Genomic DNA, 71,683 nt, shown 5'->3' with positions numbered 1-71,683 from the left:
TGGCTATACCAAACCTAACCTAACCCTGAATGGGCATATATAGGGTGGGGGCTGAAATTCATGTCGGTCAATATATACCAAATCATATTATTGACTTACGCATAAAGTGAATATACCACTCGATGCCTTTTTTTATGCTGATTATGAATATAGGTCAATATATACCAAATCATATTATTGAGTTAGGACTAAAGTGAATGCACCATTCAATGCCTTTTTTTGTGCTGATTACAAATATAATAAGCATTTCTATCGGAAATGAATTTCATCCCCCCCCCCCCTTTATATGCCAATTCAGGGTTAGGTTAGGTGTAGCCTATATAGGGGGGTGGGGGGCTTAAATTCATTTCTGATGGAAATGCTTATTAAATTTGTAATCAGCATAAAAAAAGGCATCAAATGGTGTATTCACTTTATTTGAAACTCAATAATATGATTTGGTATATATTGACCCATACTTTAGCCTTTAGACCCATCCCTGAAAGTTTCATTATCCTACCCTAACCATCGAAGGTTCAGTTCATCTTTATTGTAAAAGCTTATTGCAGACACCACCCTATGGGGATTTCGTAGAAGAGCCCTGGATTGAATTCTTTGAAAAGAGCCCTGGATTGAAAAAAAGTGCATGAACATGGGATTCATCGCGTTCAAAAACCCTGAATTGGAGGTTTTCAGCCCTCGATTAAAAAACATAAAAAATTATATTTTAGCCTGTATAATACTGATGTGTCTTTTCATTAAAAAAAAATAATTTAATAAAAAAAAGGATGATATTTAAAGGAAACATAAAAATCTTATTAACATGAATTTCCTGCATATTACAGAATATCATTAAGAATATCATTCAATTAGAATATGAAATTTTTCTTTAGTTTTATATATAGCTTAGCGCCATATCTGGTCCCATAAAGGAGGAGGGATTCTCTTATGTCACGGTACTACTCTTTTCTTATTTCCTCTATCTACTCTCTACTTGTTTCCTTCAGAAGAGCCCATCGAACATAATGTTACCAATTATTCTGAAACTTTCCAAATACTGCAAACAGAATACTTTCTTCTTCTTCTATTTAACAGCAGGTGGGCTTTTCAGTAAAACTATTTAGCCCTTTTCCTTTTGCTTCACTCTGTGGGCTACAGAGCTATTGGCTTGATTGCCTCATAATTATTAGATATATTCAGATATCATTCAACAGATCTTTCGACTCTAGGAGTTCAAATATAAGATGATAGATGTCGATTTCTATGCTCTGTGTGCAGGTATAGTTGGCTAGGCTCTTGGCTGATAGTGGGATTTTGTGGTGTTTAAAGTATTTTAACAGTTTAGAAAGCAAGGTATGTTGTGCAGACGTCAGCACATTACATTCAAATAGGCAATGGTCAATTGTTTCATTATTCATATTGCAATGCCTGCAAAGATGGGACAGGGGAATTGAACCACTTGAATTAGAAAGCTTATATGAGAATGCAAGGAAATTTAGTCCATTTGTTCCAGAACGAATTCTATGATAAATTTTAGAAAGATACTTATTGGGAAAGGGGGAAAGGATAGGATTAATCTTATTAAAATTAATATCTGATAGCCTCCATTGGTAAATATCTCTAATTGGGATTCGTCTCCCACTTGGCTGGTCAATATTTATAGCATTTTTTGCTATTTCATCAACCTGATGATTACCACTTATGCCACAGTGGCTAGGAATGTACTGAAAGTAAATTTTTATGCCACTTGAAGCAAGATTATCAATAATACTGAGACAATGATAAGTGTCAATGTCCAACTTATATTGAGGAGCAGAGGCCAGCAACTCAAGGCTTGATAAAGAGTCGGAATAGATGATAATATTATTCGAATTTTCAATCAAAGGTTGGTTTTGCTTAAGGTGTTCTAATGCCATGATTATGGCATTTAACTCAGCAGACATTATAGATAAATTATTAAATAATCTCTCGCCCATTGCAATTTTCAGGTGAGGAAGGAAAACACCACTTCAACCTTCTCATTCATTTTTGACCCATCAACAAATATTTGGAAGTGATTTTTATAGGTAATTGTATTAAGTTTTGCAAATTTTTTCTGAACAAAAGCAATGGGGGTTAAATCTTTATTCCATTTTGAAAATTCAGTATTTATTATGGGAAATGACCAATTCCGTGGAGGGGATTGGGGGAAAGAAGGTGCAATAGACTTTGCTGGTACAGGGAATTTCTTTTGAATATTGGCATACTCATCTGAAATACCTCTATACATGGCTGGACTTCTTAACCAATTATGTAATGTGTGTGAGCTATTTGATTCAATTTTTGTAAGATGTTTTATCAAGAGAAAGCTACGTCTCTTCCTTATTGTTGTTAATCCACTTTCCATAAGCAGAAACTTGGTGCTTGTGGGTTTCCTAAGACCAGATATGAGACGTATTATATCATTTTGTGTTGTTTCATTTTTTTGCATCTGGGTCTTTGCACATGCACCATAGACAATGAGCCCATAGTCAATATGGGGTCTTATATGTGATTTATAAAACTGGAGTAAGGTTTTCTCCTTACAACCCCAGGGTGTGGAAAGAAGTCTTTTTAGTATATATGCTTTTCTATAGCATTTTTTTATTGTGTTTGAAATGTGGAGGTGGAAATTAAGTTTTTGGTCAAGCATTAGAGCTAGGTAATTAATATTATTATCTTCTGGAATAGTTGTTTTATTTAGAGTTAGTTTTGCATTAACATGGTTTCGCTTCCGGTGAAATTGGATTATTTTTGACTTGGTGGGTGCAATGGGTAAATCTGAATGTTGAGAGAATTTTTCAAACTGGAAAAGTGACTTTTGCAGATTTGACTGTGCTATCTGAAAGGTTTTGTCAGATGACCATAGCACCAGATCATCAGCATATTGTAGATTCGTGTGGGGTAGGTTCATGTCCCAGAGATATAGGGCAAATAGGAGGCAACTGAGGACTGCTCCCTGAGCTAGGCCTTTGGATATTGTCTTTTGGGGTGAAGAGGCTTAACCAACACAAACAATGAAACTTCGCACTTATATGAAGGATTTAATAAAGGATACTAGCTTAGGAGGTACTCCAATGTTTGCAAGTTTATTTAAAAGGATTTGGTGGTTCACATTGTCATATGCTCCTTCAAAATCTAGGAAAGCTGCCACTAGGATATTATTTTTTGAGAAAGATTCATTTATTGCATTTGTTAGCAAAATGAAAACATCTGTTGAGGAGTGGTATTTCCTGAATCCAGTTTGAGTGTGTGGGATCATGTTATTTTTCTCAACAAACCAGAGGAGTCTGTGATAAATCATTTTCTCCATTATTTTCCCCATCACAGGTGTAATCATTATGGGCCTATAAGACTCAGGGTTATCTTTGGGTTTATTTTTCTTTAGGATTGGTAGGAGGGACGAACATTTCCATATATTGGGGAACCTAGACGATGCCCAAGCGTGATTATAACAATTTAGCAGTTCTTGTTTGTATGAAGCTGTGAGATTCTTTATCCACGTAGGGTGTATATTGACATAGCTGCTGCTAGTTTTGGACCTGATTAGATGTATTGCATTATTCAATTCCTGGATTGAAAATGGATTAGTTATGTACTCAGATCCGGGGTTCGGTTAGTAATTAGGGTTCATAGGAATTATGGAAAGTTTGCTTTGATTATTTGATGCTAGCTTATTAACAAAAAGAATTGCAAATAGATTAGCCTTTTTAATATCGTTGTCATAATGGGTATTATTATGTATAAGTTCATACAGGAGTGGGTTGGGAGAAGTCTTTTTCCCACAAATGTGGTTTATGACTTTATGTATAATTGGCTCATGCGTTTCTCTGAAGAGATTATTTGCAAAATTATTCCAGTATTTATATTTAGCATCTATTATAGTCCTTTTTAGATTAGATTCTGATTGTAATTTTTTTAAATATGTAGTAGGTGTAGGTTTTTTTATGAATTCTGTCCTAGCTGCCGTTTTTATCCTCCATTTATTTAGGCACTCATTTGTCCACCATGCTTTAGGAATTTGTTTCGGGAAGGTTTTCTTAGGTGTTGTCCTGGGGATAGCATGATTAGCTGTATTTATTATTAAAGATGTCAATGCTTCAGCATGTGTGTCAAATGTTGTGTTAGAAATGCATGAACTTTGGGTGAACCTTGTAATTTCATCATTTAGCTTATTTTGGAAAATAGACCAATTTGCTTTAGTGTTGATATATTTGGAGGTATGAGATGAAGTTTCAGTAGGTTCATTAAGGGAGCAAAATATAGCAAAGTGGTCTGTACATAGACTATCAATTTAATTTATGTAAATTTTGTTAAACAAATTTAAAGACACAATTTGTAGGTCAATTGTGGAGAATTTGCCACTTTTGGGGTTAAAATATGTATTCAGGTTTGGAGGGATAGCAACAGCTAATTCATTATTATTTGAAGTCATATCCTCAATAAATTTACCAGCTTTATTTGCTGGTTTATTCCCCCACAAAAGGCTGTGGGCAATGAAATCACCACAAATAATGATATTTTTAACATATTAAAATTATTTATATAATTAAAGAAATCCTTGGCATCTGAAGTTTGGCCATTAGGGTTATAGAAGCTTATTACGTAAGTTTTTAAATTATTCTGCCAAAGACTCGTACCAATTACATCCACATCATTTGCAAAATCTGGAAAATTGATGCCACACAATTTTATGTTATTATTAACTAATAAAGCTACACCACCTCCTTTACTCTCTGAAGATCTATCCTTTCTCAGGATAGTATATCCCAGAGACTTAATTTGTTGATTTTGGGTTAAATGAGTTTCCTGGAGGCAAGCAATATTAATGGAATTATTTTTCATAAATGATATTAGTTCATTTAGCTTATTTTCTGTGAGTGATCTTACATTCCATTGGAGTATTGATAAATGTTGCGTTCTTGATTTATTCTTCATATGACTTTGTATCAATGTTCAGCTTTGTTAAAAGTAAAGCAAGATCTTTTTTTGCTTGAATGAGCATATCATCTGGGATGTAGATTTTTGCCAATTCTGCAATAATTTTTGTTTTCTGTAGTTGATGCATGTTCATGGCCTGAACTGCATTACAGTTTAGAATGAATAAGCATATATTTGGGGATTGCATTTTAGGTAGTGCATCCTGTTTGTTGGTTAAGGGATTGATTCCTGGTAGTGTTTCTGGTTTGTTTCTTCTTGGGAGAGGGAGGGCCAGGCTGGCCTCATCTCCCCGGAAAACGAGGCTTGCTGGCTTGGTGATTCCTTCTGATAGGGATTTGAGCTAGGGGGCTTAGAAGATATTGTTTTATATGGGGTGCTTGATGCAGTTGGGGCATTTGACTTGGGGGTTGTGGTCGGTTTCATTACAGGCTTTATTTGGTATTGTTGGGCAGCATTTGCTTCCATTGCTGCAAAGGGGTATGGGATGGCCTTCTCTGTTGATATTTGGAGTGTTAGAGCTCTTTTCTTGTATGCAGGGCATAATGATTTATTTGTAGATTCATGTGGGCCTTTGCAATTGATGCATGAAGGCTGGGTGTTGTTGCAAGTTGTCAGCTCTTTCGGATGGAAAGATTTACAAGTACTACACTCTTGGAGAATTTCATTGCATTTGTTTGTCGTGTGTCCCAGTTTGAAACACTTCTGACACTGAATAGAGGCTTAGGTTTGTATTCCTTGTGTGGTTTGATTTGCCCAAATAGGAATAATTTTTCTGGGATATCAATTTTATCCTTTAGTGTGAATAAGAAGGATCTACTATTTTTTAGGCCATTTGAGTTAGATTTTCCAAGTTGGGTAACATCCTCAACTAGGATTGTGTTTCCAGCCCAATCTGAGAGGCATTATTTTAACTCCTGAGTATATATCTCTGGGGGAACATTATAAACTTCAATTTTTGTTGGTGATTGTTTTGGGTTCCAATTAGATGCACTAATGGGAATATTCAGAAGGGATTTAAGGTTTATTATTGTATACACTGATTTCTGATCTTCTACAGCTATTAGCAGAGATCCATCACGGTTAATGTTAAGAGAGAACATTGATTTTATCAATTTAAAAATTGAAACTCTTATTGCAGTGATCATTTTTATTTCAAAGGGGTTAGTGGGAGTAATTTAAGGTAAATTCCTAAGTTTTTGGAGGGAGGATCTTAGGCAGGGAGAGGGGAAATGCTTTTAATTTGGGAGATTTTTTTCTTTTTTTTAGAGCTTCTAGAGAGGACCTCTTGAAACCCATTATCATCATTTATGGTTACATTAGGACCTACAGTTATCATTGTCCTATTCTCCGAATTAGAGCTATCAATAGAACTTTCAGATAATGTGCTTGACCAGCCAGGATGGGTATCTTTCACTATGGAATTTGATTTGGGATCTGGGGGGACGTTTTTTTTTTGGAGGACTTCTAAACATTGCCTATTGGAAAAAGCTTTAAACACAAATATAAAGCTAAAACAAGAAGGGAAAATAGAGAAGATCAACCAATCCGATTCAGACTCCGGGAATTATAAATACCACAGTATAGCCCTGAGTATGGATTGAGACGAATTGATTTGGTACGTCTCCTGATTAGAAGCGATAATAATCACAAGACAATATGTTTTTAGGGCCTTGTAAGGTTGTTGTTGCTATTTATACTTAAACCTGGTCTTGAATTTTACGCTGAAAAGTTCGACTTGGTGCTTTTTAACTGGAAAGGCCTAAGTCCTCATGAAATTATACTTGGAAATTCAAAGATCAACCTATCTTGCCAAATTGTTTATATTAAAAGTTCCATTGTAAATAGGATTTCTTTCACCCGTCATCTCATCAGAAAAGGCGCCACACGCCGGTTATCAGCTTCATATGCAACCAGAGTGTCTGGTAAGCTTCGTTTCACTCCCCAGTATCGTGCAACGCTGAACAGCACAGTGGCTCTCACTCTCAGTATCTACATAGCAACCGTCTGGAATTTTCTTCGAAATGCTGATAAATTTAAAATCTGCTCAATTTTCTTCCGTTTCGCTAAACAACTACTGATTTACATGCGATTCCAACCTCATCAATCGAGTTGACATAGAATATCCTGATAGAGCCGTTTCTAAACTAACTTAAAACACTACTGAAATATTCATATACGTTCTTGGTGACATCTTCTTCACCACCCGGGTTGAGGTCAGTTGTGTATATTTATATTGTTATTATCTTATATCTCTCGCGAGCGCGCTCTTTGTATTTATAATTAATTTTTTTTTATTAAAAATAAGGTTTTAAATAAATAGTAAATATAAATCTAAGAATAATTAGTAAACTAGTGTGAAAATATTTAAATTGTTAGAATAACTGACAAAAATTGGCAAACGTCATGACAGTAGGAGCTGAAATAGCTGGAAACTTAAGAGGTATTGAAAATGATACTGAACCAATAATTATATCTATAATTACTTGGAGCATTTTATTTTCTAAATTATAAAAGGTTAGGCTTTTCTGAAGTGTGCCAATTGGAGATTTTTTGACTTATTACTTGATTTTTATTTTAAAAAAAAGAAAATTTTCAATTTTAGAATTCTATTCTACGCTTTGTTGTTGCAATCAAGGTTCAGGGATTACTAAAACCAAGTTTCCTATTTTGACTTCATCCATTTTCAGAACTGTGAATCAAACTCTTAATTATCATTTTCAAAAGTCCTTCACCTTGTCTAAGAAGAAAATAGAAAAAAACAAAAAAACTAAGTCGTTGCAGATTTATATGAGAAGGTTTTATAAGTTACAGTATTTAATATAAATATAATTATGTTAAAAAAGATAATTATATTAGTTATATTTTTGTATGAGATTTTAATACTTTATATACAAATTTTTATCTTTTATGTTATCTATGTTTTATTTAATTTTTACTCATAATACTTTCAAAAAAAGAAGAAGAAAAAAGAGAAAAATAAAAAAATAAGCTTACTATTGAATTGCTCGTGCTTTCAAGAACATTAACAATCGCCGCCGTGTTTTCGTCCCAGAAAAAAATTGACACACCGACTGACCCAGACATAATGTTTTCATCATTCGATCCAAAACAATTTACAGCAATCCATAAATGAAATAACCACATTAGTATAAATATAATTAAATGAAATAATTATCTAATAATGTAAATATAATATCTAATCAATTAAGCAATAAAAAAATTGGTATTAATTAATTAACTAAATAATAGCTACTTAACTCATTACTTTATTAATTATTTTAATAGAATTAAATAATTAATTTATTCTTCACAGTAGCATAATATTATATATGTTCTTATCTTGTCTCCGTCTCTCACTCTCTCCTCTCCTCTCTCTCTGTCTCCCTCTCTTTGTCTCTGTCTCTCTCTCTCTATCTAAAATTCTCTCTCTTTCTCTCTCTTTTTTTGTCTCCTTTTCTCTATTTATCTCTCTCTCTCTCTTTTTTTGATTTCACTGTCTATTAACACATTATTTTCACACAGGTAACAGTTCTGGCATGTAAACAAGATATGGTTTATGATATTGGTAAAAAAGTGCACCTTTCTTCTTTTGATCTTCAGTTGAATTACAATACACGAAAGCTGGTGATATGGTTTATGAGTAAGTAACGTATTACTAAAAGCATTAATAAGAACTTTCCCCTCATCATCAAATATTATTTATATTTTTTCTTTATCTTTGAGTGTTACAATCTTTTGTATTACTGCTTTTGCATATCCACCATCAGAAATGTTGAATTTTCTCGAAATTCTAAAGAAATTTAATCTCTCACTGTCATTAGAAAGCAGGCAAACTTTTCCAATAGCGTCGCCACTACTACTTGTTTTGTAGTCTAAATATTCTTTGTCAGTAAATAGTTTTTGTTTAACTAATGGTTTTTATTTCTATTCACTGCTTTATAAAAATTAAAACCCGTTTTTCTTGTTTAAATTTGTATTCTTTGTCAGTATTCAACGAAACAATAACTTGTATCATACAAGTGTTTATCCTTCTAATGCACAAAAAATACTGATTGAAAATATACAACAAACTAGGTAGTGTCAATGACCAGTCATAGAGTACCACGGGGGGCAGCCGCAGGGAAAATTGATACCGAAACACGTTTTAACAAAAGAGTAAATGACATTCTAAGATACAGAAAAAACTGTAGAACTAAGAAATCCAAGCCTCCCAAAAATTATAAGACCAAAAATATCTAAATCCAAAAAAAATCCTGTCCTCAACAGTTTGAAGTCAAAAAAATTTTGAACTATATAAAAGACTACGTCCAAAAAAGTGGGGGGAAGGGGGGGAGGAAGGGGGAGGGGGGCTCACTTGGAGGTGGTACATGGATGATCATAAGGTCGTTCTAAAAAAAAATTCCATAGCATTTGATTCATCGGGGACGATAAGTTTGCCTGCTTACTTTACTTACGCACATGTCATAAGGAAAGAGAAGTAGCAGATTCGTTACTTTTTTCTTCAATAAAATTCAGTTCGTATTATAAAATGCGTCAGGTTTACTTAACCTAAGTGCGTATGAAAAGACCAGTGTCATTCAACCCAAAAAACAAATTTATTAATTTAATTGTAACGACCTGAATGTGTGCTCATATAAGCACCCAAATTATGCAGTCGTCATCCCTCTTATAGAGATAGCAACTGGCTATACAAATTTCTTGCTAATGCAGTTATGCTTATGAGGTGTACGTCTGCTCCACAAAGTCAACACTACTTTTATTATGGTTCAAACTAGATCTTTGTTAGGTTTGGAGAACCTAAAACTAATAGACAAAAAGAACTTACCTGGTTCACTAGTGTTGGCACCCTCATAATGATGCTTCACATTTTCTGTATTTGACGAATCAAATAAATATATTTCACTATTTTTCGACGAGTTTTCGTAACTGACGAGTATTTCTGTGCCATTTTTGCTGTATAAACAAGAACTAACACTCAGGTACCCTTGTTGCTATAACAGAAACAAGCTGAAATAAAAATACCAGATTGACATAAGCTATAATACATCAATAAAAGGAGCATAAAACAAATATTAATTAATAATCACGTCAAATAATAGTAAGGCTGACAACCATCTAAACTCATCAGAGACTATTGTTTTTCGCAGAGCTACTTTCTCCTTAAACTTCTTAAAGGATAGTCTATCATTCGGGTCCAGGTGGATTGGTTGACATACAGCCAGATTTTTATGCATTTTGTCACAATTAGTTACAACCATTTGCCCCTTACATATACAAATATAAGTTTCAAACTGATCTAGAAATAAAATTCTCCATTTTTAGTCTTCATTTTGAGGTGAGGAAGGCTTCTGCTCCCCTGCCTAAAATATTTAGATTCTGTGTCACTTCACTCTGAGACTTCTGGACATTTGAACTTTTTTGTTTTCTTTTTTCGCCAAACATGACTCTGTTGCCCCGAAATTTATGGGTTTAAGTTTCAATTCAAGAGAGAAAAAAAATCCACTCATTTCATTTTCGAATAACCTTGTACTTTGACCGTCCTATCAAAATAAGTTGTCTTCCTAATATAACGAACAATATCGAAAATCTTAAGCTGAACGGTAGAAGTATTTCCAGAGACAGTCGCAATATCTGTGTTGCGGTCCCCGTGTGCTTATGTATTGTAGATACAAGTTTCAGGCCGTCAAAAAGGAATAAGTGTTATGTCCCATTGAAGCAATAATTATTATGTAACAAAAAAAGTGGTTGACGAAAATGTTTGCTTGCCTTTTTCAATTTTTTTTTTGCATTTGAATCACAATTGTTTCTAGGAAAAAGATTTTCACCAGGATAAAAATTGTTTGGTTGCGTTTATAATTAAACCTGATTTTTTGTTTTTTTTGGGGGGGGGGGGGGGGCTGTAGGAAAGTGAATTTTTTTGTAAATAATTAGGCGTTTTACCAGGAACATAATTTAATATCGGTCCCAAAAAAGGTTCTTTTCTAATATTTTTTTTTACTATTTCTCTTTTTTGAAGTGGGTCGGTTCGATCCTAGGACTAATGGATGTAAATTCAAGCTGGCAGGAAAACATTGTTTACTCTTTTTTATGGGGTATGCATAACCACATCACTAGACTTTAGTTCCATATTTGTAAAAAAAATATCAATAATGGAAGCATAATCTTTCATTTTTCTTGTTGGAACTCCCCAAGCTGGCAAGAGACTACCAGACAGGCAAACTGATAGTCAGTCTCATAATAAGAGCTTCAGAGAAAATTACTATTTTAATTATTGGAATTATATACATCAATATTAAAATCCCTCATGATTACAATCTTGGGGTACTTGTTTGAAGCAATAATGATAAGATCATCAAGAAATTCAAAGAATTTTGAAGCAGATGAACTAAGAAAAAATTGGCCGGTAAAATACGCAACACAATATTTTCATACCTTTCACATCTATAATAACCGTCAGAGACTCAACCATTATTTCAATATACAGATGATCAAATTCACTCACCATATCTACCTGAATTGTTGATTTAATGAAAAAATCAACCCCTCCCTGTTTTTATTAATCCGATTCTTGTGAAGCAAAGTATAATTCTTTTTGTTAATGAATGTCATTGTCGAATCATTCAATGTTTTATAAGAGGTGAAGATATTTATATCATGACACGAAATAAACAGGGACATTCAATTTAAAATATTTAGTAATCAGTGACAGTTCAAAAATGTCATTCTAAAACCAGCGCTTTTATTCGGAATTTGAGTAAGGATTAGAAATTTATTTTTGGGATAGAATGGACCATCATATAAAAATTATCATTATCTTTGTATCAAATATTTCCCCTAGATCTAAAGGGAGCTCTTCGTATTTATGAAGAATACCATCCATTATTTCGACCCTGGGTATACTTATTGACAAAAAGAAACTTTCAACCATACGGAGAGACAAATGTAAACAGGAAGTCATCTGAAAGAAACAAACATTAGCAAAATCCAGAACTATAACATGAACACCTTATATAAGAAAATCAGGAATAGTGTGACGCAAAGAAAGCAAAAAAGCATGGTAGCTTGGACTATTGATAAAAAAAAACGAAGTATTAAAAACCCCAGGGGGACACTTACCATGACACTTCACGAACGTGTATCTGAAAATAATCGTAATCCCCCACCAATCATAAATTATCAACTGACTTAACAACCAAATCCACTAAACTCCAAATAAACAAAATACTCCACAGAATCATATAAATATAGACTCAGATCACAGCTATTCTAATTCAATTATTGGTTAATTTTCTCCCATATCTCCGAGCCATTTTTTTCTTTATCTCAAGCCATATTTGAATTGCTTTATCTTTAACCCGAGAAGCAATAATCAATCCAGACTCCATCTCTGTTGATTTCGTAAGGAATCATGTGTGCAAAGCGTTAAGTGCCGGAGGAAGGTCTGTGTAAACTTTTATTCCAGAGCCCTGAAGCTTGGATTTGTTTTGCATAATTAGATAACTTCAGCTTCATTCCTGAGCCTAATTAACACTGGATTAATTTCCAATTTACGTGACTGAATTTGATTATGGTAACTATACGTTATATTGTCCTTTTTTTCCTCCTAAGTGGTAAGATTTATCAATTGACACAGATGATGTAACTTTTAGTATATTCTTAAGGAGATCTTTCACGTGAGCTTCAAGGAATGGAAACGAATTAAGATCAGTAGGTAAGCCGTTTATGATCAAGTTCGAACACTGGGTTCTGACAACTCTTTCAGAATACCCTGATTGGTTACCTATTTCAAAATCCCTTTGTAAATTTATCTGAAAAGGCAAATAAAACATTAGCTAGGGTTATTTTATAATTATTGATAATAAACATTGACGTACGTTTCGATACAATTTTTGATTTTAAAATGAAAATTGAATAATCCCATCTATAATTAATGTCTCTGTAATAATAGATGGCCAAATCATAAAAGCTAAAGAAAAGATTAACCTAACATTTAGGAATTTATGTGGAGAATTTGATCAAGTACAGGGTTGCCAACGAGGTTACGTTCGTACTATTTTTGGCACGTTTTAAATATTGTGGTACGTTTTACGTTACGGTCCAAAAACCTTACATTTTTGTTACGTTTTTGAATTTATGGTACAATTATGTTACGCTTATAAATAATGAACAAATTTCACATTTTTTGAGTAATATATTTTTTCCCCTGTGAAAAAATTCATTGTTCGCATTTTAATTACACTGGCATGAGTATTGACATTCTTTCAAATCGCGGTCATTTAGACTTATCCAACAATCACTCGTCTATTCGAATGAGTCAATACCCACTTTGGATACTAAGTTAAGAACATTCTCTCTCGAGCAAAGATTATCATTCGCTTAGAGACAAGTGACAAAATTCAGTTAGTCACCAATTTTCATCAGTTGGTTTTGAACTTGAATCTTGTTCTGCAAGCAGTGATATTGAAATTATATTGAAAATTAACAAACTGAAGCCAGGGAGGAAAATTTTTCATAAAAACAGGTAAATAATGGAAGAAGCTATTTTCTTTATAATTTTTTTTAAATATGTGATTATAGGCTATATGTATCATTCTTCGGGTAACAACACTAAAAACCTCCCCCCCCCCCAAGGCCGTACCCCGGATTTTTTTCGGAAGGGGTTTTACACAAATATTTTTTTCGGGTGGGGTGGGGGGGTACACAAAAAAACTTCAAAAGCGCATACAAATTTTGTTTATAGCCATTTTTGTTACGTTTTTACTAGCCAAGCAAACATTTCGGGGGGGGGTTGAACCCCCCCTCCTCCCCTCTGGGGACGGCGGTGTGTCCCCCCGTCGGAGTGGTTGGACGTAATATCTGGTTATATACAAAATTTGGTCTCTTTATATGGGATTATGAATGGCTGATATTAACAAAATATTTGAAACTGTAAAAATGAGCCATTTTTTGTCTATAACTAACGCTATATCCTAAAATTGAGACGGGAGTGGATTAGTTGAGCCGGAATTTTTGATTTCCTGCTAGACTTTTTCCATGCATCATGGTCTCTTTTTTGACACTTTACCCCCCGCACATTCTGACGTACCATATATAGCTGCGTAGATACGTTTCATCGTTGTGTAGAATTTTGTGATGGCATTCTTGCTTGTAATATTCTTTCATTTTCTTTTATATTGTAAAGTAAGAATTCGATTGGTTGATTTCTTTTAATATATTCCTAGGACTATATCCCGGACCATCAAGGGGGTGGGTTTATTTTCATAATAGGGACATCATATTTAGAAATAATATTACATAAATAATTTACTGGTTCTGCTGTTGTGTGTTTAGCGTGTTTTTTTTTTTCATAAAATGACTATCAATGAAAATTTGGCTTTAGAAAAAGACACCTGGACTAGTGCCAATCTTTATGAAGAATATAACCAGTCTTTTGTCTGTATGGGTCGACTTAAAGTTTACTTAAAAACTTATTCATAGGTATAACGTAGGTTTGGATGGGGCCCCGGCCTCCAGAAAAAGTAAATATCTTTGAATTTCTCGGCATTTCTTTATTAAATTTTAGGTTTTTATTAACCCCCCTATTTTTTTTAATTAAATCATTTGCAGTTCGTTTTTATTAACTCACTGATCTTTTTGTTCCATCTTTCATTTATTTCTTTGTGACATAATTTTTTTTAATTTGTGAATTATTTTTCAACTACTTTCGAATCTTCAGTTACTTCCCACTTTTATCAGTATAGCACAACGGTAGGAGCCCTTCCTGAGGCTGTGCTAACTTAGGTTTTCTACCACGCTGTTTTGATAGGTTTCATAAGTCCAGGTACGTACAAAGAATTTTTTGGGGAGAAGGTCAAACAAACAAACAAAAAAATAAACTATTTTCAAAATGAACTAAAAAGCAGATAATTTTTTTTCTCAAGAATATATGAATATAAATGAACAAATCAAAAAGTGTTGTGTTTTACATAACATTTAACACCATTTTTTTTTAGGTTTTAATTGCATAAACGATAAAAGTCGATGAATTGAGGAAAAAAGTAAAAAAAAATCAACTTATTAAAAAACGAGTCGATTTTTTTCCCGTAAATTTACAATATTTTTTTATATTATGAATAAAAAATATTTCACATTTTGTATTTTACAATTAAAAAAAAAAATATTTTGTCTCTTACAAGATTAAAACCTAAGTTAGCACAGCCTCAGGAAATGCTCTTACTGTTGTGCTATACCGATAAAAGTGGGAAGTAACTGAGCATTCGGGAGTGGTTGAAAAATAAGACACAAATTAAAAAAATTGTGTCACAAATAAATAAAACCTAAGTTAGAAATAATATTCTTTTATTTCGTGTTTTCTTTTGGTTGGGAGTTATGATTCAAATTACAAAAAGAACAAAGGCATTTTATGTAAAAATAACTGCTATTTAATATAGGAACTAAAGACAACGATTGAAATATTTTTTGTTCAATAAAGTAAAAACGAAACAAAAATTCTGTCACTTAGAATTCCTCAACTCTTCATGTTGAAGTGATGGGAATTTAAGGCTGGAGCAAGTGAGACCGAAACCGAGCCAATCTAAAAAATTAGACGGGAAGGGAGCGATTAAAATAATTTTTTGGTTCTTTTTAAGAAGCTAGATTTATTAAGATCGGTTTTTATTGAAATTTAACAATAAAAAAAAAATCTAGTTGGTTATCTTGTTTTCTAAAAAACTTTAAATTGTCCTGTGTTCATTGATTTGCCTTTTATCTTGTACATATTACTCATCAACTTTTGGTTTAAACAACTAATAATGTCAATTAAAAACAACAACAAAATAAGTAAAATAGTAGCCTGAAGTTATATACACGCATTGAACAGGGGAGAGGAGGTGTCTTTTTGTTTTGCAGGTAAACCGGAAGCACAAGTTGCAGTTGAATAAATAGGAATTTCTTAAAGGTAAAGAAGCATAAGTTATTATTATTGTATATTTTTAGTTCAATAGATGACATAAGCGAAGCCTAGACCGGTGTTAAAAACTGAATGATAGAAAAGTAAATAAAACATTTCAGAAAAAAAAAATATTTCTTAAAGACCAAAGCAAGCTTTAAACTTGGGTGGAATGCACTATAGTTGGGGAAAATTAAAGGGAGGAGATGGCAAGCCTTTGAATGATTGGGAGTGGGGATGCTGAAGTCAAATAAAATATGACACATCACTATTTTATCCCTAATACATCACATTATTCAAGAAAATTCGAAGGTAGTGTATGAATGCCAAACTAACTGATCATTAACGGCTAAAATTTTGGAGAAGGGAGATCCATATTTTTCGACCCATGCTAAAGAACAGGCAAAGTATGAAAGAGAACGGGGGTCATTGTGAAAGTTAGTTGGTTTTCGAATGCTATTTGGCTGGGTAACCCATCGGTGTGTGCCCGTTCAAGTTCATCATTTAATGCCAAAAATATTCTCAAAACAGTTTAGTTAGAAAAATGCCAACCAGTATTCAAGTTTTTCCAGGTCTATTGATTTTAATTATTGCTGTCTAATATTTACTGTTTAATCTTTTGAAATTCATTAAAAAATATTTTTAACGCGATCACGATTGGTTAAGAATGGGAATTAATTTCGATATGTTTCCTTGGAGACTCTTTGTGATTTTAATATAATAATGTTTGTTACATGTTTGAAAATTTATACGATGTTATTTTATTTCAAATAGACAAGAAAATTCTCTTGGTAATGGATATACGAAAATTTTGTGAAGTCAAATTCGGAATCTCTTCAATCAGTCTCATCAACGAAAACACCTATTTCTGGCCAGACAGTGCAAAAACTGGCAGAGTGTTAGATCTGGGGCCTAGTTCAAAACTACAAGTCTACCAGGAAGAGTCTTCGGGACATTCAACCCAAAAACCCATCTACTTCACATCTATGTGCTCGTGAAGAAAATTTGGTTGTTAGGTGCAACCCAATCTGCTAAAGCCAAAATATGGAAATAGATAAGGAATTAAGATCATCTATAATGTGTCCATACAAAAAAGAAAGATTTGTGAAGAAACGGAAAGCGGTAGTTGAAAATAGGAAGTATAGGTAGAAGTGGTTTGAGCATGGAGGTCTTAAAGATTGGATTGAAAGGTGTTCTTTCAGTAAAAACGTTGCTTACTGTAAATATTGCCAGAAAAAAGTGTTTGGGGGTATGACTCATTTGCTTAGACATGCTGAAACTGGTTTTCACAAGAGAAATCACATGAGCATGCACAATCAAATTAAAGTAGTAGAGAACAATGAACTAGTTGTAAATCCTAAATCAAAAGAACAGTTGTTGTTTAAAGATAAAGTTGTTAAATTAGAACTCGCTCTTGCTGCATAGATAGCTTCAAGTAAACAAGAAATAAGTATTATGGACAAGTTACAAAACGTCCTTAAAGCTTATATTAGTGACTCTCCTACTGTTGAACGTGTTGAGTGTGCAAGAACCAAGACCACCAGTTTAATCAAAAATGTGATGGCTCCTTTTGCCATAGAAAAACTCATTGATAAGCTTAAAAGAGTGACATTCTCCATTTTAGTCGATGAAAGTACTGACAGAACTGGATCTAAGTTCTTGGTGATTATTTGTCGTTATTTTTGCTTTAATTAAGGTGAATTAAAGGAAGAGTTTCTTGCTCTACCCGAGGTTCACGACGCCAGTGCAAATGGTTTGAAGACACTTGTTTATGAAGTACTCAATGACCAATGCATTCCTTACTCAAATATAATTGGCTTTGTTTCGGACAATGCCAGTGTGATGTTAGATAAGCGGAAGGGCCTGGCCGCTTTCATTAAAGATTATTTACCCTGACTTGCCATTACTGGTTGAGTTTGCCACTTGTTCTCGCTCTGCTCTTCTGCTGCCTTCAGAAAACTTCCATCTGACATTGTGCAGTTCAGTCACGACATCTATAATTACGTTTCAGGAAGTGCAAAGCGACAAGCAGAGCTGAAAGAATTTCAGCATTTTCTACAGGTTGCAGAGCATCAATTGCTTGATTCCTGTGCAACAAGATGGTTGGTGCTTGAATCAGTTGTCGACCGTTTTATTGAACAATGGGGCGTACTCACAGAGTTTTTTAAGATACCATTCTTAGAAAGAAAGGACATGAGTGCTGTAAATCTTAATTTAGGTTTGGTGAATCCAAAAGTAAAATTGTCTTATTTGTTTCTTAAATACGTTTTACCCATTGTTAACAAACTAAACGTCCAATTTCAGAGCGCGGACGTAAAAGTCCATAAATTAAAGTCTAGTGTTTCATCCCTTCTTCAAGAAATAGGATTGAATTTCATTAACGAGAGTCAGCTGAGGCCTGAAAAAACTTGTCCATTTACAATGGATTTTTCAGATCCTCGAAATTTCAGGAGTATACAAGATATGCATTTTGGTGCAGAATTTCAACTATGCGAGCTTAAAAGTATTGAAAACGGTAGGGCCGAGGAGCGCCAAGTGCAAGATGTAAAAAAAAGCTGTTTAGCGTTTTGTATCAAACTACAGTTTGATATACAATTGTGAATAAACCCAAAAAACTCTAGTTTATTGGATCTAGTTCAAAGTCTATCCCCAAGTGTAGCAAAGTCCGGGCAAGTGAAGTCAATTGTCCCTTTGTTTAAGATGTTTAAAGAATGCTTTCCTCACGTTGATCTTGAGACGCTAAATACAGAGTGGAGACGTATTCCTTTTATAATAAGTGAGGCAAATTTAGATGTTAAACTGTCTGTAGTAAAGTTCTAGAAGTGTGTTGCCAATTTAAAAAATGGAACTGACAATCCTTCCTTACAATTTTTACCAAATTTCATTCTCACGTTGACTTGTCTACCCCATTCCAGTGCTAGAGCAGGGCGACAGTTTTTTGAATTAAAAATGATAAAGACCCCATTTCGTAATAGACTCAATCCGAAAACTATTTCTAATCTTATGCATGTCAGAAAAGCAATTCCTGACCCAAGTTCTTGGGAGATCCCGGATAGTCTTGTAAGGAAAGCAAGAAAGTGGTAAAAGTGAACTCCCACGTTAAGCATGTTTCCTAATTGATTTTGCTTGCTTCCCTGTATAAGTGTATAATATGTTGTGTCTTATATCTAAATAAAAAGTAAATCTTAAATTAAGCCCTAAACAATTATCTGAGTTGTTTATATAAATTTCGCTAAATAAAAATTAAATATTTTCTCATATGTTTATTAAAAGTATCCTAAATAAAATACAAATAGAATACAAATTGAGAACAAACTAATGTAGGCCTTGTCAGAACTTGAGCAAATGCACATTATGCAGAATATAGCTTACGCATGATTTTTTTCATTTCTCCACATTCTCGAGGATTTTTTTTTAGGTGAAAGAAGATCAATTTAATGGTTTATTTTGATTTTTCCTGCGTGAAAACAAAGCGTCATTCAAACTTGTTATATAAAAAGGCCAAATTGCACCCGAATCAACTCGAATTTTTTATTTCATAGATGTGTCTGATGATTAATCAAAAAGGTGTCAAATTTATTAATATTCAGAAAGAAGAAGGTTGGTTTTCAAAAATTTTAGTTAAGATACAAAAAAGACATCTTTTAAAAGTTGGAGGGGGGATTAATTAGCAACAAAGACAGTGACGAAGACCACACTGCCTTTCCATCATAAACAATAAGTAGAAAAATAACGAAATTTTTATATAAAACAGTAGAACGCATGATATAATTTCGATTTGAGTTTCTTTTACATTGTTTTTTCTTTATTTGTTTTGCTGAGAACGGCCGTTGGATATAGGGTCGACCTAGTCATTTAAAGTTGCTTTCCAGTTTCTTATATAAAAATGTTCATTTTGTTGTAATTATTGTTTATGAGGGGGTATTTTTAATGTTTTTACAGTAAACTATTTTTTGAAATCTTGAAAGGACGAAAATGTCCCCCCCCCCCCTTACTTACCGAATGTGTGCCCCAATGGAGGTCAACCCCACTTGACATGAGACTGTCATATGAACATTACAGAACAATATTAGTTTTTATAGTGTTTAATGGACGAAATTTATCGTTATGGTGGCAACCCTGATTAAGTAGGCATTGCAACTAGTTTAAATAAGTAGGCTGTATGTCTACTTATCACTCAGTCTTTTTTTAAGACAACTTGCTGTCGTTTTTTGTTCCAAAATATTACTCAGCTTTAAAAATTAGAAGTGGCTTTTCATTGATAGGCTAGCAAAATATAGGGTAAGATACCCAGTAGCCTAATTGGACAGGTAGTCATTACTTCAATGGTTAAATAACTAAAAAATATTTTTATACCACCCTGAAAGCAGATTGGTCAAATCTTCTAAAAGTAACTCAGTGCTAGATTATATGCTTGAAATTTTGCGCCCCAAAATTTCTGTGCCTGGGGCAAGTACTCCCTCTTTCCCTCTCCTAAAATCGCCTCTGGTTTGTTTTTTCTTAATTGTTTTTACATATATGTACTGGTATAATTCCTATCCCCCTATCATTTGATAAACTATTTTGTTTTGAATAGCGTTATCTTTACAACAAACTGTGATTCCGAATCTTAAACCGAAATTCTCTTGCATTTCTAACTCGTTTTTTTCCTTTTTGTCTCTACTATTGCTGTTTGTCACATAAATTTGTTCAATTTGTGAGCTATTTTTCGACCACTTTCGAATGTTCAATTACTTTACGTCATCAAATGGTGACAGTAGATGCACCTCCGATGACAGTGTACAACGCCAAATACAACGCCAAAATACATAATACAACGCCAAAATTCCCACCTCTTGTGTACTCCCCTTTGTATAAATTAAACATAAAAACGGGTGCTTAGAGGCAGCAGAAAGTATAAAATAAACACTATTATACAAAATGGATAGCGCAGTGGTAAGAACAGCTGCCTATGGCCGTAAGATTTTTTAGCCTTAGAGAATACGAAAAAGTCAAAAATAATAAATATAAAAAAATATTTTAACTCGTTTTTGAGATGGACTAAAAAGTTGGAAATACTTTTGTTCTCGAGACGTATGAATTTAAGTGAAAACAAGGGAAGTAAAACAGATTGGGCTTTAATTAACTTGATCAGTTTATCTCGTGTCCATCAAGTTACCGACTATTTCATATGTGCATTTATGACTTAGATTAATTTGATATATATATATATATATATATATATATATATATATATATATATATATATATATATATATATATATATATATATATATATATATATATATATATACGTAGAATAATTTGATATTATTTGATATATTAACCCAGATTAATTTGATATATGTATATACATAGATTAATTTGATATATTAACTTAGATTAATTTGATATATTATAACTTAGATTAATTTGTTATACAAAGCCTAATCTGTTTTGTGCCTCTCGTTTTCATTCATAGTTTTTATCCTCGTTTTTAGTCAAAGCCTAATCTCGTTTATTCTATCTCGTTTATTCTATCTCGTTTATTCGTTTTTATGCGAAGCCTAATCTCGTTTATTCATAGATTCTCGAGAGAAAAAAAATATTTCTAATTTTTAGTGCAGTACGAAAACGAGTTTAAATTTTTTTTGTATTTATTTTAATCCTCTATTTTGTTGCTATTAGATTCTACCGTCCACTTGGAATTAATTTTGGAATAATATTTTATGTCATGTTTGGAACAGTGTTTCAAGTTCAGAACAAGTGCAATATATTTTTCCACCCTGGTTAGCAAAAAATTAAATTCATCCAAACCACAATTTTTGAATAATTAGAACTTTGCTGAAGTTGTCTTTTCTGTATGCCCATTCCAAAAAAAAGATGACGATAAGATTATGAATAGAAGTTGAATTTGACGATCAGATTCTCAATTTGCGAGTCTGCATTGACGATCGAAAAGGTCTTATGGTCGTTATTAGGCCTAAAGGTTGTATCTGACATTTTCGCAAGTCTATAGGCCGTACGATACGCTTTTTGCACAACGATAAAAAATATAAATATATATAGCCTATATAATATAAAAAAAAACAATATAGAAATATAAGTGGAAATTGCATAAGTCTCGAGATTTGGGAGGGGCATCAATTATTGATACTTAGTATATTTATACTGTTTCAAAGCTAGGTACCGCTTTTATAAGGTCGAATTATTTATCGACAAGCGGTACAAAGAATTTGGTTTGGTCCTGCTGTCTAGAGCTGTTTGCCACTCACGCTTTTCCTAAATATAAACAAAAACCTGCTTCAGTATCGTTTTTGCGAGGTTTGACTTTAAAATTTGTTTTCGATTTGAATTTTATCTGATTTTTCGTCAAAAGTTCAGACAAAATAAACGTTTCTTTTGAGGTCGCCTCATATAGAAACATTTTATACTTGCCAAATTTAAATTATTTTCTGGAATAATACATAGCAAATACTAATATTGTGGTAACATTTTTGTTTTTTGGGGGATTGAACATTTTTTATATTTATAGCATATTTTTCATTAATTTATGTCCATATTTGTCTATTAGTTCTCGGCTGGACATGACTGTTCGCAAGTTCTGTTCGTTTTCAAAAAATTTCAACAACTTTCTAAGGAAAAGACACAAATCGAAAATTGTTAAGGTGGTTTTACACTCACTAAACGAATGATATAGGAGGTTTTTAAGTTAGCCTATTATAATTCTACAATTACGACAGACGGAGATGTCTATTTTTGGTCTTGTTCATTGAGGGAATTCTGGGCTTAGGACTACGGTGCTAATGATTTATTTTTATCTGCTTAAGGAATCAATTATATCAGATGTCCTACATAGAAACTAAATATCCTAGAATACGAATGAAGTAAATACTCTAGAAAATATAGCCACTACAAACATTTTTTTGTTATTAGTTCTGAAAATCCTAGAAATTTTTTCCGGTTGAGCAGGCCAGATCAAACGAAAAGCAGAACTTCCTCGTACGAGCTGGGAAGAGTTACTAGAAAAGGTTGAGAAAATCTGGAATTTCATGCGAGTAAAGAGTCTCCCTGAATACAATGAGGAGGAGGAGTGAGTGTAGTTCTATTGGACTCAGTTGGTTAGACTGAGGAACGAGTCTAGACCTGAATTCAATGAGGAGGAGGAGGGAGGGGATGTCTCTTTGACTAAGATGGCTAGTCGCTGTAAAGAGTCTAGTGCTGAATGCAAAGAGGTGGAGGAGGGAGGGTAGTTCTATGTGACTCAGTTGGTTAGACTCAGTAAAGAGTCTAGAGCTGAATACAATGAGGAGGAGGAGGGAGTGTAGTTCTATTGGACTCAGTTGGTTAGACTGAGGAAAGAGTCTAGTGCTGAATACAATGAGGAGGAGGAGTGAGTGTAGTTCTATTGGACTCAGTTGGCTTTGTGCTGCAATTTTTATCTGTTTAGAATTTCATTGGGAAGGCGTCATAACACCTAACCGTCAGGACATCGACAAAATCCGTCATAACATTGACAAAAAAATCCGTCAGAACCACTAACCGTCATAACATCTAAAATGTTAAATTTTTAGATTTTGGGGCTTAGGGGGGAAAAGGTACCTAGGTTAGGTTACGTGTTTAATATATGCTATGCTTTACCCCCACCCCCCTGATGTGCAAATATATAGCCGAAATTTGTTTCTAAACTATTATATACTTATTACTAGTATATAAACTTATAAATTTTTTGTTGATGTTATGACGGTTACTGGTTCTGACGGATTTTCATTTTAGATTTTATGACGTTTAGTGCTTGTGACGGTTAGACGAAATGGTAGCACCCTAATTTCAATTATATTAGATATAAAAGACCTAGGAAATACTTACAAGCGAAATACCTGTCCTTGAATACAAATGGAGTAAATATCTTACAAAATCGAGCCACTACAAACTATTTTCAGTTATTAGTTTTGAAAATTCTCAAGATTTGTTTTTGGTAACTCAGCGAAGGCCAAATAGAAAGCGCAACTTCCTCGAAGGAAGTGAGAAAAGATAAACGAAAAATTTTCAAGAAAACTTGAATTCGATGGGAGTAAAGGGTGAGGCCCTGAATACAGTGGGTAAGAGGAGTGGGTGTGTTTTTTTTTTTTTACTTCAAACTGCTTCATTATGTAGCAACATGGCAAAATGTAGCAACATTTTCCCAAATGTTGCTACAAGTACCGTAGACATCTACCGTAGATATGCAACTACCGTATATACAGTAGACATAATGTTTCAAGGTCAAGCTTCCGTTCAGAAATAAGGGTGTTTAATTGAATGACATACATAATGTATTAAAAAAAAAGGAAAACTTACAAACGTATTAGAAAAAAACGATTTTCAGATTTTCTCAATCTGACAATTCATCTTTTTTCCTTGCTTTCAAAAATAAACCGAGTCATGCATAGAACATATTTTTTTCCGACTCTTCCTTTTTACGATCGACTCTCCCAAGAGAAATTCTAAGCCCCATTTTGCTTTTGAAAATAATAATTGGTTAATAACTCAATTGATAATCAGCAGGAAGGGAGCGTAAATGTTTGTATTTAGAATAATGGCCAAGCTATTATTTTTTTGTCAATACTATATGATATACTTCCATTGTGGTAATAATGGTGGGGGAGGTGGTGCAGACACCGATATTGTCCCCGGGTACTGAAAACCCTAGCTACGCCTCTGTTCTAGCTGAGCACGCAGTGCATCCTTTGTCTGTTTAGCATCCACATGGGAAATTTGCTGCGTCATGCTTCCATTTTTTTCTAATTTCTAAAAAGTATTCCTTAAATATTCGCTCTGATTTAATCATAGATCTTCAGTCATAAAAATTTCGTGTCAAATTCTAATATAGCCAAATTTACAAAAGTACGGTCGGGTTTTGTATATGTTTCGTATTCCTTCTTCCGAATAGTTAGTCATTCGAAATTCTTGGTGGCCAGTTCTTCTATTTTTTTAAAGCTTAATTCGTAATTGTAAATTTAAGTAGTTATTTACGGATAGGATTTGGCGTTAACAAAAAGAAGGTGTTCATGGAAGACATAAAGGAGGAAATATTGAAGGTTTAAATATTCACTAAATCACTAATTGCCTGGAGATGCCGAAGATGAAACCAATTTTTCTCTACCCGTAGGCCATTAATTTGTCTCATTTAATGTGACATCAAGCATCTGCTTAAAGTAGCTTTTGAATCTTATTCAGGTTTCGTTCATGCTCAGGGTATGGCAACCATGTCTAAGAGAACAAAATATATTATTTTCCTGTAATTCTGAAGTTTAAAAAAAAGTTTTGCTTTAATTTTATTGTTATATTGATGGTGGAGAAAACATTGCCTGTATTTACTTGTTGGGTAATCGGCTTTGTTTGAATACATTTACCTCTCTTTTGCTCAGTACAAGTGTAGTAAGTTAAGCCCTTGGGGGATATAGGGTTTTTATAGAAATTTTTGTCGGGGAAGCTTCGAAAAGGGCTCATTAAATTGAAAATTGAGAGGGCTAGTGCCTTTTTTATTAGTCAAAAGCGATCGGAGGGTGAATCCCCCCCCCCAAGCCCATCATGTCCCTAAACACTTCCAACCAAAATTTTGAGATAGCCATTTTGTTCAACGTATTTGAAAGGTCTGGAAAATATGTCTTTGAGGATAATAAATTCCCCCAGACCTCAGGGCAAGCGTTGTAAGTTATACCCTGGGGGCTTATAAGGTTTTATAGAAAGCGTGGTCATATAAACTTCGAAGGGGGCTCATTGGATTGGTAATCAGACACTCTCGTGCTCTCTTTAAGAGTCAAAGTGATCGGAGGGTAGCCACCCCCCGCTCCCCCCCCCCCCCCTACACACACGGCGTATTGTACCGAAATGCATCTAATAGAAATTTTGAGATAGCCATTCTATTCAAAATAGTCTAAATATCATATAACAAGGCTTCTGGGGTTGATACTTTCGGCGGGAACCAGACGATGAGCTGTCCTGCCCGGCAGCAAAGGATTTTGAGATGACTTCCGACGACCACTTGGACCTGTCGGCTGCAGCTTCTCTGGCGATCTTCAGCCAGTCTTTGTCCCATCTCCGACCGTGTCTCCTGAATCCTCCCCACGATTCCAGGGCCTCCTTGAATTTTTGCCGCAGGTTCTTCTTTTGTCCTCCTGGTTTACGTTTCCAGGAGGGGGCTGGTTCACAGACAAGGACGTCTCGACATATCGTACCTTTGGGGCAGCGCAATGTATGGCCAAGGAGCTCAGGCGACGTCTTTTAATGATGAACGATAGCTCTTCTGATTGGTCACAGCGACTCCTTACTTTACTATTTGAAATCCTGTCCCATCTCTTAATGCGGAGGATGTAACGAAGGAAGTGCTGGTCTAACATGTCCAAAGTTCAGGTGTCTTCAGCCTTGATCAGTCATTTCTTGCAAGTATAGTGTAGTAATACTAAAACAGCTGCAAAATAGATTCTGACTTTGTTTTGGTTGAGATCTCCCGACTGGTCCATAGTGATTTTTTCAGACTAGTAGAGACTCCCCAGACCTTTGCTAGGCGGGAAGAGATATCCCTGCGTGCAGAGGTTGAAAAAAACCCCAGAGATTAGAGGCAAGGGTTATAAGTTGCCCAAGGAGCATTTAAGGTTTTTATGGAAGGGATGGTTTTTTAGCTTTGGAATATGCTCAATTGGTTGAAAATCAGAAGTTCTAGTTCTTTTTTAAAAGTCAAAAGTGATGAATGGCATTTAGACCCCACCCCTCCTACAACCCCTCTTTTTACCAAACGCATCTGATTGAAATTTTGAGATGGTCATTTTTTTCAAAATAGTCCAAAGAACATATGATAATGTCTCTAGGGATGACACAACCCCCCAGCGCCATGGGGATAGGGTTGTAAATTATTTTATGAGGGTATATAAGGTTATTATTGAACAGGCGGTTGTATAAACATCAGATGGGGGCTTATTTGATTCGAAATTGTAAGTTATAGTGTCCTTTTTAAGAGGCAAAGTGATTTGAAATCAAACAGCCCCCCCCCCTCCACGCTCAGCATTTGCCTTAACACATCCAATCAAAATTTGGAGATAACTATTTTATTCATAGTAGACGAAGGCTTTGGAAATTATGTCTGTGAGGAATACACCCCCCCCCCTACAGCTCTCAGGGGAAGGGTTGTAAGTTATGCTCTTGGGGCATATAAGGTTTTTATAAAGAGGGTGGTCATATATGCTTTGGAGGAGACTCATTGTAATTATAAGTTCTTGTGCCCTTTTTAAGAGTCTAAGTGATCAGAGTGCAGCTACCCCCCCCCCCCCCCACCACACACACACACATACAAACACGTCGTTTTTTCCTGAGATGTATCCAATAGATATTTTGAGACAGTTCTCTTATTCAAAATACTCCAAATATCATATAACAAGGTTAGAGGTTGATACAAAACACCAGAGCCTGAGCGCGAGGGTTTTAAGTTATGCTACAGAAGCACTTAAGGTTCTTATGGAAGGGATAGTTTTACGAGATTTAGATGTGGATCATTTGGTTGAAATTGGAAGTTCTGGTTCCCTTTTAGGAGTTAAAAGTGATAGAGGTTCAGTAGCACCCCCCATCCAACTACCCCTCTTTTCACCAAATGCATCTGATTGAAATTATGCGATGGCAATTTTGTTTAAAATTGTCCAAAGAACATATAACAATGCTTCCAGGGTTGGCACAACCCCACAGAGCCCTGGGGCAAGGGCTTTAAGTTATGCCCTGTAGGCATATAAGGTTTTTATGGAATGGGTGGTCGCATTAAATTCAGCTCGGTGTCATTTGATTTTAAATTGGATGTTATAGTGCCCTTTTTAAGATTCAAAGTGATTTGAGAGAAACCTCCCCACGCCCATCATTTCCTATAACAAATATCCAAACAAAGTTTTGAAACATCAATTTTTTCAGCATTGTTGAAAGGTTCAGTAATTATGCCTAGAAATAGTTGTAGTAGCATTAGTAGCAGCAAGCAAATATCACCTTTTTTCAACACCCCCTTCAACACACGATGTAATTTTTTAACTTAATACCATCAACCGTTCCTGAAGCATTGCTAATACTTCCTTTTGACAACCTATATGGGCATAATGTTTTTTCGTTTTATTTCAATACAGCACAATATTGCCCAAAACTTTTTTCTTAATACCTATACGTTTAATAGTTGTAGTAGTAGCACCAGTAAATATATTAGTAGCAGTAGGAGTACAGTTAATAGTAGTAGTCTTAGCTTTAATAGCGGTAGTTGTAGGAGTAGAAGGATTAGTATTATGATGCAAATAATGTCTTTTGGTTAGTTCAACATAAGTTTTATTTTCACACACAAAACTGTTCCTAAGAGATTGCTGATTATGCCCTTTTTGACAACCTGCATACGGATGGCAGGTTGTCATCCGTACAACAGAAATATTCTCTGAAAATTTTACCTTCATACCTTCATGGGCTGTGGATTTCGAGCTAGCCAGAAGACACTGTGTGTATACATTTAATGTTGCTTCTATGGTTACTGTAACTAATAACACTAATGGCATTAAGTTGAAACTTCTAGGGAACATTTAGGAGGCGTTTCAATTAAACAAAAAACCTTTATGCATGCAGGTATTAAAAGGGTATATAAGCACTATAGGGCATAAACGGACACTGGCAGCGATGCTCTACCATAGCTAGTAGTAGCATTGATATTTTAAAGGAGCTAATTGGATTGAAAATTAAAAGATCTAGTGCCCTCTTAAGAGTCAAAAAGTGATTGGAGGGTAATCAGCCCTCCTCTTTTGCTCATAAGTTTCCAGACACTTTTAATCAAAGTTTTAACACATCCATTTTGTTCAGCATAGCTGAATGGTGTAATAACTACATCTCTAGGGTTATTGGGTAGGTCAACCCCCACATTTATATATTTTGCGCTTTATGCTTAAAAAATAAATGTTGATTTAAAATTAAATAAAAACACACTGTTTGTATTCTGGTTGCCAATAAGACATCAATATACCAAGAACGACTGAGGGTATTATGTTCAAATTTTCTGGGCTACATCTATTACTACTTCTGCTCTTAAAATTTTACTCAATCAAAAGAGTGTAAGTGTATCCAGGCTGTGAAAGAATATAATTACAGTTTTTTAGGATTAGTATTAACTTTTATTTATCAGGTCAACTAGAGGATGTATATGACTAAATTAAACACTACTATTTGTGTCATGATTTTTAAAAGATTTTGTGTTGTTAAAAATTGCTGAAAAAGTTTCTCCGACATATAAATAGCCGGCCATACTATAAATTCTTAAAGGAAAACCGGAAAGATTCAAACTATTATTTTCTTTTTCCCTGAAAAAGCCTTAGAAAACGAAAAGAAATTAAATTGAAAAACTTTTTCCCAAAATAATTTTTTCAAAAAAAAGTAAAGAACTCCATTAAACCAAAAATGAATAAAAATAGAATCAAATAATCTATCAAGCATACAACTACCACAAATCGATATCAATAAATAAATGAAACCCAAAACAAACAGAAATTATAATAAATAACAGAGTCAAACTCAAAACCAACAGAAACTAATATGAGTAGGGTTCAAAACCCCTATGCTTTCTAAAAACCGGAATATAATTTGCACTTTACTCAAAAAAGTTGTTTTAAATGTTTTCACATTAATAACTTCAAGAAATCAAAATTAATTAATGTTTTAAAGAATGAATATCAGCATATGTATATTAAACTGACAATACACATTTTTTTCAGTAAATTCATTTGAATTTTTTTTTAGTAAAGTACAAATTATTTTCTGGCTTTTAGAAAGTATAGGGGCTTTGAACCCTACTCATATTAATTTCTGCTCTTTTTGATTCAATTTTTGTTTATTTTTGGTTTAATGGAGTTCTTTACTTTTTTTTGTTAAAAACTTATTTTGTGGAAAAAGTTTTTAAATTAATATTTAAAAGAATTGATCATATTTTTCTAATGGAATCGGGTTAAATTTAACTGAATTAACTTCTGTTTTCGTTCTTCTTAGTACTACCACAAGAAAGCATGTAGTCAATGCAACAGCGTTCCCAAAGAGCCAACTGTGTGTTTAGTTTGTGGCACCGTCATCTGCTTGAGGGACAACTGTTGCAAGCAACAAACTCAGTATGAAGGTGTCAGAGTAAGTAGATCAATTTGAAAGTTCTATATTGTTTAGTCACTTTTTTTAGTCTCTTTCTTTTTAGTGTCTTTTTTTAGTTATTTTTTAAGTTATTTTTTATTCACTATTTTTTTTAGTCTCTTTTTTTTAGTCACTTTGTTTGAGTCACTGATGCACGCAAAAAATTTATTCAGTTGAAATACTCTGGAGAAAAATTCAGTCCTCGATTTAGAAACACTAAAACAGATTCATTTTTCATGAGCAGAATCGATGTTTAGGAATTGGTACTTTTTTCTTTGCAACATGCAAGGAAACTCCCTAACTCTATATTTGTAGATGAACGTTAGTTATTCAGTTGCCATATAAATTCAGCTCCAGAAAAAATTCAGTTGCCATAAAATTCCCTAACTCTATGTTTGTATATGAACGTTAGTTATTCAGTTGCCATATAAATTCAGCTCCAGAAAAAATTCAGTTGCCATAAAATTCCCTAACTTTATGTTTGTATATGAACGTTAGTTATTCAGTTGCCATAAAATTCAGCTCCAGAAAAAATTCAGTTGCCATAAAATTCCCTAACTCTATATTTGTAGATGATCGTTAGTTATTCAGTTGCCATAAAATTCAGCTCCAGAAAAAAAAACGAATCGGAAAAAGATCCGAAGAAGGTACATAGTTTAAACGCATAAATCATTTGGTAAAAAGAACCTTCATACTTCAGACATTTCGCATTTTCAGATTTCAGACATGAACCTTTAGAAATTTGATCGTGGAAAGCATTTCTCCCTTTTCCTCCTTTGAAACTTGTGCCAGAACTCAATATAAATAAAGATTAAGGAACTTTACTTATTTTGAAAGGCTGAAGGAACTTCACCTTTCAATATATGTTACATTGAAGAGAATGTTTATGTTAAAAAAAACGTTCTAAAAGGAAGTAACCTTACATAAACAGATCTACATTATTTTTTTTTATCAGCACCAGTTAGAGTGAAAATTTGTGGGATATTGCATTATTTGGAGGTTTTGAGCATGAACTTGTAGTCTGTATACATATGTTACCGTGAATGTCCGAAATTCCTTTTTCTCTGCTTGAGTTCAATTAGCTTTGCGAGTCAGTTTTTTCACTCTTATGCAAGCTATGATGGTAAAAGTTAAGGTTAGGTTACATTATGTTGGTTTAGGTTAGATTAGGCTAGGTTATGTTAAACTTGGTTATAAATATCAGAAATTGGTTAAGAACCTAACCCAACCTAACCAAGCCTAATCTAATCCAACCTGTCATCTTCAAACCTTGCATCAAACTGAAAAAGTTGACTGGCAATGCTGACTAAATTCAAGGAGAAAAAGATATTTCAGACATTCATCGGTGAATGTTGACATTCACCAAATTCGGACATTCATGGTAACCCATACACATTTACAAGTTTGTATGTGTCTTTACATATTTCTATATACATATTTCTTTATAGTTTATATATATATATTCCCAAATTTGTCTGTCAGTTTAGTCAATAGCTTCGATAAAACAAAACAAAAAATCGGCGAATGATACGTAAAATGCTAAAAAATTAAGGAAAGTACTAAAATCTCAAGAATGAATTTATTTTTTAATAATTATTTTTATTATAGATTTAGTTGTTATTTTTATTAAAATATCTGTTATTGTGGATTAAAAATAGTTTTCTGACAAAAACTGTAACCGACCTATGTTAAAACTGAACCCACCAATTATTATTAAAATGCTTTCATTTTTCTAATTGAAATATAGAATCTGTTTTCTACTGGGGGGGGGGGCTTCTATTTTCATTTTGACCACTCAGGGGGCGGTATTCTTTGGAACAAAAATTAAGTAGATGGTCTTATAAAGGTGATATTGTTGGCCTGTCCAAAGAGTATCAGGGTCGTTACTAGCCAAAATGTTGGGGGGGGGGAGCTAGGGATTTTACCGACTGGCAGGTCATTTTTAACGACTGTTTTTGTCAGTAATTAGCATTATGTACGTTTCGAATATAAAACGTAAAATCACTGCACGAGTCGGTAAAACCGCTGCATTTACCAACCGAGATTCAGATTTCGGTACATATCATTTCACTACTTTAATGCTGTTTATTTAACCAAATGGAAAATTGTGGCACCATCTGTAAACTCACGGGAGGAGTCGATAAAACGGCTGGGTTTACCGACCAAGTAAAGCATTTTAGTGGCGTCGGAAAAATCATGGCGCTTCGCTTAACGATTTTACCGACTTACTTTTTATTTACCGAGTGACCAAAACATTGGGGAGGGGGTCCCCCCTCCCATACGTGACGGCCCTGAAGAATATGGGTAACTATCAAGAGTGCACTTGACATTTTTTTTTCTTTTATAAGAATATAATAATTAAATACAATTATTTTTTATGTTATAATAATTTTATAAAAAGAATAATTAATTTTAATTTGTGTAGTTGGTAAAATTGGTGCAGTAATAAGCGTCCGATTTCAATTTGTTACAAAAAACAATTACGAAGCTTAAAAAATGCCAAGTGACGCCAAACACTAGATGACGTTGATAGTTTTTTTTTTTACGACACTTACGCCAGTTTCCACTCTTATATGTTAATCATACTCCTTTGGTTGGTCTATAATATTTGAAGCACCTGAGGGAAGTTTTGAGGGTAGTTTTCTTTAATTTTGAAGCTGCTCAACAAGTTCAGTGTCGCTTATGGATTTTAGGATTGCCCCCCCCCCCCCCCTTTCTCAAAAGCAAGTCTTATGAAGTGTTCAAACTTGCAATAAATTTTAAGGGAAAAATTAGTTTTTCATTAATGACGTTTAGTTTTTTTTTAATTTTATATTAGAAACCTTTTGTTAGTTGCATTTTGTTTCAGTATTTTTAATTTGAATATTACTTGCGTTTAGTTGAATATTTTCTATAATATCAGCTGGGATGTAGAGTTAAAAAATATAATAATTAATTAACCTATATATAATATAAGTAATAAATAAATATATAAAAAATATACGTATTTTTTTTAACAATTGAACTGGCAAAAGTTTTCAAAAACATGTTGAAAATTAATTCTAATTAATGACTCGAAGTTTTGTTGTAAGCACTTTCAACACCTTCCGGGAACCATTGATTGTTGTGAATATATAATTTTGTTTGTAATATTCTATATACTAATATCTTACCCGTTGCGTGTTGCTGCTATCTCAAAATAAAGGAAGTTCAAGGAAAATCTCCCCTGGGTATTAATGACGATCGTTTTTTTTTAATTTAAAAGTGTTTGGAAAATCCCCCCCTAAAAATTCCCGCTGGAGACGATTCTCCCCCTTAAATTCCCTCTTCTTTCCCTGGCAACTCCTCATATATAAAATAATGATTGTACTTTTTAATTTAATAGCATTGGAAAATTAGATTAGGACTATTAACTTACTGGTTGAACGTTTTTTGATTATTAATATCGAAATAATGTGGACGAAAGTAATTGTCAATTATTTGTGTTCATTAGTTTCTGATTTCAGTCAGTGCAAATAATATAAAGAGGGTCTTGGGGTGAGGGTTTTATGCCTAAAATCTGCACAAGGATGTACTGTGCAACTTCTTAAAATATCTTGATGATCGGATGAACAATTTAGTGAGGCATATAGGACACACGCACAGACATACGCTTAATTTTATTTATATAGACTATTCAGTATATTAGTAATTAGTAATTTACTTTTGATATTTATTTGGGCGAATTAGATTCTTATATGTCTTTTTTTTGTATTTGCATTATATTTCGTTGAAAATTACTTATTCATATAGCCAAAATACTCGCTTAGGTTATTTTACTATTTAAAAAAGAAAAAAAAATCTTATATTTTGCTTGGTTTGACTGGGAAGGAAGATTCTGAGAAATTTGCTAGAAACGATTGACATTGCTGTGTAGTTGGTAGTCTATTTCTCTACAGTAGTAATTTTCAGTGGCCCAACTCAGTGGTCCCTGCTTGTCACGTGGGTGGCAAGACACAGTGGGTTTGATACCCAGCTGAGGCGAATTTTCTATTAGTAAAATATATTTATTTGTTGTGTTCAGCTGAAAGTGGGGCCGCCTCATTTTTGGCAATCTGACCATATGAACATTAAGTTTGAACGTTTAAATTTCAATTTCGTTAAACGTCAAGATGGAAATGATTATTCTCATATGGCTGTAGAGCACTAGTGATCTAAAAACTAGGATCTGGAATTCTAGTCTCAGGTGAGTCGCTAGCAGATGATGATGATGATTATAGTGAAATATTTAGTTTATATAAATCAACTTATTTTGTAGCATTCAATTGATTGTGGAGCCGGTACTGCTGTATATTTGGCCATCAATTCCTCAACAATAGTTGTTGTACGTGGTAAGCGGGCTTGTCTTTGGGGTTCTGTGTATCTTGACGCATTCGGTGAAGAAGATCGGGAACTTAAGTAGGTGTTTCTTCTTATATTTTCAATTTAAAATGGAGATCATAGCTTCATTCATGTCTTATAAACGTTTCTGTATTATAACTACAAAACAAAATCGAAAAATGGGACATGATATCAAAGCAATTGTGAATATTCGTCATGTAGTGGCGCAATGATGTCTCTGTTTCTGGACTCGTTCAAACTCGGTTGCATCCAGGCAGGGCTCGGTATCTGATTCAATGACGAGATTATTCGAAAGTGTTCCATATGAATTCAAACAAGAAGAAGAAGAAGACAATAGTGAATAGATAGTTTGCAAAGATTCTACTGGTCGAACCCCCTCCTCCCCACTTTGCAGACGATGCAACATAAAAATTAAACAATTTACTATTGCCTGTTTGGATGCAATATGCTAACGTCTGCACAGCTGATCTTTCAAAGTAAACTGTAAAAGTGCTCCAAACACCATAAAACCCCACAAATAGTAACCAAATGTAGCACCAACAGACAAGATAAACAACTAGCAACCACCTGTAGTAGCACAAAACATCTCATATAGAGAGTCAAAAGGAAAAGGGCCGAATAGTCTTGACTGAAAAGCCCAATTCAACACCTAACAGAAGAAGAAGACGAAGATCAGTGAATCTTCTCTTTTTATAAGTCAAATTTAAATAATTTTACTAAAAATGGGTGTTATTTCAAGAAGAAAAAACGATGTGTCAGGAACATAAGATTTAGCTCTTTTTTCCTTAATTCATAGTTTTAATGTTTATGCCCCCTGTACATGTTTTGGTGTGACATTTTCTGAAGTCTTACCGTTCTAATATTTCCGATATTAGTCCGGTATACCGATCGGTATATAATAACATACCGTTCACTATAAGAGGACAATTTCGTAGTCACTTGTTCGATGAAATTAAGCTTTATCCTTTTGCCAAGTTTCATTTAGAGGATTTGCTTCCATTTCTATAGATTGATAAATACGCCAGAAACATGCGAAAATATGGTGGTTTTTAATTTTTGAAGGAACTTTAGATCGAAGAAACTTAGATGTAAGAAAAAGTCTTAACAATATCCTAATATACAGCAATATTAAAATATCGTTCCATATGATGTGATAGCCCACCATAAATCTGACTCGATGGATTGATAGATTTGAAACTAATGAATTACAAGATATAAATATGCTGTTTGTTCGGTACTGGAGCCGGCGTTTACCCCCGCAAAAAAATACTTTTTTTGAGTAATTTTTTTCAGGAAAAGTCAAATCCAGTGAACTAAAAGTTGTTTTCACTCAGTTGACGTCGCCTGAAAAAGAATGAAGACTCTGCTTAATTATTGGCAAAATTGCAATTTTTGTCAATTTCCTATATTTTTAATCATTATCTCCTATTATCTCCATAATTATTTCCTATAATATTATTTTGGCAAATTGCCAAAAATATTAATTTTGACAATTTCCTATAAATTATTTGCCTAAAATGGATTAAGAGTTCTTTTGTAGCCAAGCAATTACTTTTACGTGAAACGGAATCAATGTGTACTCAACAACTTTTTCTCATATCTGAGAAGCCACTTTATCAAGGAGGCACACTTGAGCCTCTTTAAAGAGGCAACCCACCACAATGTTAAGCGATTTCCGGTCTTAGAGGTCGCAGAGAGACGGCGGTGATTGTATTTTGTAGCCCAAGCTCAAACTAAGAAAGTGCAAAATTTCACCCCCCTCCGACTTTATCTTCATGGGTAAAAGTGGGCCGAAAGTTTCGACCCTCCCACCACAGCCCCCTTTAACGTTGTCTGATCGGGCTGAAATTTAGAGGTTAAGCTTTACTAGGGTCCGGGAGCTTATCCTATAAATTTCAGCTCAATCCGATCACTCCTTCCCTGTTTTCCAAAAACCAGACATAGCCACTTAATGTTCATTTCTCTTCTTTTTTTTATTAGCCACGCCTACAGGCCACAGTTGGCAATGGATCCGGGTGAATGAGGACTCATTCGAGGCGGAATTCGATCTGTTAGGGCCTTTTGATATTTTCAGACCGAAAAAATTTTCCCCCGAATTTACATTTACGAAAAACCTCGTTTTCCTATAAGAGCCCATGTTAATTTTTCCCACCACAGCCCCCCTTTAAAGTTGTCCGATTGAAATTTAGAGAACAAGCTTTCCTGGGGACTAGCACCATATGCTCAAAATTTCAGCTCAATTCGATCACTCTTTCTCTGTTTTCCAAGAACCAAACATCAAGTTTTGCGGGTATTTGCTTGCGTCAAAAACAGATTGCAGAGACTAAAAATAATATAACAAGTGTCTCTGTGGTACAGTGGTCTCTACTCCTGGCTGTCAGGCGGAAGACCCGGGTTTGATTCCCTGTCAGAGGAAATTTTTTATATATTGAATTAAAAGTTTAAAAAAGAAACTCGGATTATTTTTTAATTCCAATCTATTAAATCCTTCGGCTCAACAGGCGTCTCCAGCAGAATATCATAGTCGGCTTTCAGGTTACAGGTAAGTCTCCACTGCTTTGATAACATGCCGTATACCCGCATGCTCGAAGACAAGTTGAAAAAAGAAAATCTTACTGTGCATTTGATTTGATTATTCAGGAATTAAAAGCCTTAACACAAGAATCTTAAAGCGCGGGGGGTTTGGGGGCAGCAGCCCCCCAACTTTAACTCCTAACACGATCAGCTAACAGTTAGTCAAGCAATAATAAGTAATAAACTGTACAAAAATGTGCAGAAATTATTTGAAAAAAACTACGTTTTCTAAAGAGTTAAAGAGACTGAGTCACAAGTTCGAACCTTAAAACGTACAGGGATTAGGAGGTACAGTTGGGGGGCTGCCGCCCCCAAACTCCCCGCTTTCGCAGCCTTTAAATAAAATAAAAAAAGTTTTTTAAACTGAAAGTAAGGAGCGAAATTAAAACTTAAAACAAACAGAACTTATTCCGTATATGAAAGGGGCTGGGCCCTCTTCAACGCCTCGCTCTTTACGCTAAATTTTTTATTTCTTAGAAAAAAGAGTTGTGAGAAATTCAAAATTTAGCGTAAAGAGCGAGGCGTTGAGGTGATGAAATTCATCCGGTGATGAAATGATGAGAAGGCATCTCCGTGCTAATCTAGCACCAAGAAGAGTATATTAACCTTACCTGACAACGCTACGTTAAACTTACAAATCACAAAACCTGACAAAACGGCAAGACTTATTTTTCTGTTGTAGTTCTTTTCAGGTGATGGGAGTAACTTATTTTATCGAAGGAAGAACATGAGGGGTAGGTGGGAGAAAATTATATGTGTTTCATCTTTAATATATACTGGTCACTTATAGTAATGTTACGTTAAACGTACTGAACGTTAAACGTGACAAATGGCAATATTTAGTTTCTAATAGCATCTATTTTTGTTTCAGGCGAGGGAAGCCACTTTATTTATCTAAGGAAAGATATGAAATCCTGGAACAACAGTGGCTGTCTCATCGTTTTGACCATACATCCAAGAAATGGATTATGCATCGGGATAGCTTGTAATTATTGAAGGAGGGGATATTTGTGTCAATTTGTAGGTTGTTGAATAGTTATTAGAAATGACGCGATAAATGAATCTCGTTTTGCCTGTCTCTTTTTTAAAAGTAAATTTGCGCTGTGTATGGTTTGTTCTGTTTATATTAGCGAAGAAGCTTGAATGAAAATTTTGTAAGTCAAAATGGAATAATTAATTGATGAAAACATAGATAAGTTACATGTATGTTGATCTTTGATGCTCGGTTTTTATCCTAAGCGGGTATTGGCTGGAACGGACAAATGAATTTTTTTTTTGGTGGGAGGCCTCAATTTTGTCTATTTTGAAACAATTAATTTTTGGTGATCTATAAAATTAATCGCTTTAAATTTAATTACTGCTCCCATCAATCGCTAAAAGTTATTTTAAACACATAAAAAAGCATATAGTCAAGGTGTCCAAGTGATGAATTTTTCGGTTACAGATGAATCAATAGTAAATTAATTTGATAATACACTAATAAATTATTATTTGTTTAAATTTGGCAGTTATTAATTTATTAAATAGTTCATTTAATGATAAATTAATAAATTTTGTACTTTTGTTCGTGTTGTCGTCAGTTTCTTCCAAAAACGTTTTCATGAATGTTGCCTTTTATAAAACAAGCTAATTCAGAATATTTAACATTTACAGAAAAAATTCCAGAGAATTTAATATAGCTTATTAACAAATCATAAATTTATTTGTGACTACTTTCAGATTTAACTGTATGGTCGTCTGATAAATGTTTCTTAATAAACAAGATTTCATCGCCTGAATCTATTGATCATTCAATAAACAAGGCAACACTGTCTTCTTCAGTCATACATCTTCATCATTACAAATAGCCTCAAAGCATGCCTAATACTCGACACATTTTTTTTTTTTTTAATATTGCATTGGAGGGCTCTGGAAATCTGTATCATATACCTTTCGTTACAATAAAAATTAAAAAAACAATTTAAACATCAAATTTGTTTATATGCATATTTATTACCTTTTTAACAGAAGAACGAAACTTTCACAGAAGAAGAAAAGAAAAACAGAAATAGAGACATCTGTATTAGATATCTTTTGTCTGTTTTCAGAAAAACAAAATTCCTATCTAACCTATTTTGCCATCTTCACAAAAATTCGATATATCTATGGGTAAAAGGTGGCCAATCTTTGTCTCTAGACGACTGGCTAGAGGTAGTATTCGGTCTAAAATCCACTTAGCTCAGATGTGGATCAGGAGCGTGGCTCTGCAAGCTCAACCAGAGTCGACCTAGCTTCAAATAGTTACCTGGAGAAACCGAGGAAGGTAAACAGGAAGGGTGTGTGAAAGTACATGATGGCTGGCCCCAACGCCCATTGCACTTCGTCGCTGAAGGGTGAAGAAACGGAGATCAACACCTATGTTTTGAACTATGGTAGTATCCTTTGTGTTCTTTTTATTTATTCGTTTTGTTCTCCATCCTTTTTTCAGAATAAAAAACTCCCTTCTCTAAGATTTAAAAAATCCCAGAAATAAATACTTAAACCTTGAGGGTCTAGTGCCGTCATACTTACTAACTACTTACTTAGGTACTTGTTAATTAGCCAGAATACACTCAAGTTCTCGATCTGACTGTAAGATCTGAGGAAACCTGTTTCATAGCCACAAAGACAAGAGACAACTGACATAATATTTTACCTCCCCCTCCCCCTACTATGCAAATATATAGCCAAATAATATATGTCAAATGCATACCTGTCACCTGTCTTTTGTCTCTGTGGCCATAAAACCGGTTTTCTCAGACCTTACATTCAGATAAAGAACTTGAGTGTGTTCTAGATAAGTAACAAGTACCCTTACTTGCTCTATTGGCTATCTTATAGCTCGTTAAGAACCAATTGGTTGAAAAATCTTGGTTTTGGAATCTCACTGCTGGATAAGGTTTGTAAAGCACTCCTTTTGTTGGTCAAACTGTTTCTAATATGAAAGGGTGTTATTGATCTTGGAGTTTCATAAATATTGAGAAAGCTGTTTCTCTGCAATTTATTGAGCAGATATTGCAGAAGGATCAGAGGAATGAAGGATTTAGGTATAAATGGGAAAAAAGTTCAGAGAAAGTTTCAATGAAAAGCAAAGAGCAATATTAAAACCAAACAAGGGTATAATTAAAGGGATCTAACAATTCATGCTTAAAAAATAAAAAATTACCATCAATGAAACAGAAAAAAATTAACAGTAATGGCCAGGTGAAACGCAAAGATAATAATCATGTGTATGTAATAATCGTTTTTAAAATATAATATAAAATATATATATATATATATTTAAAATATATATAAAATATAATATATTTCTTTTCTTATCGTCTTGATAAATGACAAAGATTTTGGTTGACAACATATCTTACAAGATATTGATAACTGAAAATTTTCTGAGCAACTTTAGCACAATCAAAGTGAAGACTAGAATTTTTTTTTTACTTAGAACCACCGATTTATAACCGTTTTCAGACAGTTCGGAGTAACGAAGTGCAAGCAAAGAGCAACTCGACCCAATAGTAACCGAAATACAAAAAAAAAATGTTGATAATGATAAAGTTATCAAAAGAATTGAGCTTTTTATGCTGATTCCAAACCTACAAAATTAAGTATAATGTTATCCATCAAAAGCCACAAGCCTGAGTGAATTTGCCTGGTTTTTGACATAGAAGGGAACACGCTTAAAGATGTCTAGTGATCTTAATGAAAAGTGCGCCATCAGGCTCAGCATATAAGAAAATCGTATTGCAGAGGTTTCAATCTCCTTTCTTAAAAAATATGGTATTTCGAATTTTTGGCCAGAAGAACTTTTGCGTGTTTGCTTGTTGTTTTTTTTTTCTCAGGGGTGATCATATCCAGGGGCGTCGTTTGGGAGTGGCAAGGGGGGGGCAGTTGCACCCCCCTAATAATGTGGGGGTAAAATATTATACATCCTATGCCCTTTGACTATCCAGATATAGACCCTTCTTGCCCCCCAACCCCCCAATAAAAATGATGGAGATTTGCTCCTGATCATATCAAACCAATGGTCCTAAAATGTTGGGAGAGGGACATGGGCTTAGGCAGCATCTTGTCTAGAGGGTGCGGCCGATTCTGTGAGGGAAGGGATGAGGGAGCTGAAGTTATATCGGCAGTTTACAAAATCTCACATCTCCATCAATTTCTATTACCTTTTGAAATCTTTATTCGTCAATAATCACCAAAAATCACAAATCATCAATTACATTCTGTATTAGTTTTCCTGGATAACTATGCTCTTATTATCTTCTTGCAATACCATGATATAATGAACCCACTGTCCTGCTCCAGTTTCCAGAAAACATAAACAACATAAAAGCGATTTGACACAAATCAAATTACGATTAAATAACAGCTTCCAGCTCTAAGAAAACCAATTCAATTAAAAGTTGGGCGATATTAATTATCAAAATTGATGTATCAGTATATCGGACCATTGAACCAAAAATTAATATTGAATATCGATATCGGAAACGATATTTGGAAATTTCTGTTTATTTCCAGCTTTTTCAACCATCTAACAGTGAACATTCAACAGAAAAATTCCAACAAACAAAATGTTTCGTTAATATATAGTGTAAATTTAATGTTCTAGGGAGGAGAGGGGGGGGGGGGAGGGGAGGGCAGCTGCCCTTTCTGCCCACTTTACTATGCCCATAGAGATGGGTAACTTGAGGGGTAATCGACAGCTCTAGTACCCTTTTTAATTGACCGACAGCATTGGAGGTTAAAAAGCCCGCTTCTCACGCCCATTTTTCCGCAATGATTTCTGATCAAAATTTTGAGACAGCCATTTGACTCAGCACAGTTGAAAATACGCCTTTGGGGATAACAAGACTCCCCACCCCAAAGCCCCTGGGAAAAGGGCTATAACTTATGTAGTTTGTCCATTGTTTACGTATAGTGCTTGGTATAAAAAAATATCCGCACATTTTTAGTGGGGGGGGGGGATAACTTTCCTTGGGGAGGAAAGTTCCGGGGATGATCTTCCAAGAGAAATTTCACACCGGGGATAAGGCCTGTAATTTGGTCATTGTTTACACATAGTGTTGTTATTTGGAAATTTAAAGAGAGAATTTTCCACGGTTCTCTCTAGCCTATTGGGCTAAATATAGAATAAAGTTGAAATATAAAAAAAAAATTAAAGAAATTTGGCGTATTGAATATTCACCTCAGAAATATACGCTAAGCTAGGCATATTCTATAAAAACCAGAAAATTGGCAAAAAGAAATATATTATAATATTAATATACAAAAAAAAACTAAAACACTGATTTTTGTTCTTGTGAAGCGAACATTCAGCTCTCAGCAGCTCTCTTTCCTATAACATCTGTGATTGTGTTTCAAGCAGTCTATATGATTATGTTTCAAGCAGTCTATACTGTTATGTCCTGTGATTGTGTTTAAAATTCCATGCCATAACTCAAATCACTTGATATAAGTAGTTAATAGACTGAATAGACTCTGAAAAGAAAACAGAAAAATGAAAACCTTGAAAAACCTGAGTTGAAAAATTAATGAGAAGACAGAGGAAACAGCTAGAAGTAGTTGAGTTGCTAGAAGTAGTAGTAGTATATGGCATCCGAAAACTGCACTTTAGGTTGTTTTTCAATTTTTTTTTTCAAAATGTGTGTTTTTCAAAATCTATGCAGGGGCAAGAAACTAGGGTAACATGGGCACCCTTCCCTCCATTTCTACCATTAGAGACAGCTCGCAGGCAACATTGTAAAGACCTTTTAAGGCTTGGTTCAAACCTATTGGATATTTTTTTTTCAAAAATATATCTTTTTTATAAATGCGTATTCTAGCGCCTATTCGTTTCTAATAATTAGTTTTTCTAGAATGTTAAAGTAAAAATTGTGAAAACACAAATTTCTGTAGCCTGTATTAACGAAACATCTTAGATTATTTTAATGATTTAATGAATGGTTGAATTTATTTTATTATTTACACTGCCAAAGATAATATAGCACCCTATGGCCTCTTTGTGCAACAAACCCCAATCTTTTAAAGGCAAAGTCTTAGAGAGATGAGAGAAGTTTAACTTATATTTAACATAAGTATATAAACTCATATATTTTTATAAACTTATATTTAATATGTGACTTATTTTTAGCAGAAACTATTTTAGCAGAAATTTTTAGATGTTGAATTGTTTAGTTTTTTTGCCAAATTTGAAAAAAAATAATCAAGGAGGCACATTTGTGCCTCTATAAAGAGGTGACCCACCACAATGTTAAGTGATTTCCAGTCCTAGCGGTCACAGAGAGACAGTGGTGATCGCATTTTGTAGCCCAAAGTAAGGAGTAAGGAGCGACATTAAAACTTAAAACGAACAGAAATTATTCCGTATATGAAAGGGGCTGTGCCCTCCTCAACGCCTCGCTCTTTACTCTAAAGTTTTTATTGTTTAAAAAAAAGAGTTGTGAGAAAGTCAAACTTTAGCGTAAAGAGCGAGGCGTTGAGGACGGCACAGCCCCTTTCATATACGGAATAATTTCTGTTCGTTTTAAGTTTTAATGTCCCTCCTTACTTTCAGTTTAAAATTTTTTTTTATTTAAAGGCTGCGAAAGCGGGGGTTTGGGGGCGGCAGCCCCCCAACTGTACCCTCTAATCCCTGTACGTTTTAAGGTTCGAACTTGTGACTCAGCCTCTTTAACTCTTTAGAAAACGTAGTTTTTTTTCAAATAATTTGAAATATGACACTCTTGGATAATTATTAACGTGCCCTACGGATGACAACTTGCGCTTGCTAACGGACTGATTACGGAATAGATACGGCAGTGACGTATTTTGTGCAGTGACTTTGTGCAGTCGAATTTTCATGAAGGAGTGGATAATGAAATTATTGCCAAACATGCGGGTGACTTTTTTGATGAAAAGTCTATTATGATAGCTAAAACTGACCTATGGTCTCGAGTGTTCGTGGGCGAACGTGTGCCTCGACAGCAAGGTGATCTAGCTAATTAACGTCACATAAAGGATATAATTGAGACCTTTCAGAAATGCGAGTCTGATGATTTTATTTTGCCTACTTACGTGATTATTTTGCCTACCGAAGTTCCTGTCATTCCAGCCGTTGCATATTCAAGCCTCGCATCAAGGCTTCTAAACATTGACTCCGAACTCAAGCAAATCCGTGAGAAAATTGTGTCTTATGATCTAAAATTCCCTCCTCTTAATGACCCCAGGCCCCAGCCAATCGCTGATAATCAGGCCATTATTGTCATTTCAAAAGTTCCGTCTCACCTTAATAATCCTGCAAAACGCCGTGAAGTGATTGACCTTATACCTGGTCATGAATGTATTCATAGCATAAAGCCCTCCGGCGATAAATTGGTGGTGCGGATTGATCAGACTGCTGCTAAGGGCTTTTGTGATTCTGTTCCCTCTATTATGGGCAACTGTGACGTCAAAGTAAATGAAACAAAATATATAGGTATTGTGAAAGGTTTATCAAATGCCTTTGACATGAGCATGCTAATTGGCTGTGGCAATATTAAGGATGCAAAACGAATTGGCAATTCTTTTGCTGCTAAAGTGTTTTTTGAAAATGCAATTGCTCTTGCTAATGCACTGAAGCTTGGCGTGAAAGTTGGTTATGAGATTTTCCGTGTTCATGAGTTCCAGCGTCTACCAAGGTGCTGCTATAATTGCCAATCGCCTAATCATCTGAAGTCGTCTTGTAATAACCCTAAACGTTGCTCCCGCTGTGCAGAAGAGCATGAATCGTCGCGCGATTCCCCGTGCCAGGCTACCCCTAAATGTGCTAGTTGTTATGGCAATCATGCTTCATTTTCACTAAAATGCAGACTCCTTCGTATAACAGTAGCCAAGTGTTATAGTCAGCTATGGAAATGGTTCTTATAATTGAAATTTCTATATGCCCATTGGACGTTAACTGACTGACGGACAAGGATGATTCCTTAAGCAAGACACTGTGCAATTTCGACATGTTGCTTCTACAAGAACATCTTTTGCCTTTGTTGAGTTTGAACTCCCTTCGCAGGAGTAAAGAACACTTGGTTTTTGCTAGAAGTGCCCGAAAAACTTCTGGGAGACCTTCAGGCGGGCTGGCCTGCGTATTAAAACATAAACTACTCCCGATATACCCTGTGTGTTATCGTGAATGTGATTATTTCATTGCAATCCGTCTTGCTAACCTAGTTCTTATTAATGTATACCTCCCTTGCGACCAAAGATCATTTCCCTCTCTAACAAAGTATACTAAAGCATGTGCATCGCTAAAGACCCTTCTTATTAGTGTTGAGAGTAATGGATTGGATTGGATCCTTTTAGGCGATTTGAACTGTGATATAAACTCTTCCTCAACACGAACTGATTTATTTTTGGATTCGCTACCTAATGGCTATCGGGTTTTGGATAAAGATGCATCCCATTCATACATATATAATAGCGGTTCAATGTTTGATATTGATCAATGTGTTGTTTCTTCTTGTGTTTCTATTAGTGATATTCACATTAACTAGGATGAACGAGATTATGACCATGTGCCCCTTTCAGCCACTGTCACCATCAATACGACTCGGGCTGAACAGAACTTATGTACTAATTACAAAAAGTGGATAACCAAAAGAGACTGGAATAAAGCGGAATGGGCTCTATATCTATCTACCCTTGCTCTTCTTCTGTCTACAATTAAAGTTCCATTTAATTTACTCTGTACCAGCGTTATATCCCCACAAGCTCGAGTTCAGCTGAATATATATTACAGCCAGATTGTTTCCTGTCTGAAAAAAGCTCAAGAAGTGGCTGTCCCACTTTGTCGTTTTAAGCTTAAGACTAGAGACTCAATATGGAAATCTGACCCTGATTTAAAAATTGTGAAAAATCGTGCAAAATTGTGGCTTAGAATTTGGGTAGCGTGCGGTCGCCTTTTAAGGGGTCACCTTTTTGACATTAAACAGAAAACGAAGTTGGAGTTTAAACGTTATCTTCGTAAAGTAAGGTACAATGGTGTAGAATTTTCGAAGACCTCTAGTCAGAGGAAACAAGTGATTAATGTTGTGAAATTTGATTCACCTCCTAATGCCGATCGGATCCCTAATGCCTCTTGGATTCATCATTATAATAAGATTTTTAATATTATGAATAATGCGGTTTACTCTCAATTTGTTAACCTCTGTTCTTATGTATTACCTGCGACAATTTACCAAGGCCATGTGCCTCCCGTTTCCGCTGACCGTGTGATTCGTTGTGTTAAGAATTTAAAATCTAAATCATGTGATATTGATGGTATCAGTGTTTTTAACCTACATATTGATTCGAAAGAATTGATTTATCATTTGCAGTTATTATTTCAAATTTGTCTATGTACGTCTTTGGTGCCTGATTCTTTTTTGTTCGGGAGTTTCACTTCGATTCTTAAAGTGGGAAAGATCCGACTAATTGCGCATCATATAGACCTATCACGGTAGCTTGTTCGCTGAGCAAAGTTTTTGAATATGTCCTGCTTCCTGAAATTCTTCCAAATGTTGATTATGTGTCCAATCAATTTGGGTTTAAACCAAATATTGGATGCCAACATGCGCATTGAATTCTTACTTCTTTTTTAATTCAAGCACAAAAAGATGGATCTGAAGTTCATTTATGTGCGTTAGATATTTCAAAAGCTTTTGATTCGGTTTGTCACAGCCAACTATGGTATTCTCTTACCCAGCTTGGAGTGAATTCATCTGTTATATGTGTCCTTCGTTTTTGGTAAGCAAATTCATATGTTCGACTTCGGTCAGAAGAGATCTTTTTTGGTAATATTCCAATTCGGTCTGGACTTAGGCAGGGAGGGGTTCTGTCACCATACCTTTTTAATGCTTGTTTATACCCTGTGCTTTCTCGCATTTTCCGTCGTGTTTTAAGGGTCTAGCTAATTTATCTTATATTGCTTATGCAGATGATTTATTACTTATTAGCCGTTCAAAATTCACCCTAGCTAAGTCTATCCAGTTTGTTTCAAAGCTTTTGGAAAAAATTGGCCTCGTGCTTAATGCTGAAAAATATGAGTATTTAGTTTTCAATGCTAAAAACCCAAGTAGTGATTTGAGTTGTAGTTCTTTTTCAGTTAAGCTGGCTCCTGCGTTGCGTTGGCTCGGGATTAGTATCTGCTCTTCTATTTCAGCTATCCGTGCTAGTGCCCTTGCAGATATTAAGAATAAGCTTAAAGCAGGCTATGCTAAAATTGTTCCAAATCGCGGCCGACATTCTCGTAAGGCATTGGTTAAACTCTATTCTACGTATTGTGACCATTCCATTCTTTTTCTATCAGGTTTGTGCCCATTTTTTAATAATAATGATATGCAGGATATTAGAGTTTTGTATTTCCGTTATTGTAAATATCTTTTGTATTTGTCTCGTTGGTATAGAAACCGCAAGATTATTCGAATGTTCAATGCAACTGATATATTGACGTCACATAACAAGTTGGACTCCAAGTTAAAAGATGAGGCCTGGAAGCGGTTGGGTCCTTTTCATCCTCTTGTGCGATTGTTTTGATTTGTATTTGTAGTTTTTATATTGATATTGTTTTGCATGTGTTTTGTTTTTGTATGTCTTTACTTTTTATTTTCTTTTGTTACTCCACTTTTTTATAATTGTTAGTGGGTCAAAAAATAAATTTATTATTATTATTATATACAAGATGCTGTAACAAAAGATGCAACACTGACTACAGCGGTGAAGTTTTTTACAAGGGAGATTATTCGTGAAGGCCACGAAAAACTGAAAGAGAATACAAATAGTTTAGGTGAACAATATGTGAAAGAAAGACATAGTCAAGCTTCGAGAGAAACGCTAGTAAGTGACATGCATGATACTGTGAAATTATTGAGCTATCTTCCTGAGTTTAAGAGGCGCTTCATCTTCTGGAAATTATCCGAAGTACCGAAAATTCCACAAGACACTTTTACAACTTTATGAGTGAAAGTTAACGAATGCACGGATAAGATTGACAGCGCTATGGAACAGTGTTAATCTATGCTTCCGTCTCAGAACGTTTGGCCCCCTTTCCCACAACCGGTAAAATCTTTACACTGGGTTTGCATAACCGATGTACCTACCTCGGAAATAAACTCCTGTTCCATGCAAAAGCAATTTGTCGAAAGACACGCTAGTGACGGAGGCATTGATCATATCCAACAGACTAAGTCCGGTCTGGTTGCTTACATAAACAGTCCCAAGTCGGCAGCTACACTCGCCAACTCCCTCAAATCCTTTCCTGATATAAGTGCTTCTTTTCGTAAGGAAAAGTTATTTCTGAAAAAAAAACTTTGAGTAAAGCCGCCCCCCCCCCCGAAAAAAAAATCCTAGGTACGACTTGGCCCTTCCATAAAAACCGTATATGCCCCCAGGGCATAACTTACAACACCCGGCCCAGAGCTCCTGGGGGTTGTGTAAATCCGCTTTTTTTTATCTGATTTTTGAACTATTTTTAGCAAAATGGCTATCTCAAAAGTTTTGTCTGATGTGTTCGAGAAAAAGGGCGTGGGGGGGGGGGCGGATAGTTGCCCTTAGATTTCTTTTGACTCTTAAAAAGTGAACTATAATTTTCAATCTCCAATCAAATGAGTCCCCTCTGAAGTTTATATGACCAACCCTTCCATAAGAGCCATATGTGCCCCCAAGGCATAAACTGCAACGCCTGCCCCCGGCCTCTTGGGCGACCTTGGATGGGGTTTTTGGTATCTGATCTTGGAACTATCTTGAACAAAATGACTATCTCAAAAATTTTATAACATACATTTGGGGAAAAAGGGGTGGGGGATAGTTACGCTACGATCACTTTTGAATTTAAAAATGGCACTACAACTTCCAATTTCCAATCGAATGAACCTCTCTGAAATTTTAGACGACCACCCCTTCCATATGATTATAAAAGAAAAAAATAATAACACTTTGGAGTCTTATGACCTTTACTATAGGCAACGCTATAGCGTTCCAACTGATCCCTTAAAGGTTTTTCAGAGGCAACGCTGTAGCGTTGCCTATAGTAAAGGCCATACGGCTCCAATGTTTTGTTATTATTAATAGAAAAAAAACTTTTCGAAAAAGGAGTTTTTCAAAGAAAAGTAAAGACCTTATTTAACTTAAGATCAGAAGATACAAATACTTGTTAAGATTCGAAACGACCAGAAAGTGCTAATAAAGAATAAATTAAGCCCAAAACGAACAGAAATTAAACAAGCAGATATACAACAAGTACTAATATAGTAAATAAATCTTAAAAAGAGTAATGCTTAAATTGAGTATGCAAATCAAGCTTAAAACAAAAACAAATATTTTGCTTTCGAAGTATAAATGAAACCCAAAACGAACAAAAATTAAATAAACACTCATAGCAAACAAAAATATAAAAGGTACTATTAAATAATAATAATAATAATGAATAATCATGAAGAATAATAATGAATAATAATAATAGGCCCCCTCCCCCGCTACTTTTTTCCCCAAAATCGTCCGATCAAATTTTTGATATTGCTATTTTATTCAGGATGGTTTAAAGGCCTAACAACTATGTCATTGGAGACAGCATGACTCCCCCCCCCCCTCAAAGCTCCAAAACATTTTTAATTTATAAAATTTGTCCATTGTTTAAGTATAGTATTTGTATAATATTAGTATTTTGGGAAGTATGCATACATTTTTCAGCAGGGGAGGAGAGGGCATTTTTTTTGGGGGGGGGGGACTTTGCGCGGGGAGAATTTTCCATGGAGAGGGAATTTTCCAGGGGGTAAACTTTTCAGGGGAATTTGTTTACTGGGGAATTTGCCAGAATTCTTATACCAAATTTCTTTTTATGTTTAGCGTAAAGAGCGAGGCGCTGAGGAGGGGACAGTCCCTTTCACATACGGAATAGTTTGTGTTCGTTTTAAGTTTTAATGTCGCTCCTTACTTTCAGTTAAAAAAACCTGTTTTTTTATTTAATTTATCAACGTTTTTGAATTAATGCAGCTTTGATTTTGGCTCACCGTACATGAATAATTTGCATATGAAATTTCCATATTAATTGCATGCAACAAAATTTGCATATTAATTTTCTTTTTTTGGCTAAATATAATAATATATAATAATAATATTATAATATATATTGAAAACCCGTCGTATACAATAAATGTACAATGACAGAGTATACAAAAATACGAAAAGAGGAAACAAAACGATAATAATAACAACAAAAGCAACAACTTCTTAAATAGTATACAAAAAAGTACGAAAAGTGGACACTGAAAGATAGCATACTCAAAGATTACAACATAAACAACAACTACTTCGAAAATAGCAACAAAGACAACAACTTTTGAAAGGAAAAAAAAAAAAATTATTTGTTAATAAAAAGAAACAAAAGGTAAAATAAAACAAGCAAACTTCCCCCCGCGGGCTTTCGAATGGGGGTTTTTTTTTTTTGCCGGTTAATAAGTGTCTCAACAGCTAGATTTGGGTCCACTACGTTATAGCGCCGAATCAGAAAACTATTTTTTGTCCAAGGTTGCAATTTTAGTAGGTACCGTACTTTGCAAAACGGAAAAATATAGAGCGGATTTTAGACTTTTCACGGTTTTCCAATAAATTCCAGAAAGGGGTCACATATAATATATGTGGCAGAGCGGTAGCGTTGTAAATACTTGCCAGTAGTGGACGGTTAAATCTCAGAGTGGATTTAACAATCAAAGCATAGGAGCTGGATATTCGCCATTCAAGATGTGAGATCAGGAGGGAACAGGTATGCTGTAATGAGGAACCTATTGGAAGCCCCAGATATACTATTTTATCAACTGGTTTTACTGAGCAATCACCTAGTGGGATATTAGTAGGAGGGTCATTCTTCCAATTATAAAGCAAAACTTCCGACTTTTGGGAGTTAAATCTCAGACCGACTTTCTCGTAGTTGGACTGCAGACATGAAAATATTTCTGAAAGGCGGTTAAGCGTCCGACTGAGATTCAGGGTGTCATTGGCATAGCATACTAGGGAGATGTCAATGGAACTGAGAATGCATGATGAAGGACAGCTGTCTTGAGGTTCAATTATGTAGTTATTGAAGAAATTGGGGGACAAAACTGCTCCCTGACGGGCACCTTTATGGACTGGTATCAAAGCTGACCGTGGGGCTGGCGGAAGGCCTTTGTCGGGAGGGCGCTTGAGTCGCACGCGAAGGTGAGAATAAATATCACGGAAAGCCCGGATGATATTTGAGTTCACTCCTCTTTTAGCTGAGTTTAGCAACATAAGTGCATGAATCAATGAATCAAACACTCTCTGCAGGTCTAAGCCCCCGATCGCTAGACTTTCTCCTGATTTGTGTGCATCCAGGAGTGCATATGCAACGACATGGAGCGCTTCCGCACAACCAATGCCGCGTTGGAAACCAAATTGTCTTGATGGACTACAACACAGTTTTTCAAACTCATCTACGAATAAAAGTTCAAATAACTTGCAGAAAGTGGTAGCAACCGTGATTGGACGGAAAGAGGAGCATTGCATGGTAACTTTTCCTTTTTTAGGAACTGGCGTAAGATCTCCAATTGAGAAAGTGGTTGGGATAATACCCTGAATGAGGATAATCTGCATTAGGAGGGTTACATGACTAATGAGAGCGGGCCCACCATTTTTTAGATGGAGTGCACTGATCCCGTCAATCCCAAAAGATTGTTTAGGTTTTAATGGCTTTCTCAAAATTTTGTTCTGGCGTAACTTACGAATTAACTTACTTAACTAACTTCTATATTTGTATGTTTTTATTACGTAAATTAGGGAGTTCGTCCCTTAGTCAATACTTCGCTCTTTACGTTAAAGTTCGAATTTTGTTCGAATTGCAAACTCCTGAATCACAAAGGCCGGTTAATTAGAATATATAGCTCTTTTGAAAATACTAAAAAAAAACTTTAGCGTAAAGAGCGAGGTATTGACTAGGAGGCGAACCCCCTCATATGAGTAATAGTTTTTGTTCGTTTTAAGTTTTAATGTTGCTCATTACTTTCAGTTGAAAAAACCTTGTTTTTCTTATTTAATTTCTGATCGTTTTTAAAATAATGCTGGGAAATTTGGCGCCCCCTTCATAGAAATATCCCTTCCCCCAAGAAAACATCCTCCATGGAAAGATTCTCCCCCGTAATCCTCTTCTTCGACGCCCCCCCCCCACTAGAAAAAAAATCACTCCTGAAAACTTTTGTATACCTCCCAATAACCAATACTATATGTAAACAATGGGAAAAGTTCATAATTTCCAGCCCTTCTCCCAGGAACTGTGGGGGATTAAGTCATCCTCAAAGACATATTTATTAAATTTTCGACTATGCTGAACAAAATGGCTATCTCAAAATTTTAATTGGGTGACTTCGGAAAAATAATTAGCGTAGGAGGGGGCCAAGTTGCCCTCCAATCTTTTTGGTCACTTAAAAAGGGCACTAGAACTTTTAATTTCCTTCGAATGAGCCCTCTTACGATATTATTGGACCACTGGGTCGATACAATCATCCAAGGGAAAAAAAATAAATAAACACGCATCCGTGATCTTTCTTCTGGCAAAAGATACAAAATTCCACATTTTTGCAGATAGGAGTTTGAAACCTCAATAGTGGGATTCTGGGACGTGCTGACTCCAATAGTGCTATTTTTATTTAGTTGATATAAATTTTAGGTGTTGTTTCCCCCTTTTTTCGGAAATAAGGCAAATTTCCTGAGGTGCTTAACTTTTTACGGGTAAGACTAAGCTTAATGAATTTTATATATTTGAAATCAGCATAAAAATCTGATTTTTCTTGTGCATCTTTTGGTATCAAAATTCCGTTTTTTAGAGTTTCGGTTGTATTTGAACCGGGTCGCTCCTTACTTACAGTTCGTTACCAAGAACTGTTTGATATTATCAATAAAAGTAAATAGGAAAATTTTGAATATGTGTAGAGGTAATTTCAAATGCGCATGGAATTGAAGTCGCGTTAGGTTGCTAGCAAAATATTTACAGGGATATCTTAATTTCGGAAAATTGCTGCCAATTGGTTGATTGTCCATTCTGAATAATGTTTGGGGGAAAAAACATCATTTTTATGTCGTTATTTTAGTGGAAGTGTGAAAATTCATGTTATATACAAAATATTATTAAATTTATTGTTATGCTACATAAATTTATAGTAACTAAATAAATTAATAGATTGACACTTAGTCTTTCAGACTAAGCGTCAATCTATCACTGCCACGTCTAGTGGCTGATGTATCTGCTACGGCCCACTCTTCGACTTTTAGCCTTTTGATTTGTTTATAAATTTAACTCGGGCACATAGGCAAACTTTAAGGAACCTCACAGGGCTCCTAAAATCTCCAGATTCTTACAATTTATCCTGCAATTTATTTATTGTAGTATAGTTTATAGAATGTTATGTTTCTTTGGATTAGTGTCTTGTCCCCCCCCCCCCCCATTGTTTTAGAAATGTAGGACCATGGCATTTCCCAATAGCATCAGCGCACTGAAAAATTAAAATGGTTATGTTGTTATTTGTAAGAAGACTGATCCAAATATTAACTAAAATAATGTATGGTACCTTGAAAAATTTGTTTGGCTAACTGAAGAAAAAGTCCAAATAATAACAGTAGTAATGTAACAACCTACCAAACTGTGGCAATGAAAAGGAACTTCACTGTACATCGATTTCAGAATTAATAAGTCAACTATGGCTAATTAAAAAGGTGGCATGTTGCACGACATGCATTTTGCGGGTTAGGGGCAAAACTGAAATTAGGTTTTTAATGTCTTTTTAATATTATTAATAAGTAATCTTTTTTTATAAGAGGAAGATTTTTTTAAAATCAGATACGGCAAAATAATTTTGGCATAAGAAAGTTTGGATTTCCACTGTTTGTTTGAGTGAAGAAATAGAGTATAGCTCGTCTTAGAAAAGTAGGGAAATTTGTGAATAGCTTGAGAAACAAATTGGATAGAAAGAAAAGGTCAATCGGTAAATCGGATTCATTTTAGGAGGAGGAACATAAACCCAAGTTTTATAAGGCAGAAGATTAAAAATGAGAATCCGTTCATGATTCTGGTTTAAGCAATGTTGAATATGCTTGTCAATGGTAGACTTTCTACCCTATAGTTGAAAGTATTCATTAAAGGAAGGGGGTGTATTATTTAGGTGGCTTTCATAACACCTTTTGAGTTGTCACAATTGAACTGTCTTGCTCAACCGAAGTGTCCTGTCCCAGTGGTTTACTAAGGGATAATCCACCAATTCAGTTTTTTTTCTTGGATATAATTACTATTTTCGTCGGTGTTTTATTTTTATCCAAAAGCTTTTGAGAGGAGCCTGAAGGTGTAATAACATTATTGATTAAGCAATTAATTTTCAAAGTTTCAAAATAATCTTCGTAACAAGTAATTTTAATAATAAGTTTCAAACCAGTCGAAACTAAGAATTCTGGCGCATTTTTAGATGACCCTTGCCCCTGAATCGTTTTTTTATACACTATGGCCCCCTTGGTTCAGGAAATTGCTTGGGTAAGTTGTTCCAAACTGCTTGGAAGAAAAACTTGGCCTTCGTTGGGGGAACAGATGTTTTTTTTTAAATTAGCTGTTGTATGTTGGGGTTCCCTAGCTCCAGGGACTAAAATAATATAAGTTTAAAGTTGATAAGAAAAAAGTGTCCGTCCATTTTCAGGCCTTTTTAACTTCTAAAATAGGATCACCCCCAAAAAAATACACTTATGCTTGGCCACTTGCATCATAGATTCAAAGATGACGGAACAAACACGGCCGTTTTTTAGCAGTAAAAGCCCTTTGCCTGTGTAGCCAATAAGTTCATACGCACATAAGTTTCCAAAGATTTACTAAGAAAAGGTCTACAAAAAGTAGGTGACTCTGATTCTTGTTCTTGTGAAGCGAATTTTGAAGATTTTGCAGTAAATTAGTAGTTCCAAGAAGTCTATGCTATTATTTCCTGTGATTGTGTTTAACTGAATCCCTCTATAACTCAAATCATGGGAAATAAGCAGCAAATAGACTTAACGGCGGCCTATGAAAAAGAAACAAAGAAAATAAATATATTGAATATGTAATACCTGAAAATATAAGCTCACTAAAATTCTCGTCGTCGAAAAATGTACGAAAATACACAGAAGGGAGGGGTAAAATACACAGGAGGAGGGGTAAGAATTGCGTAATCTCATTAAAAAGAATTGCGTAATCTCGTTAAAAAGAATTACGTAATCTCATTAAGAATTCCGTAATCTCATTAAGAATCCTCCCTCCAGCTTTTAAAAGGTTTCTAAGAACTACACAATGATAACAATTCATGATTCCTTACCTTCTGGAAATTCTTTTTACTCAACTGTTGGTGTTGCTTCTAGTTGCACAACAGAAAGACCCCTTCCCTTCCCTCCCCTCCTCCGATATGTGTATATAACCCCGGGCTACTATTTTGCTTATTTTGTTGTTGTTGTTGCTGTTGTTTGTAACTGCCATTATTGGTGTTTTAAACCGAAAGTTGATGTGTAATACGTATAAGATAAAAGACAAATCAATAAACAAAGGACAATTTAGAGTTTTTTCAGAAAAAATAACCAACTAGATTTTTTTTTTTAATTTCAATAAAAACGATCTTAATAAATCCAATTTCTTAAAAAGACCCAAAAAATCATTTTAATCGCTCCTTTCTGTCAAATATTTTAGATTGGCTCGGTCTCAGTTTCACCTCCTCAAGATTAAAATTTGCATTGCTCCAACATGAAGATTTGAGCAATTCCGAGTGACAGAGTTTTTGTTTTGTTTTTATTTTATCAAACAATAGCTATTTCAATCGTTGTCTTCAGTTCTTATACAAAACAGCAGTTATTTTACATAAAATGTTTTTTTTCCGTTTGTAATTTGAACTGTAAATCCCAACCAAAAGAAAACAAGAAAAAGAAGAAGATTCGCACAATTCAACCCCAAGAATGTTATCCTAAAGCTGTTTTGATGGGTCCCACAGGTCCAGGCATGCACAAAGACCAGGCATAAAAAAATCAACTCATTTTCAAAATGAACTAAAAAGTAGAGAATTTTTTTTTCTCCAGAATATATGAATGTAATCAAACACGAGGGGCACAAAAAGCATTGGGTTTTACATAAGATAATCACCAAATTCACTTAGGTTTTAAATGCATAAACGGAAAAAGTCGATGAGTTGAGGAAAACAAATAAAAAAGATCAAATTATGGAAAAACGAATCGATTTTTCACACCGAATTTTCACTTATATTTATATATTCTGTAACGAAAAATTTAAATATTTAAATTTTCAAAAAAAAAAAAAAAATATATATATATATATATATATATATATATATATATATATATATATATATATATATATATATATATATATATATATATATATATATATATATATATATATATATTATATATATATATATATATATATATACGTGTCATCCAAAATTACAACCTAGATTAACACAGCCTTGGGAAGTGTTCTTACCGTTGTGCTATACTGATAAAAGTGGGAAGTAACTGAACATTTGGAAGTGGTTGAAAGATAGTTCGGAAATAAAAAAAAAAATTGTGTGACAAAGATATAAATGGCATATGTAACAAAAAGATCAGATAACTAATAAAAACGAATTGGAAATGATTTAATTAAATACATTAGGGGGGATAATACAAAAAAATTATAATTTATTAAAGAAATACTGAGAAATTCGAAGAAATTTACATTTTCAGGGTGTAGGGGCCTCAGTCCAGCCTGCGTGGTCCCTATGAATCAGTTTTTTAGTAAACTGTAAGCCTACCCTATACATATGCAAGACTGTCTATCTTCTTCATAAAAATGGGCATTAGCCTAGTTGTCTTTTTCTAAAGCAAAATATTTAGTAATTATCCTTTTCTGAAGAAAACATGCTAAAGACACATGCATAACCATTAAATTCTTTATTTTATACTATTTCCAAATAGCATGGCCCCTTTTTAGAAAATATAACCACCCCCTGATGGTCCAGGATATAGCCCTAGGAATATATTAAAAAACAATCAACAAATAAAATTGTTACTTTCAAACAGTTCGTGGTAACGAACTGTAAGTTAGGAGCGACCCGGCTCAATGGTAACCGAAACTCTAGAAAACGGGTTTTTGATGCCAATAGATATATCAAAAGAATCAGATTTCAATGCTGATTTCAAATATATAACTTTCATCCAGTTTAGAGCTACCCATCAAAAGTTACGCGCCTGAGAAAATTTGGCTGATTTTCAAAAAAAGGGGGAAAGACCCCCTAAAAGTTATAGAACCTTAATGAAAATCACACCATCATATTCAGCGTATCAGAGAACCCTACTGTAGAGGTTTCATGCTCCTATCTACAAAAATGTGGAATTTTCCATTTTTTGCCAGAAGAAAGATCACGGATGCGTGTTTATTTGTTTGTTTGTTTGTTTTTGTTTTTTTTTGTTTTTTTTTCCCCAGGGGTGTTAGTATCGACCCAGTCGTGCTAGAATATCGTGGGAGGGCTCATTGGAACGCAAATTAAAAGTTCTAGTGCCCTTTTCAAGTGACCAAAAAAAATGGAGGGCAACTAGGCCCCCTCCCACGCTTATTTTTTTCCCAAAGTCACCCGATCAAAATTTTGAGATAGCCATTTTGTTCAGCATGGTCGAAAATATGATAAATATGTCTTTTGGGATGACTTAATCCCCCGAAGTACCCAGAGGGAGGGCTAAAAGATATGAACTTTACCCAATGTTAACATATAGTATTGGTTATTCGGAAGTATACAGAAGTTTTCAGGAGGTTTTTTTTCTGGTAGTGGGAGGGAAGGGTGGGTTGGGGTTATGTTGGACGATCTGTTCATGAAGGAAGTTTTCATGGGGGAAGGGAAATCGCCATGAAGGGTGCGCCGGACTTGCCAGCATTATTTATTGGTTATTGGGAAGTATACAACCATTTTCAGGAAGGATTTTTTCTGGAGGGGGGGCTAGAGGAGGGAGTTACTCGGGAGAATATGTCCGTGGAGGATGTTTCTTTCGGGTAAGCGACATGTCTATGAAGGGGGCGCCGGATTTCCAAGCATTATTTAAAAAACGATCAGAAATTAAATAAAAAAAAAACAAGTTTTTTCAACTGAAATGTAAGAAGGAATATTAGAACTTAAAACGAACAGAAATTATAACGTATGTGAGGGGGTTCTCCTCCAAGTCAATACCTCGCTCTTTAAGCTACAGTTTTTTTTAGTGCTTTCAAAAGAGCTATCTATTCTAATTAAACGGCCTTTGTGATTCTGGGTTTTTTTAATAAAATTTTTTTTTAACTTTTAACGTAAAGAGCTTGGTATTGACTAAGGGCAGAACCCCCTCATATACGTAATAACATATACGTAATAAAAAAAAACAATAAAAAAACAAGCGATACGGCTCAATAGTAATCGAAACTTTTAAAAACGGAATTTTGATGTCAATAAATGTATCAAAAGAATGTGTTTATAATGCTGATTCTAAATATATAAATTTTATTAAGTTTAGTATTACTCATCAAAGGCAACAAGCCTGAGGAAATTTACTCGATTTTTTAAAGAGGGGGAAACATCCCCTACAAGTGGAAGAATTTTAATGAAAATCACAACGTCAGATTCAGCGTATCAGAAAACCCTATTACATAGGTTTCAAGCTCATATCTGCAAAAATCTGCAACTTTGAATTTTTGCCAGAAGAAAAATACACGAATATAGAAGTTAGTTACGTAAGTTAATTTGTAAAGACATTCATTTAGCAAAAGAAAAGTAAAATTGTTATGCAAATGAAAGCTGCATTAACTAAAAAACGATCAGAAATTAAATAAAAAAAAACAAGTTTTTTAAAACTGAAAGTAAGGAGCGACATTAAAACTTAAAACGAACAGAAATTATTCCGTACATGAAAGGGGCTGTCCCCTCCTCAACGCCTCGCTCTTTATTCCGTATATGAAAGGGGCTGTCCCCTCCTCAACGCCTCGCTCTTTACGCTAAAGTTTTTTATTGTTTTAAAAAAAAAAATGTGAGACAATCAAACTTTAGCGTAAAGAGCGAGGCGTTGAGGAGGGGACAGCCCCTTTCATATACGGAATAAAGAGCGAGGCGTTGAGGAGGGGACAGCCCCCTTCATATACGGAATTATTTCTGTTCATTTTAAGTTTTAAGGTCGTTCCTTACTTTCAGTTAAAAAAACTTGTTTTTTTTATTTAATCAAGGAGGCACACTTGTGCCTTTATAAAGAGGCGACCCACCACAATGTTAAGCGATTTCCGGTCCTAACGGTCGCAGAGAGACAGCGGTAATTGCATTTTGCAGCCCAAGCTCATACTAAGAAACGTGCAAAATTTCACCCCCCTCCGACTTTATCTTCATGGGTAAAAGTGTGCCGGAAGTTTCAACCCTCCGACCACAGCCCCCCTTTAACGTTGTCCGATTGGGCTGAAATTTAGATGTTAAGCTTTCCTAGGGCCCGGGAGCTCGAAATTTCCTCGAAATTTCAGCTCAATCCGATCACTCCTTCCCTGTTTTCCAAAAACCAAATATAGCCACTTAGAGTTCATTTTTTTTCTTGTTAGCCACGCCTACAGGCCACAGTTGGCAACTGATCCGGGTAAATGAGGGCTCATTCGAAGCAGAATTCGACCTTTTAGGGCCTTTTCATATTTTCAGACCGAAAAAATTATCCCTTGACTTTACATTTACGAAAAACCTCGTTTTCCTATAAGAGCCCATGTTAATTTTTCCCACCACAGCCCCCCTTTAACGTTGTCTGATCGGGCTGAAATTTAGAGGATAAGCTTTTCAGGGGCCTGGGAGTTTATCCTTGAAATTTCAGCTCAATTTGATCACTCCTTCCCTGTTTTCCAAAAACCAAATATCAAGTTTTGTGGGGATTTACTTGCGTCAAAAATAGATTCCACATACTAAAAATACAATTACGAATGTGTCTCTTTAGTACAGCGGTCGATACTCCTGACTGTCAGGCGGAAGACCCAGGTTCGATTCCCCGTCAGAGGAAATTTTTTATAAACTGAATTTAAAGTTTAAAAAAGAAACTCAGTTTATTTTTTAAATTATTTGAAAAAAATTACGTTTTCTAAAGAGTTAAAGAGGCTGAGTTACAAGGTCGACCCTTGAAACACCCTGTCGAGAAAGAAAAGAATAATACACAATCATCTAACAGTTAGTCAAGCAATAATAAGTAATAAACTGTACAAAAACGTGCAGAAATTATTTGAAAAAAACTACGTTTTCTAAAGAGTTAAAGAGGCTGAGTCCCAAGTTCGAACCTTAAAACGTACAGGGATTAGAAGGTAAAGTATATATATATATATATATATATATATATATATATATATATATATATATATATATATATATATATATATATATATATATATATATATATATATATATATATATATATATATATATATATATATATATATATATATATATATATATATATATATATATATATATATATATAAATATATATATATATATATATATATATATATATATATATATATATATATGAATCTGATGGTGTGATTTTCATTAAAATTTTATGACTTCTAGAGGGTCTTTCCTCTTTTGTCGAAAATCAGACAAATTTTCTCAGGCTCTTAGCTTTTAATGGGTAAGACTGTACTTAATGAAACTGCAGAGATTGAATGCAGAGTTGGTGGGGTTATCTTTTTTCGATCCCACTTGGCTAATAAATTGCTCTGTAGCACCAATGAACCATCAGAGCACACTAGGGTTGTAAACCCAAAAGTCAGGAAAGAAAAATTAAAACAGGTAGTTGATGGAGGATTGGTAAATTTACTAACCAAAGAAAAGTTTAAATTTTTGATCGATTTAATAAAAACAGATTTCCTATGACAACACCCAAACATCAGGCCTCAAAGTAATGGCTTCCAAGAAGGATTGAAAATTGTTAAAACATTAAAAGTAGTTAATGATAGGGCTGAGCGTGGTTTTAAATTAATAAACGACTTGAACAACCTTCTGACAAAAGATGAAGACCAAAAGTAATATTTCCGCCAAGTTGTAAGCAAATGCCGAGTATTATATCCTAACGTTTTAAAAACTACTTTAACAAAAGCTCTAGAATAGATTAAATAACATTGTAAAATAATGTAAAATTATCAATCATTTCTTTGCCTGTTTTGTGAATATTATATAACTGACTTTTATTTTTCAAAATAAAAAATGTCATTAAACTTATCAGTATTATTTTTTTATTATATTTCTAAACTAAAAAATATACCAAAACAGCAAAATTTATCACTTAATCAAACAGTTCGTGGTAACGAACTGTAAGTAAGGAGCGACCCGGCTCAATGATAACCGAAACTCTAGAAAACAGTATTTTGATACAAATAGATATAAGTAACGGAAAAGAGTAAAAAGTAAAGTAAAGGCGAGAAAGTAAAAAGTAACTTCAGGAAAGAGTGTATGCAAAACGTACACTTTGTAAGGTGCGTTCTTGCCTTCTTAGGAGTTCTTCCTTGTTTCTAGCTAGCCTTATTAGGAGTTCTTCTTTGTTTCTGGCAGCAGGGGGCTTCTCTTTTTTTTCCCTAACTGTATAGCTTAGATCATCATAAACACGCCGAAAACGACCGCAAACAAAATGGCTATCTCAAAATTTTGGTTGGTTGTGTTGGGGGAATGTTGGGCGGGGGGGGGGGGGATAGTTGCCCTCCAATCACTTTCGACAATCAAAAAGGGTACTAGCCACTCCAATTTCAAATCGAATGTGTCCTTTTTGAAGTTCCTACGACAACTCCTTCGATACGAAGTACCCTGGTCTAAGACCGCAAAAAAAATATAACTAAATAAAAAATAAATAATACATTGTGCCAACATCGTTCTTTACTTAGGCAGCGCTATTGCGCTGCCTATAATTTTGTTAATGTCGTTGGAAAGTTGATTTGTGTTAAGTGTATTGATTACACTACAATTGTTTTTACTGCCTTTGTTTGGTTTTTGTTCTTTGTTGTCTAGTCGTTGTCTTTGTTTTTGTTGCCATTGTTTTGTCTCTTTGTCTATTATATCAACAAACAACGTAGCTCAAAGCTGAAAAGCGAAATTATGTTCAATTAAGGAAATTGATTGTTTCAATTTTTAAACATGTTCATAAAAAATGGTTTATATGAATGTCCGTATCATACCTAGTGGTTGTTTTACATTAATACTCGAATGTTTGAGAAGTTAATAAAATTCATTTGTAGACAGTTTTTTTGCTAACGGTTTAATATCTATAATTTCAAGGAGTTCATCTTTTTGTCGGTCTTCTTTATGTTTTTTCACTAAATTTAGTTATTATATACTCATAAAACCGAATTACACTTCCAGCCTAGACAAAACACAAACATAACTACAAAATAGAAAGCAACACAACAAACAAAGATTGCGATTAGAATACCTAAAAAAAGCCTACATTTTCAAACAGCCAAAGGTGTACAAACGAGATTTCTAATAGAGTGGGATAAAAAAAAACCTCTTTTAAGAGCCCAAAAAACATTAAATAACTTTCATTCAAGATATTCAATAAATAAATCTAAGAAAAACGCCTAAATATATTGGCTTTACATCTAGAAGCCTTTATAACTGACAAAAAAGAGCTTCTAGTTTTTTTTTTCGATGACTAAGGATTCCCAAATGACAAGCCAAAATATTCGAGAACTTTTTAGTTTGTTTTATTCACTGTCTTGGTTAAAAGTGTTGCCCATTTTCTTATAATTCTACATTTTCATTTTATTCATAATTAGAGACAGTATTGTCTGAGCATTTCTTGTTTACCAAATTCAGCACAACATTTATATATTTTCAATATTATTTAGGTTATCTTCACATAATTTTAATATTAAAAAAAAAAAAATAAAAAAAAAATAAAAAATCATTGATATCATAAGTCACAAATCGTTAACTCCACAAGTGAGCACGCTGATCTTTTATGGTCTTGAGTGAATTTTGGTATAATGATTAACAAATCTCAGATTCGTTGTTTTAAAACTACGACTTTACAACTTCTGTTTGTCTTAGGCTACGCCAAAACAAAACAAACAAGGCTAATCACATGAAACGAATAACAAATCATAACTAAGGCTAACTTTCATTTGCTACATTTTTTCTTCAGAAATAATTTTGGATTTTCCATTTTTTTTTCATAAATCTATTTCTTTCATTATCTAGAAATTAATGAAAAAAACAAAAAATAAATGCAAAATACAAAAGTTAAATATGTTGAAGCCAGACATACGAGTTTCGAGCGCTAAGCTATATAAGAAAAAATAATCCGGAAAATGAAGTGCATAAATAGTAATATTAAATACAAAAAAAAATCAGATAAAAAATCGTTAGGTATAAACAAAAATTCATTTGAAAACAAAGTACTTTCCATAAATGATGTCAATGTCATTGATGAATTTATGTCAAAATTAACCGATGTTAGTGTCGTAAAAAAAAAAACTGAACCACATATAAGTCACCGAAAGTAGTTCAGAAAACTTCACAAAAAAGAAGAAGAAGAGATAATAATAAAAAAAAAACAGACAGCCTCCATATGGCAAGACTAACTTGCCTTAAAGGAGAAACAGCAGTAGATACCTATATATAACTCGTGCCTACACCACGTGGTTTATGGTTTTCTCAGTGAGAATGAAAAAACAGGATTTTTTTTCACTTGGAAAAACAGGAACTTTGTCACATTTATGGTTGTTTTAATTGATGGTTATGTGTGTTGATAGATTTATTTGATGTTTTTAGGGATTTGTCAGTGAGAATTAGAAAAACAGGAACTATCTCACATTTTGTATGTTTTTATGGTTTTTGTCAGTGAGAATTTGAAAAAACAGGAACTTTCTCACTGAGAAAACCATAAACCACGTGGTGCTTTCAGCATTTTTAATGCTGACGGGACACCAAATATGGGCATGGAATCCCCTGGGAAATTGATTGCGTAATCGATTGGGAATTTGGAACACCTGTGCTGTCAGTCATTAATCAAATTGTTTCCAGACAAAGTTTAATAATGTCTGACAGGTACTGTCAACATTTCTCCAGAAATAGATCCAAGTCATTAATGTCTTTGCCTCGGAAACAACTCTTTTGGTCGAACTCCAAAGGTATTAATAACCAAACGCCATGGAAACAGTTCTCCAAGAAACATCTTAGCGATGAATTGTTTTAGCGCGGGAATCAGGTTTCTTATTAATTTGAAATGCGTTAGCGCAGAGATGCCAAAAACAAAATGAACACGCTGAAATTACGTTTAGGGATTATTTGGGCGAAACTGTTTTAGACAGGTTATGGAATTATTTCGGCGAAACAGTTAGAGACATTCTAAAAGATGATTATAGAAGAGAAATTGAGGGTGAAACCCTGTGGTCGCTATAATACACAAGTTCCATTGAACAGTCTCATGAGGTCCTCTACCCCAACCCCAATGGGTTCCGATCCCCCTACCCCCACCCCCAAGGGGTCCAATCCCGCAACCCCAACCCCCAAGGGTTCCGATCCCCACCACCCCAACCCCGAAGGAAGCGCTCGGTCCTCAAAGGTCCCCCAAGCTCCCAAAGAGACCCAGCCCCCCTAACGCCCTCATCAGACCCTCACAGGCCCTCCCCTGGTACTCAAATGCCCCCCAAGCGCCCCTAGAGCCCCCGCCCCCCCAACGCTCGCCGCAGACCCGCCAAGGCCCTCACCTGGTCCTCAAGGGCCCCCAAGCTCCCAAAGAGCACCCGCCCCCCAAACGCCCTCCTCAGACCCTCAAAGGCCCTCCCCCTGGTCCACAAGGGCCCCCCCGACCCCCCAAGGTCCCCCGGACCCCAAAGGCTCTCCTCAGACCATCAAAGGCCCTCACCCGGTCCCCAAAGGTCCCCCGGGACCGAAAAGCGCCGCGGGCCAGGAATGCGCCGCATGGGGATGTGCCGCGGGTCGGGGGGATGCGCCACAGGGATGCGCCGCCGGGAGGCGCCGCAGGGATGCGCCGCGGGTCGGGGGACGCGCCGCAGGGGAGGTGCCACCGGGATGCGCTGCAGGAATGCGCCACAGGAATGCGCTACACAAATTCACCGCAGGGATGCGCCGCGGGAATGCGCCGCACGGATGCGCCGCAAAAAGTAAACTAAAAAGTAAAAATTTCGAAATGTTATCCCCCAAACGCCCTCCTCAGACCCCCAAAGGCCCTCCCCTGGTCCTCAAAGGTCCCCCGAATTAAGGGACTGTAACTGTGACATGGTAAACTACAACAGCACACTACTGAAATATTCCAACTCTGGCATTTCAACGAAAGAAATTCAGAATGAACTTTGAAAAACATACAAAATGTAACTGCGAAACGGTACACAACAACCAAACACTACTGAAATATTCCAACTCTTGCATTTAAAGGAAAGAAATTCAATATGAACTTTGAAAAATCAAGAATATGTAACTGTGACAAGGTAAACCACAACCAACCACTACTGAAATATTCCAGCTCTTGTATTTCAATGAAATAAATTCAAAATTAACTTTTAAAAACAATTAAAATTTAACTGTGACAAGTTAAACAACAACCAAACACTACTTAAATATTCCAACTCTTGCATTTCAACTAAAGAAATTCAAAATGAACAATTAAAAATGAAGTTACAGTAACTGTGACAGGTTAAACTACAACATCGCACTAATGAAATATACAAACTCTTGAATTTAAGCGAAATAAATTCAGAATGAACATTGAAAAATCAACAAAATGTAACTGCGACACGGTAAACCGCATCGAAACACTACTGAAATATTCCAACTCTTGAATTTCAAGGATAGAAATTCAAAATTGACTTTGAAAAATCAAGAAAATATAACTGTGACAAGCTAAACCACAACGAAACACTACTGAAAAATTCAAACTTTTTCATTTCAAAGAAATAAATACAAAAAGAAAATTGCAAAATTAAGAGAATGTAACTCTGACAATGTAAACCACAACCAAACACTACTGAAATATTCCAACTCATGAAATTCAACAAAAGAAATTCAAAATGAACTTTTAAAAATAATGACATTGTCACATTTAAAAGTTAAAAACTTAAAAAAAGACACTTATTCCGTCATACTATTTCATTGAAATGAACGAAATTCAAATGAACATTGAATAATCAATAGGTTTAGACAGTGAAAATGTACTACATAGCCACACGCAACTGAAATTGTCAAACTCTTACATTTCAATGACAAAAATTGCAAGTAAACTTTGGAAAATCAGGAAAATGTAAGTGTGAAAAGGTAAATCAAACACCAAGAAAATATTCCAACTCTTGCATTTCAATTAAATAAATTCAAAATGAACTTTTAAAAATCAAGAAAATGTAACTGTGACAATGTAAGCCACAAAAAAACACATAACTTAAATATTCAAATTCTAGAATTTAAAAGAAATAAATACAAAATGAAATTTTAAATATAAACAAAATGTAACTGTGACAAGGTAAACCAAAACCAAACACTACTGAAATATTCCAACTCTTACATTTCAACGAAGGAAATTCAAAATGAACTTTGAAAAATCAGACCTTTGGAGGGGGGAGGGGCCGGGGGGAGGGGGTCGTTCTGTGTCTCAATGAAAAGTATAAAAAATGGGGGAGGGAAGGGGAGGGGAGGAGGGGAGGAGGCGGAGGGGGAGGAGGAGGAGGGGAGGAGGAGGAGGGGAGGAGGAGGGGGGAGGGGATGGGAGGAGGAGGAGGAGGGAGGAGATGGAGGGAGAGGGGCCCCTTTGGGGGGCCAAAGGGGGGAGGGGCCCTTTTGGGCCCCGGGGGGGGGGGTCTGGGGGAACCTTGAGGGCCGGGGGGCCCTTTGGGAGCCCAGTGGACCTTTGAGGACCGGCGGCTTCGTTCGGGGGTGGGGTAGAGGGATTGGAACCCTTTGGGGCTGGGGTAGAGGACCTCACAACACTGTTCAATGAAACTTGTGTATTATAACGACCACACTCAAAACCTCAACCGCAAATTCTTCATAAATCATCTTTTAAAATGTCTCTAAATGTTTCGCCGAAATAATTCCATAACCTGTCTAAAACAGTTTCGCCCAAATAATCCCTAAACGTAATTCAGCGTGTTCCTTTTGTTTTTGGCATCTCTGCGCTAATACATTTCAAATTAATAAGAAACCTGATTCTCGCGCTAAAACAATTCATCGCTAAGATGTTTCTTGGAGAATTGTTTTCCTTGGTGTTTGGCTATTAATATCCTTTGGAGTTCGACCAAAAGAGTTGTTTCCGAGGCAAAGACATTAATGACTTGGATCTATTCCTGGAGAATTGTTTCTAGGCGAAAATTTTTAAAGTCTGACAGATGATGTCATTGGTTGATTGATCTGTCAAGAAAGGGAAAATTAATTTGTTGTTTCTAAGGGGAATTATTGATTCACGATAGGTGAATTGAGGTCGACAGCACAGGTGTTCCAAATTCCCAATCGCTTTAATTAACCACGTGCTCTCCCAAATGACTCAATTGCGTGCCCAAAACAACAACAACATTGACCCCATTAACCACGTGTTCTCCCTAATGACTCTGCGCAAAACAACAACAACAACATCGACCTTGACATTCGCTGAGAGCGTGCACTTACAACAACAACAACATCGACCTTGGAAATTTAGGTCATTAACCCCATTAACCACGTGTTCTCCCTAGTGATTCCATGCCCATATATGGTGCCCTGTCAGTATTCTATGCCCATATAAGGAGCCCCGTTCGGACCTATAGGGTCACTTCTACTGGTGGTTTGGGTCTGACCCCTCTGAATACGGCTTTATATATGGCCAGCTTTCTACCAAACGAATTGTGTTATGTTTTTATTCGAATAAAATTGAATTGAATTGAATTCAAACAATCAGAATTAATTTTCACTCTGCTTTGTACGTTTTCACTAAATAACAAATCTTCAATTTCGGCGAACAAATTTCATTATTTACAGTTTCCCAATCTGCAGAGATCACGCAAAAGGGGGGAGGGTCAGAGACCAGTTCCCCCAATCCTGAATGTCTTAGCACTCATTAAAATTATCAAATAGGATATCTCTTATTGTTGGGCTTCCTCCCTAAAGAATATTTCTGCGTACGTGCCTGATAAAAAGGTACATGTCACAAAAGTCGTGTGTCGCTATACTAAAAGACACTATCAGGATGACTGTAATGAAATTCGTTCTTTCGACATTTCCTAACTTAAAATAAAAAAAAAATTCAATGATAAGTCTTTATTTTACTTTAATTAATCATTTTTTTTTATAAATTCTTTACGCACAATTCAGAAAAAACAAATCAAGAGTTGAGCCTTGCTGAATCGAAAAGTAATTTTAGGAAAAGGATCAAGTGATGAGATTTTACATTTTTTTTTTTCAATTCATCATTTGACAAGTTCTTTACGAACAATTCATTAAAAAAAATCAAGCGATGAGCCTTTACTTTTGAAGTACTTTAAAAAAGCAATCGACATTTCAATTATTGTTCCAAACGACAAGAATCTCGAGTGGTCCAATACTTTGTCCGCAGATGTGACAGATACAACACGTCAAAAGGGATTTGAAAATCTATTTAACTCGAATTTGCATTTCAAACCGTCCAGAGAATAAATATCCCCCTCGGGTGAATTTGATTGTTAAATGGAGCATGATATTAGGATTGGAAGCGCCAACTCAAGATCATTTTTACATGACATTTTAAGCGGTTCTTGAAGAGATGTACAAAATATCGATACTTCCAATCTATAAAATAAAATTTGTAAATTTATTGATATTTTTAACGCGCAGCCACACCTACCGGATGGAACTTTTCATATAGCTTATTCGCGTTTTGTGTTGAGTAAAAAACCGTAGCGTATATTCTTTTGTAAAGGACCAGGGGAAAAATATCTGGCACCTTTCCACCAGACACGAGATTCTACGCATCCATGCCCCCCCCCTCCCACAAAACCAAATTTTCTTTGGAACGTTGTCAAATAAAGCAATTTTTCACGTTGTCAAATTACAGCAATTTTTGTCCGTAAAATCCAGACATCAACAATCTGTTGATTATCCAAGAACACAACATAAATCAAAGGAAAGTTACACATTCTTAATCTTTTTAATACCATATGTTTGTAGCTGATCTCACCTACGTTTCTTGTTCTTTAACTTGTTATCCGCTTCTACCAAAAACTGCATAATTGTATTTGGAGATATTTTTTTTTATTAAAAATCCAATTCCTGGTTTTTCATATTTTTTTTTAGATATATATGGCTGTGTAAGTTTACACTTAGCCTATGTAAACAATTATATTTCATTTTCACTTAGCGTGGTACTTAAAGGGCCAGTTAAAAATTGCATTTCTGGAGCTAAAGACAACCGTCTTCGAGCGTCCATGTTCAAAAATTGAATATTTGTAAAGAAAAAGCAGGAGAAAGATGATGTTTTCATGAGCCGAAAAATCCAGCTTATTGGCTAACGCACATAAGCCCTTTAAACTCTTTAGAGTATAGTTAGATATTGACCCTTTTCCGAAAAAAAGAAGAAAACTGAAATATTATTAGTATTATGGCTAGTAACAAGTCATTGCAGCACCAAGCTGCCTGAGGCCAGCTAAGCTAAGCCCGCCTCTCCTACCCACAGTCTGATCAGAACCTCACTCTTTATACCCTTCCATGAAGTTGTGATTTCTTTTAAATCCTTCCTTATAACCTCTCTACCTGAGAAGGATCAAAGGTCTGAGGTGGTTTGATTTCGTGAGTGATGAGAGTAGAATGGCCCCTATTGATCCGACGAGAACACCCTGCTGCCACCTACAACTTTTTTACATAATTTATGCATGTTTTTATGGTTTTTGTCAGTGAGAATGAAAAAACAGGAATTTTCTCACTTGGAAAAACAAGAATTTTCTCACTTGAAAAAACAGGAACTTTCTCACATTTATGGTTGTTTTCATGGATGGTTATGTGTGTTGTTCGATTTATTTGATGTTTTTCATGGTTGTCAACATCAAATTATGGATGTTTTATGGTTTTTGTCAGTGAGAATTTGAAAAACAGGAACTTTCTCACATTTATGTCTGTTTTCATGGATGGTTATGTGTGTTGTTCGATTTATTTGATGTTTTTCATGGATGGTTATGGATGATTTATGTCTGTTCGTTGTCAGTGAGAATGGACATGCTCGACGCGAATGTTATGAGATTGTTTGGCTAACCTAACCTGAGAAATTGATTTACATAATCGGCGGGGAAATTATTGATTCACGAAGGGGGAATTAAGAAACACTATGGTTTCTTTGATCTTTAGGCGAACCTAGCCTGTGAACTTGATTTACATAATCGCTAGGGGAAATTATTGATTCACGAAGGGGGAATTAAGAAACATTATGGTTTCTTTAATCTTTAGGCGAACCTATCCTGTGAACTTGATTTACATAATCGCTAGGGGAAATTATTGATTCACGAAGGGGGAATTAAGAAACATTATAGTTTCTTTAATCTTTAGGCCTGAGGGATTTATTTATTATTGTTGTTTTGGACAAGTGCATGCTAGGGATGAATGTCAAGGTGTCCTGGAATAGGAAACCGGAAGTACATGCATCCTTCTCAGCAAATCAGCGAGTCGGATACATCTTCCTTCTCAGCCAATCAGAGAGCTGGTTACGAATGGTTTTCCCCTCGTTACATAACAATTCACCCTAGAGATTTCGTATATAACGGGTATGCACAGTGATTAAATTCTCAGAAAGTATTGTGACACAATTGCAACAACAATGAATGTTATTGATTAAATTGTAGCCTTGGCAGCTACAATTAGCAATGTGAGTACATTTTAATTTTTTATTTTCAAAATAAAATTGTTTTTCGTTGTTACCCTCTACTATATTCGGGTAAACCCCCCCCCCACATACAATACAAACATCACTTTACAATCTTTATACTCACTAGGAAAACGTAAATATATTCTTTTTACCCTCAAAACCTAACCCCCCCCCCTCACTGTTTTACAACCAAATTCTCGCAAATGGAAATAATTATCTTTTCGTTAAATTCCTGTTTTTTATTTTCAAATAAATTATTTTCCTTGGTCACCCTCTAATATATTTAGGTAAGTACCCCCCCCCCCACACGCCAAACATCCGGTCAATTTTTAGACACCCAAGGAAACATTAATTATGTTCTTTTTATTGACTAAACCTAACACCCCTCCCCCCCCAGACCGATTTTACATGTTTAATTCGTGCCAATAGAAATATTTCTCTTTTTTTTCGATAAATTTATTCTTTCTGTAAGTCTATCAAAAAGTGACATTCAACTTCTGTCTATTTCCATAGCTATTAATAAACTGTTTCCATTTAAGCCAACCATCGCCGCTTACCTGACTCAAAAAAAACATTTTTCCGCAATGATTTAAACAGCTGCACCCCACAATTGCACTTCATGCTTGTTAATCCTTAACGTTAGTGACTTAACCAAAAGGTTTCAACGATAAACTCTTTCTCAAATTAAAACGGTTTTAAGCAAAAAGAGATTACTGTTTATTAAGCTTGTGGATTCGTAACCTGTATTTGACGGAGAAGTGGTGAAACGGGACTATTTCCAAAAATAATTACCAACAATATATTTAGGACATTTGTGAAAGGGGGGGGGTTTGACATGGCTCAATTCTATCGCCATTTTTGTAAAATGAAAAAAAAGTGTTTGCATGAAAAGTAAGGTTA

General features: G+C 34.9%; 1 protein-coding gene across 1 annotated transcript; it reads left to right on the top strand.

Annotated features, from left to right (window-relative positions):
* The first annotated feature begins 12,487 nt into the window (after positions 1 to 12,487).
* On the top strand, positions 12,488 to 38,043 carry LOC148942450 (E3 ubiquitin-protein ligase UBR3-like). The gene is made up of 4 exons (XM_089102266.1): positions 12,488 to 12,508; positions 29,873 to 30,004; positions 34,281 to 34,420; positions 37,809 to 38,043. Exons 1-4 carry the CDS (start codon positions 12,506 to 12,508, stop codon positions 37,924 to 37,926), a joined length of 393 nt encoding a protein of 130 aa, XP_088958392.1. The 5' UTR covers positions 12,488 to 12,505; the 3' UTR covers positions 37,927 to 38,043.
* The last annotated feature ends 33,640 nt before the right edge of the window (positions 38,044 to 71,683 follow it).

Source organism: Artemia sp. Qi Xiang Cuo, chromosome 16, assembly GCF_049724085.1.
Source record: "Artemia sp. Qi Xiang Cuo chromosome 16, ASM4972408v1, whole genome shotgun sequence".
Classification (NCBI taxonomy): Eukaryota; Metazoa; Arthropoda; class Branchiopoda; order Anostraca; family Artemiidae; genus Artemia; species Artemia sp. Qi Xiang Cuo.
This window is presented reverse-complemented; position numbering and strand designations above follow the sequence as displayed.

Bases quoted from the DNA above. Each gene is read 5' to 3' on its own strand.
- LOC148942450 (XM_089102266.1), top strand. The intron at 30,005-34,280 runs GTAAGTAGATCA...CTTATTTTGTAG, and splicing joins CTCAGTATGAAGGTGTCAGA to CATTCAATTGATTGTGGAGC. The intron at 34,421-37,808 runs GTAGGTGTTTCT...TTTTTGTTTCAG, and splicing joins GAAGAAGATCGGGAACTTAA to GCGAGGGAAGCCACTTTATT.